Genomic DNA, 72,089 nt, shown 5'->3' on the forward strand with positions numbered 1-72,089 from the left:
GGGGATCTAGCAGCTGACAACTCATGCTTGATTCCCTGATCATCTAGATAAGTCATAAGAGTGGTGTTTAAAAATTCAGTCCCTCTATCACTCCTGATTCTATCTATCACAGTAGATTGTTCATTTTGCAAGCGTTTAAAAAGCTTAATCAGGTGAGGTGCAGTTTGATCTTTTGAAGAGAGAAAGATGACCCACGTAAATCGAGAAAAGTCATCTATAACAACAAGAGCATATCTCATTCCCCCTATGCTTCTTACTGGTATAGGACCAAATAGGTCCATGTGAAGTAAGTCTAAACATTTGGAAGAAGACATACACCCTTTATTTTTAAAGGTTGCTCTCACCTGCTTTCCTAGTTGACAAGCAGGACAAACTTTGTCTTTTATAAAATCTCCTTCGGGCAGACCAGAAACCAAATCATGCTTCCTCAAGTTAAGAATGGACTTAAAATTTAGATGATTTAACCGCTTATGCCACAACCACTGTTTATCATGATGAGCAGTAAGACAAGTAGGTGAAGAAATATGTGAGCAAGACCAGTTTACCTTGTAGGTGTTTAGGTCTCGTACACCGGTCATAATAGTCTCACCTTTGTCATTTTTTATGAGGCAAGTGTGTTTGTGAAACTCGACCGAATGATCATTGTCACATAGTTGACTAATACTTATCAAATTATAGCATAGTTTGTCAACAAGTAACACATCTTTAATAATAATGTTACCATGGATAATCTTACCCTTACCCACGGTTTTACCTTTGGAGTTGTCTCCAAAGCTGATCTTTGGTCCTTTGCACAACACCACTTCTGTTAGAAGTTCTGGATTCCCTGTCATGTGTCGTGAGCAACCGCTATCTAAATACCAGGTAGGGTCCTTGATAGAAGTGGTTTTCTCGCCCGTTTGGACTTTTAGTACCTGCAAAGAGTGAAGAACTTTTGGTACCCATATTTAGTAGGGTCCAGGTTGGATTAGCCCTTTCGGGACCCACACCTGGAACACCCTTACAGGTTTGCCCGTGTGTGTGTCCAGAAATCTGTGCGGTCGATAGGCAGTAAATGTGTGTGCTTGTGAGGTTGCTGTGTGCTGCTTGCCTTTTTGATTTTCATCAGTTAGCCTGTACCTCTTTTGAACTGACCTGCAATTAAAGTACTGGTAAGGCTTCTCCTTTGACCATCTTTTCTTAGAGTAGTTAGACTCATTCCATGGCCTTTTGAAATTAGATTGGTTTCCCTTTCTTCTTTCATTAGGTTTTGGTTTGATCCAAGTTCCTCTTTGATTAGAGGTCTGGAGATCCACATATCCCAGCCCTCTATGCTTAGAGCTTCGTTCATTAGATACTTTCTGATTTTTGTCAAAGCTGCACTTATCGTGTTCATATATCGTGCTGGACCTGACAAATCTTATTTTGTTAAGATTGCCTTTGTCCAGGCTTGACTGAATACAGGATTCCATAGACTGTTCATTTGTTCCAAACCCTAGACCGGTTTTATCATGTACCGGTCTTTGGATTTCTTGAATCTTGTCAATGGTTACAGAAGATTTATTCCAAGCCTTGATGGTTTCAAGTAGTTTTTTATTCTCAATCAAGGTAGCTTGGAATACTCTTTTCAAGGTGTCGTTCTCAGTAGCCAGCAGACTTAGCTTGACCTTAAGACCATCAAGCTCTTTTTGCTGCATGCAGCTTGATTTGCTTGACTTATCTTTTAGGTCAGCTCTTTCTGCCTTTACTTCCTCGAACTCCTTGGATAATGCTTTGTATTCATTAGCCATTTCGTGTAAAGCAGTAACTAAATCACTGTGAGTAAATTCAGGTGAGCCAAAGTCAAATACCTCCTCAGCTTCTTCTTCGATGTCGGCCATAAGGCATTCCACTTTTTCATCATCGCTGTCATCTGAAGAGCTTCCGGTATTGGAGTTGTCAGAGTCAGAATCAGCCCACTTGCTTTTGCTTTCGTCTGCTACTAGAACCCTTTGGTCTCTTCCTTTTCTAAACGTCCTTTTATCCTTCTTACCCCTTCTTCTTTCGGAGAATTGCTTCTGATCATTGTTCTTAGGCTTGGTGCAGTCTGCAATGAAGTGGCCTGACTTGCCACAGTTAAAACAAGTAGGACCATCCTTTGTATGGTCCGATTTATGATATTTTTTAAATTTAGAATTGTTTTTACGCATAAATCTACCAAATTTCTTGACAAAGAGTGTCATGGCTTCATTGCTGATTTGCTCAGCTGATCTCTTTGGAGCTTCCTCGACCGGTGGACATATCACGGTTGAGGTTAAGGCCTTGGTTGGTTGAGAAGTAGATGGTTCATCTTCTGTTCTCATGTTGAGCTCGAACTCGTAGGCTTTGAGATCTGCAAAGAGATCATGCAGTTCAACCTTGCTTAAGTCTTTTGACTCTCTCATGGCCACTGTCTTGATCTCCCATTCTTTGGGTAAAGCTCTCATAACCTTCACAGCAATTTCACGGTTAGTATAAGTTTTACCTAAAGCAATAAGATCACAGATGATACTACTGAACCGTTCATCAAATTCAGCCATGGTTTCCCCTGGCTTCATTTTGGCGTTGTCATATTTTTGAATGGCCAAAGTGAGCTTGTTTTCCTTTGTCTGGTCATTCCCTTCACATAGCTGAGTGAGCTTCTCCCAAATCTCCTTTGCTGTGGAACATGACTTGATTTTGCTGAACATATTCTTGTCCAGTGTTTTGTATAGGATGTCCCGGGCCACATTGTCAAGATTGGCCTTCTTTTTGTCCTCAGTGGTCCACTCAGCTCTTGGTTTCTCAATCATTTGTCCTGCACCATCGGCTAGAGCTGGGTTGACCTTCATAATTTTGATAGGACCGTCTGTTATGACATATAGCATGTCATCATCCTGTGCTGCAAGATGTGCCTGCATGCGAATTTTCCAATCATCATACTCTTCTTTAGAGAACATAGGAATTCTGTTGAAAGAAGTCATGATTTTAAAACTTCAGATCAGCAGTTGAGAAAGGAACCCGCTCTGATACCACTTGTTGGGATCGGTTCAGAGGGTAGAGGGGGGGTGAATACACTCTGAAACTTTTCTTCTTCTTCTTTAAAATGATCAAGTGAGGTTTAGTTCACTTAATCTGTTTTCTCAACTTCTAAAACGGTTTGAACAACTTAAATAGTGCGGAAATAGTTCAGAGGTTTTAGTGATGCAAAGTTAATAATGCAATGTATGAGCAGAATGTAAGATAAATAGCAGTAAAGACTAAGGCACGATTTATGGAAGTTCGAAGGCTTAATCCTTCTACGTCTCCCCTTCTTCCACTTAGGAAGGAATTCACTAGAAGACTTTGGTTATTACAACGTCTTGTAATACACCCACTTCAGACTTAGGACTTATCCAATGCCTAATTCGAAACTCCTAGATTTACACAGATAAGATTCTCAGTTCTTATCAGACTGGTGGAAGCTTTCAGAGTAGCTTCAATTCTCTTCAACAATGAGTATAGTTGAGTTGAGCTTCTCAAACTGCAGAGCGGTCGAGAGACTTGAAAACCCTAGGATGATCCTTGACGATCAGATATGTGAACTGTAGGCGAGGGTTTATTTGAGCAGCAAAACGAATGATCTTGTAAGAGTGCTCAAGTATATCAAATGAGGACTTCTGATATTATTCAAGTGATTGAGTTGATTGAGATTTTTCTGAATTGCTTGTCTCTCCTTTTTTTTGTTTCGTTGTTATCACTTCTTTGAGCAATCTTCCCTTTATATAGGTCAATCATCAACGTCTTTATTTCGAACGTTCTGATGCTGCATTGAATGCACATTTAATGCTCATAAATGCATTGATGATTCTGCATGAAGATCGTACACTGCAGACAACTTCCAGGGTCCAAAACTGGAATAAACGGTCGAATGCTTTATCTGTAGTCATTCTGTGTTTTTGCCATTTTGGTGCAACCTGTTGTCTTGATTGCAGGAGTCAACATATCTTCTGACACGCCGGTTCTGCTTTTAATAAAAGATCTTGCAAAGAACATCTTGTCACAGGTACTTGTCTTGAGATATCCTGAAAAGCAGTTGCATTCTACCTGTAGAGATATTTGTCCTCTGCTGGTTTGAATAACCAGTCGATAAGCTTGTGACTTCAACCGGTCGAGAGACAAAGGCGGTTGACAAGCTTCTGGTAGATAGATTTATCCTCTGCTGGTTTTGATAGCCAGTCGATAGGCTTGTGACTTCAGCCGGTCGAGAGCAAAGGCGGTTGACAAGCTTCCGGTAGAAGTTGTAGTAGATTCCTGAAATACAATGGTTGGCAGCACATTTCTATACAATGAGTTGTTGTTTGTTATCACCAAAATATCGGATTCAACATAGTTTATATTGATCGGATGGTTTTCTGTTAACATAAGATTATTTCTATAAAAGTAATAATCTAATGTTAAAACGTCATTTATGTTTTTATCAAAAAGAGATATATTGTATTGTGGATAAATACAAAATTTCATCTTTTTGTAACATAAATTTCCTTCAATTTTTCCAAGGATAGAATCCTCGAGATTACGTATTCTTTTGTCACGAACTGTTATTTCAATTGGTGTATCTATTCCTTCTCGGTAGTGAGCTGATATTATTATTTCAATTCCTCCGATATGAACATATTTGAGTTCAGATCGTTCTTTTTCACTGGCTTTTGCCATGATGGTATTAATATCTTGAGTTGTTAATAACTTCAGAGTATTAGACCTTGATTCGTTATTTATTTTACAAGATCGTTCTTTTGTACGAATCGAATAATAAATTAAATTTTTTCTGGGATTAATAAAATTTGAAATCTTACTTAGTATTCCTGGTTGGTCTATTAGATTTGTTTTTGAATTAGAAAACCATGTTTTCTGTATTTCAGCAAACTTACTTTGATTGAATATAATATTCAAATTATACTCTTGGTTTTCTTCAGATTTATCGATCTGACTGTTTTGATTTGGAATTGTTACTTCTGTCATTTTAACAGATGATAGAACTTCTTAATTTTTTTAAGGCTATTAAAAGCCTTTTTGTTGAATCTATCTGTTCTAATAAATTCTGAAAATCTTCGAAACTATCAATTGAAGATTGACAATTTTTAAGATGTTTCAAATTGTTTTCACAATTTTCTATATCAAAATTTATATTTTGAGAATATAAATTAAAGATATTCATTTTTGTATTTTCATACATTTTCCATTTAGTAAAAATTGTTAATTTTATTATTTTGTTTTTGTTGATCGGATTTCGATAACAAAGTTTGTTCTTATTCATAACATATTGCTATGTCTTCAATTTCATCGTTTTCAGAAATTTGAATTATCATTTTCCAATTGCTTGAAAAATGTTCTTTTTTATGATTTTTGAAATAAAAGGTTTGGAGATCTTTTATTTTATTCCATAATTGATCTATTTGACGTAAATCTTTTAGTAAGATTATTTTATCAAATAAATTTTTAATCTCAATATCTAAAGTTAATCCAGACATTAATAATCTACTTTATTTAAGCTCTGATACCAGGTTGCGGAATTCTTAAAATTCTTATCAATTTTCTTATTCATGGATTTACAGATCTGATTCATGGATTTATAGATCTGGTTCATTTATAACAGATAAATGTTTTCATATTAGTTTGGTTCCATTCATGGGTTATTAATACAAATTTTAGTTGATAAATTGATTCAAATATGGTTAAATCAGAAGTATTTAAACGATATTCATGAAATGTATCATATTCATGATCATCTTCTATTTGGAACCAATTTTTTATTATTAATCTTCCATTTCTTATAAAGGATGATGACATGATTAATGTATTTTGACTATTTCTTTGAATTAAGGGCTGCAGGAGGTTTATGAAGGTTACCTTGTTTGAATGAATCTTGGTTTTGAGCAGAGGCCAAATCCTTGCTTTCCCTTAACGATCACTTGATCAACTGGTACTTGCTCTATGGATCTCCAGGTTTACTCTAACCATAAATATTCAATGGTTGGTTTCCAACTTTATCCTCCTTACGCCCTGCTTGTTTAGTTATTAGCCATAAGGCTTATTTTGTTTCTGATTTTATGTTTCTTAGTTTCTGATAGTTTTCATACGTCTTGTATGAACCAGATTGTAAGAAACTTTAAGAAGAGAGAGATACTCAAACTTCACTTCTTCTTTTACAGCACAAAACATCTCCTTTTATAGGCGTGGAGAAACGCATACATAATTAAAAATAAAAGAAAAGAGGGGGACCACCCGACACTACATAATGGAAACAACTCATTTTACATCTGAGTGGATGCCTTTAACATGTGGTGTGGTCCACGATTTCATTTGTTTTTACATTGTGTCACTCTCTGAATCACTGGTGCATTCAGACCATTTCTTTATTGGTTTGTCTTCTTTGACAGCTGGTTTGTCCTCTTTGACATTTGCTTCTTCTGTCTGAATGGGTTGGCAATGTCCACATTTGTGAGTGGAAATAATTGTTTTTAGTTTTTGACGTAACATTTGTTGGGTTTTTAATAGCAAAATAAAATATTTTATTTATATACGAATAAATATGTGAAATTTTTTAAAATCATTAACATTTTAGTAGTTAACAACAAAACCTATTATATTTGAGTTTTTTTTTAAGGTAAATCAAAATCTATTATATAAGGAATGATATTATAAGGACTTGTCTAATATTATATTAATTAGGTAAGGTGGAGTGTTATTATTACATTTTGGAGTGTGAATAAAACTCCCCATATATTTAATATTTATTTATTATTTATATATTTGACTTTTGAGCGCAGCAAGATATATATATATATATACCAGTGAACGGTGCACACGCGTTGTGTGTGTAAAACGGAATAAATGTAAAATAATATGCATGTAGTAATTATTATATAGGTACGATGATGAATGATTAAATATAATTATGAAATTAAGACATGATGAGATCTAACCTTTTTGTAATCTATCTATATCTATATTTATATCTATATCTATATCTATATCTATATTTATATATATATATCTATACAACTAGGCAATTAACTAAGAAAAAAAAAAACAAATCCTAAATGTCACCTACTACTCTGAAAAATCACGACACAGACATTTTTCCTTCCAAAAATCTACTTCATCCACAGAATGCCGCCTAAGCAATTTCCGACGTACGCGATGGATTCCGAAATTTTTTTAAAAATTGCAAGTTTCATAAGATGAAAAGTATAAATTCACCATCAAAAATTAATTAATAACATGAACACAAGTTTAAAAAAAAAATGCAAATTGCAAAACAGAAAGCGATTTCCCAAAAAAATTCTTTCAATTAATACATGAAAACAAAAGAACAAAAAATATAGAACAGCAAATGCCAAAAATAATAATAATAATAATAATAAATAATCAACATAATTCAAGAAGCTTCATTTTTGCACTGTAAATTAAGGTCAAGCATACATACGATCATTTTTCTTACCTGGTGACACCGACCGTGGGCCAGGTGGTGGTGGTGATGATGCTGCCAGTGGGCCTGGTGATGGCGGTGATGACGATTTCCGTGACCGTAGCGGCGGTGTTGTAAGCGGCTGTAATTCTTGAAGCCTGGTTTCATTGTAAAAGGGTACAACTTCAAAACGAAGATTGCAGCTAGGCTTCAGTATTCTACATCCTATCTTGCTGTTGCAATATGTCAAGAGTACTATCCGCAGCAGCCTCTGTTAAACACTTGCCGCAGTCCTCAATAGACAAATCTGGGGTGCATTGGAGCAGCGAAAATACAATCTGAGAGTTTACAGTAGCTCTATTTCCAGCGGCCACTTTTCTAAGAGAACCACCATTAGCAGCCTGTTCGCGAAGATCGTCCTCCAGAACCGTAACATCAAGCATAAACTGGTCGGGACTCAAAGCGTTTTGGATATTATACAAGGCCGCAATCGTCATATCCGCCAGTATCCCGAACATGGATTCGTTAGAGTACCGTAACGTGCAGAATTCATTAAACTGAACTGCCTGTTTGTAATGTTAGAAATGAGATTTGGACCTAACTCACCTCAAAAGTAGCTAGCTCAAGAGGTGAGGATTGCCCTTTTCTATATTAAGGGCTCCCAAAGATATTTACTCAACCGATGTGGGACACAATTAATACACCAACACACCCCTCTCACGCCCAGAAATGAAACGACTAGAGCGTGGAGATATTAACGGGTGGCCAACTATGGGACGGGTTGAGACCAACTATGGGCCGTCCAACACATAACGGTGGAACCCAGGCTCTGATACCATGTTAGAAATGAGACTTGAACCTAACTCACCTCAAAAGCTAGCTCAAGATGTGATGATTGCCCTTATCTATATATTAAACTCCCAGACAATTTATCCAACCGATGTGTGACAAACTAAACACACCAACATGTAATTCGGACACGATCTTACTAAAAGAACGTGTATATCTATCTTTTGTATATCACGTTTTTTTATTTTTTAAATTTTTCCTTTTCTTGACATTTGTTTAATCTGATCTTTTGAGTTTAAATTGATATTATCATATTTATCTTATCATGGATATTGAATAACTTATCTCTTGTTTAAAGATATGAGTTATATCTTATCAAGTATGTTGATCAAATATTTTATCATAACAACTTCTGTGTTTGAATTTTTAGGTAGGATTTCCAAAAAGTTCTATTTAAGAAGACTATCCTACAGAACCAGTGAGAGACGGAGAACGAGAATTGCAGAAAATAAAAGCAGGCCATTGAAGAAATTCTGAAGCTTTTGTTGTCGAGATCCAGTGTTGCCGAGGAGTGTTGAAGACAATGAAGAGCACACGAGTGAAGAGTGTTCTGAAAGTGGATGATTTGGTTCTTTTGTTCCTCGGCTGATTGTGAAAAAACCATACCCACGAATGTCTGGACTTCTCGAGTTAGATCCATGGGTCGTAGAGTATGTTGGCTCGAAAGGTGCCGGCGGAGATATTTTGGAGCTGCTAAGCATAACAACCACAGAATTCATTGCTGGTCTATCATTAGGATTGTCTTGCACGCATAGCAAACCGATTTGAACGCATCTGAACATATCACGTAGGTTACTTGAACCAACCCTCAATACTGGATCAATGATATTCTCTGCTGTTCTTTGGTCCCACTGTTTCCATGCCTATAAATATGAAATATTATATAATCATAATCTCTTTATGGAATTAAAACCAGCATTCACCACAGGATATTAAGCAAAAATCCGCCCAGTCGATCACTGATATGATCAGGGAACTAGACAAGATTTTGGCTTTTCAGGTTTCAGCTTACAATCATAATGAATTCATCTTGCTTACCATACTTAAGAGGTTTTCCATTTCCTCTCCATTTTTATATGTCCTATTTTGCCGACCGCTGACAATTTCTAGGACCAGCACACCGAAGCTAAATACATCAGATTTAGCAGAAAATTGTTCGTGCATTGCATATTCCGGTGACATATATCCACTACAATAATCGAGTTGTTAGTAGTTGAACCAAGCAAAAGTTACAAAGCCTAATCATTTAGCCTACATATATCAAATGAAATCATTGCAGATTTTGGAAGAAGATCATTTCTAAATAAAAAAATTTAGAAATTTGTGTAATATTTAAATCTTATTATATATGCAACTTAAATCTTGTTGAGCACAGTCTAAGCTCCAGAATTTGATCAAGTCAAGTTGCTTATTAATTCCAAAATCCAATCAATGCCACTTGGACTGAAAGAACGCTTACTAAGTTCCCACAATTTTGTTGGTGTTGGCTTGAGTTTCATCAGCATCAAATAACCTCGCCATGCCAAAGTCTGCAATTTTTGGGTTCATATCTCCATCCAAAAGTATGTTGCTAGACTTAAGATCACGATGAATTATTTTGATTCGAGATTCCTCGTGCAATTATAGAAGTCCCTTAGAAATGCCCCATATGATCTTGTAACGGGTCTTCCAATCCAAATCATTTTGTTTGATAGGGTCTGCAGTATACTCAAGTACATACATGAAGAATATGTAAAACGCAAATAGTGAAATAATTACCATGAATTGAAAATGACATTGAAATATATATAAGGAAAAATTGCTTTTTTGGACTTGTATGTTTGTCGCTACGCGATTTTAGTTCTTTATATTTTCAGATTTTAGTTTTAGTCCGTTATCTTTATTTTTTTTGGCAATTTTAGTCCTTTTTCCGATGTGGCGCTGACGTTGCACCAATTCAGTGCTGATGTGGAGCTGACGTGTACAGTGCCACGTAAGCATTTTTGAATAAAAAAGACCGAAATTGCCAAAAATCAAAACATATAAGACTAAAGCTGAAATATAAAAATAAAGAGGACCAAAATCGCAAGGTGAAAAACATATAGAACCAAATTTGCAGTTTTTCCTATGTATTATTACCGAATAGAAATTTGTCGAGGCTTCTATTCTTGACGAATTCATAGACGAGAAGTCTTTCCTTCCCTTCAATGGAAAAACCCAAGAGTCTTACAAGATTCTTGTGTTGCAGTTTGGCTACTAATAAGACTTCATTCTTGAATTCCACATCACCTTGCCCAGAATCCAAGGATAGTCTTTTTACAGCAATGTCTTGTCCATTTGAAAGTTTTCCCTAATAAATATATATTACAATTAATAAATCATTATTATATATCACAAATATTATCAATATTGTAACACAGTGCAAAAGGTTTTAAATTTACCTTATAAATGACCCCAAATCCACCTTGTCCCAACTTGCTAGCAAGTGAGAAATTATCAGTAGCAGCTTTGATTTCGGAAAAATCATATTGTAGAGATTCATCTACGTTAAAGTCGCGTGAAGCTTCAAAATAATTTAAAAAAAAAGGAATGAGATTTGATTTAGCGAAATTGCTAGCTAGCTGAATCTTGAAAATTGCAATTAATAAATTACACTGATCAAGTTGATCTTGTTTTGGGTTTGGCTTCTTTTTAGCTCTCTTTATCAGCGAGATAGTAGCAATTAATGCAGCTACTATTAGACCCACACCAACAGAAACGGAAGCGATTATGGCAGTTCGAGTACTATTACCACCTCCTCCCCTTGCAAGTGCAATATCATAACGGATTACAATTAATATTTCCCTATTCCAAATAATTTATATTATTATATATTATTTCATTAATTTATCGTCAAACCTTATTTCACTAGATATATTTAATTTCAAGTATTTATTATGAGCAAATTGGTCAGGAAATTTAATTGAAAATCATTACATGACTATTTTTTTAATAAAATTTTTTGCTTCGAATGTACTCAAAGTGATTAATGATAATAAAATAAGAAGTTTAAGAGTAATTGATGCATGAATCATGCATTCATTGTAAAGTTTCCTTTCATTGATTATGTTATAGTTAACTATTAGGAGAATCATGGCATTAGTAATTTAAAATTATTTGACAGGTATAGAATAACCAAATTATATTTTATGTGAGTTCAAATAATATATATGAGTACTTCAAAATATATTGGTAACGTCACCTATTAATTATTATTTATTTCTAGTTATATTTAGATATTGATTGTGATTATAAGTATAATATTAGTTCTTTTCAGTGTTATAAAAATCCCCGTCTAGGCCCGCCTAGGCGCTGGGCGGCGGCCTGCCGCCACGATTAATGTCTGGACTCGAGGCGTCGCCCGATTAATTGGCCGCCTAGGCAGTTTATCCATATAATAAAAAAAACTTTTAATTTTTTTAAATAATAATAAAAATTTAAAAAAAAGAAAAAGGACCAGAAACCTGCCACAATCAAAAGAGAGAAGAAACAAAACAAAACAAAAAAAAAAAGTAGAAGAAAACAAAGAAAAGCCGTCGTGAACTTGTCTTCAATGTTCAATCTTCTTGCTGTCTTCCCAACTATTGAGTATTGACTATATTAGTATATATATTTTACTATATTATTAAAATTTTAAAACAATTTTATACAAAAAAACTTAAAAAACATAAGACATAAAAATTATTTTTTACAATAAAACACATAAATATTTCATAATTTTAATGTTTTAGGTTAAAGAAAAATCGCCTAGGCGACTAGGCGCTAGGCGGTGGGTCGCCCGCCCGCCTACCGCCTAGCGCTTTTTAAAACATTGGTTCTTTTATTTGACATCTAGTGTAGAAGAAATATATTTAAATCATGTACTTAGTTGTAACGTTATTTTTTTTAATCATTACAAATGGCATGAAGTGGATAAGATGATCATAAAGAATTCTAATAAACATTGTATAAATAATTCAAGATTTTGATATTCTAACAAAAAAATTAAAAGAGAGAATACATTTTTGATCTTGTAACAAAATACATTTTTTTAATTTCAATTTTAGTCATTTCAAATGTGATACTGGCATGACGTTGGGCATTGGACACGTCATCATTTTCTGATATATATCATATTAATTACGTAGCACTCATTCCATTGGAAAATTTCTAAAGTTTGAAAAAAAACAAACGTGCAAATTAGTTGACTAATCTTGTTAATTATCCTATTACATAACCAGAAATGAAAAAAAAAGAAACACAATAGGATAAAAAAAATTTAATTTCGAGACTTAAAAGTATAATTAAGATTGATTTGTGTGTGTGTGTGTGTATTCACTATTAATTTCATTTATTTTTCATAAATTTTAATTTCATTATTATTTAATAATTCTATGAGTATTATATTTGACTACGAAAATTTATTTAAATAATAATTTCTTTTAATTATAGAATATGTGATTGTGTGTGTGTGCGTGTGTTTTTTTTAATAAAAAAAAACATCGATTTTTTTAAAATAATAAGAACTTTATTGTATATTGGGAAATTGTGAATTTAAACTCTTTTAATTTTCATTTTGATATGTTTCATCGTCAAATTTCGATTTTAGTACGATAACTTTCGATATTTGCAATTTCAATTTTGTTTTTCACCACAATTTTTATGAGACGCCAAATCGTTGTTGACGTTTATTGTTGGTATGTCAAACTCAACGTCGGTACTCCAGTGAAAAAATGACTAAATTGTAAAATAAGTATAAAAACTGAAGGAACCTAATTTTTTGAGTCCCGTAATTTGACATTTTTTCGGTTTTAATTCGTTAAGTTATAAATTTTGGGGTTGGTGCAATAACTTTTAAATTTCGATTATTTCTCAGAATAATGCTGATTAGGTGATGGTTAAAGCACATATTTTTGGTGTCACAGCCATTAATGGTTCTAACTTATGATGAAATGCATAAAACTTGTAAAGTTTGACAGATTTGTTCGACTTTGATTATGTTAATTTGTTTTCAAATAAATCGATCGATTTTCCTCTAAAATAAAAAAAAAACATTTTTTTTGCAACATTAGCTTTAGCCACCGTCTAATCGATGTTTTCCGACATAATCGATGGACCAAAAGAGCACAAGTTATTGTATTAAAAGCATAAATCGAAAAGTTAATTATTGGCAAAACCGAAGAAGAAGACTAGCTACTAGATCAAAAAAAATTATTTTCTCAAAAAAAATGAATATTAGTTTTTGTTGACAAACTTTTCAAAATTTTAAAACAAAAGTTTGTAATCATTTTTAAGCATGTCGAAGCACTACCAAATTGAAGACAAATCCAAATTAGGCAACTTGTCAAAGGAGCAAGAGTAGATGCATATATATTATCATCTCTTACATGGCGGTGTGGGCTGCTGTGACAAACCTGGTGGCGGTGACCGTGATGGTGGCGACTGTTGCGGACCTGGTTGTGGTGGTGACAAAAATTAATTTTGGATACATTCAACATTATTTATAAATTAAATATTCAAAATAATAGATAAAAAATATATGATACACAATTAATAATGGACAAGTGAAGAGATATTGTTGGAAATAAGCTTGAGGAGCAGGGTATGTTTGTAAAATTAATTAACGCTTCACCAATATATTGTAAGATTACCATTAAATTTTATTAATTACATCATTTAATGGGCATTTTTTTTCATATTAAATCAATTTACAACTCTTAATTGGTTTTAGTTTTGATTTTATAGTTCTCACCTTATATACAACGAGATGAAAATGTAAGATTATTTCATTCAAATCAGTGCAGTACCTTTACCAATTTTTTTATTATCACATCACTCATAATTTTTAAACAATGTAGAAATTTTGAGTGGAGAATTTGGATGAACAGTCACTATTACTAACCTCTGGAGCAAAACTTTAACTGAAAAGTCAAATACAATATACATTAGTAGATTTTTTTTTACTTTTTTTTTTCGTTTTTATATGCTTTTATAATTTATAATTATTATTTTTAAAACAAAATATTGAGAAATTGGGGACTCAATTTGCCCCAAATTTTTTTTTTCTTTTGTTTGAAGGATTTCGGAATTTTTTTTTATAGTTAATTATTAAAAAAATTTATTTTCACCCAGTACTCATGATCTAAATGAATCTTCTGACTCCGTCTCTAGGTTAAACTTCGATGTTATGAGTGTAATTTAGACTTTTATCCAGAAACAGATATACATTGCATAATTAAACACTCAAGTTGTTGCTTTAAAATATATCCTAAAGACGTGACATATATAGGCTAGACTTTGTTTTATAATGTTTTTTAAGAAGATATCCTAAAGTACGTCATGTATACTGATATCAGATGATGAATACTGATTTATTTTTAATCTATACATCTATACATACATACAAATTATAAATGTGTGAATCAAAATCAAAGTTTTTCATTGTGTATTTTCAACTTTATCCTTGGTTTATACACAATTGATAAATTCTGTGAGGATGTTTTTGTAAAATAAATTATTTTGATAAGATCAAAATTGAAAATTTTTGTCCATAATAGATAAGGTTCCAGTTTTCAAAAAGATTGAAATACTAAAATATTTTAGTTTTTATTTTCTTGTAGATAAAGTAAATAGATTTTTTTCCAAAAAAATATTAATTAAATACTCATTCAGTTTCCAAAAAGATTTAAACATCAAAATACTTTGATTTTTATTTGTTTGTAGATTGAATAAACAGATTTTTTCAACAAAAAATATTATGTATTTTAATTTGTGTAAGGATCTATTGAGCTAAATAATTCTATCATGAGTTCATATAACAAAATATCAAATATTTATGGGATGATCTTGTAATTAACGAAGGACTATTTTTACTAGCCTTGGAGATGGATAAATCGGTTATAGCTTTCTTTAACTTAAAGTTATATGTTTTGAAGGTAAACCTTTTAATTTGATATAAATAAATCTTTACAAAAGTTATTCATTAGCATTACTCACCACTTCTTCTTATGATTAATAATAAAAAGGGAAAATTACTTTTTTGGTTCGGTATGTTTGTCACTTTGTGATTTCGGTCCTCTATATTTTCATATTTCAGTTTTAGTCCGCTATTTTTATTTTTTTGGCAATTTTAGTTCTTTTGTTGATGTGGTGCTGATGTGACACCAATGCAATGCTGATGTGGAACTGACGTATACAGTGCCACGTAAGCATTTTCAAAGAAAAAGGACTGAAATTGCCAAAAATCAAAACATGCAGGACTAAAACTAAAATTTGAAAACATAGAGGACCGAAATCACAAAGTGACAAACATATATACAAGACCAAAATTGCAGTTTTTTCCTAATAAAAAAAGTTCAGCTCAAAACAACGACAGTCGCAAAATTTTGTGTAAAAACTTATTGAGCTAAATAATTAAATCATGACTTCATAATTATATATTAGAAATATCAGATTTTCAAACGTTTTAAAAATATATATTTTAATAAAATACACATCGATGTTGAAATAAATCAATTCAAATTGAGTTAAGTTTTGATCCAAAATAATAAATAAAGAATACACCAACACACTCATATCATATATTTAAACATTGAAATTTAAAATTTTAACTATTTTCTCCTCATTATGAAGTTAAAAACTATATATATATATATAACAAATTATTTGATGGATGATTTTGCAATTAACGAATTAATATTTTACAAGAAATGGAGATGGATAAAACGGTTATGGCTTTTTATAACTTAAAAATACATGTTTTGAAAGTAAATTTTTAAAATTTTTGTAAATAAATATAATCTTTACAAAAATTAGTTATTATCATTACTCATTACTTATTTTCTATGATTAATAGTAGGAAAATTTCAGTTCAAAATAACACCAACGTCACAAACCCGTCTTGCATATAAAAAGAAACAACAAATATATGTTATGAATATCTTCAATTATTTTCAACAAAACTATAATATTGATATTATTTCCTTTAATTATTGAAGTTTTCAAATAAATCTATGTTAATCAATCTACTACGGGCTAGGAAATAAATTCAAAAAAAAAAGTCTATATAGGAGAATTATGGATGACACTTCTTACATCAAATTAAAGATCTTGAAAAAAATTTAACTTGATGCAAATTCTCAATCAGATGAATAATTTACAAGATGTGTACAATATTATTTATTATTTCAATTTATTTTATCATTTCACGAGAAATTTTTTGAATATTTTATCATTGAAACAAATATTTTATAAATGACATTTATAGAACATGAGATAGGAAATTACAAAATCAAGATTTAATTTTATTTAACGTATATTAATTATTAACAAATATATAATAAATTATATCGTTTCAAGGCATACATACATAAGATAAAAACATAAGTTAAATCCATGACACGGAGCATGTAGTAATTGCTCAAGATCAATCAACAAAACAATGAAAACCCCGAGTTGTAATGACTGGATAAGATTCGGTATTAATATTGTGTCAAGGTAAAACTACATTTAAACAATATATTTATAAGCTTACATCATTTATTGTTGGGGTGCAATAATTGTCTCTGCTGAAGAGCGATCTAACCATGTCGCTGGGCTGCTGTGCGGTTTAAAATATTTGAGTTACACCATTACCACCAGCTATAGCTTTTGGTAAAGCGGCAACCGCTTGGTCCTACAATTGGTAACATAGCCAAAGTCATGGGTTGATTCACATTGATTGCAAGGAGTGCAATCATTGGGAGTGAAATTGTTGGGATGCAATAATAATAATTGTCCCTGCTAGAGAGAGATCGAATCATGGCGCTTGAGCTGCTGTGCAATTTAAAAGATTTGAATTGCACCATTCCGCGAGCTATAACTTTTAGTAAAGAGGCGAACGCTCGGTCCTACAGTTATTCAAATTAATGTCTTTTCTTAAACGGTTAATGTAAATATAGAAAAAATATAATCATAAATGATGGCATTGAAACTGCAATAGTTACATTGTTCAAAAATATATATTGCAAATGTTGTTATTGGTTGCAGTGTTGAATATTATATCGATTTGATTCATCATCGAAGTATATAAATAATTTTTTTTTCTTACAAATACTATGATTAGCAATTATTAATAAACACTGTTTTATATATATAGGACGACAACACTTCAATATACCACAAGTACTTAGTAAACCAAATAAATAAAAATATGTATTTTACTCTCAAAATAGACAAAATGGTTGAAAAAAATATAGAATATTAACATTTGTAGTTAAATACATTCACAATTCAATCAAAAAATTTCAGAAACAAAATCATTGCAAGTAAAAAAAGATCAATAGATTTCAAAAAATAAGAAATTAAGAAAAAAAGAAAATGTCTAATAAATACATTGATCGTTAAAGATATTGACATACAAATACGTAATAGAATGCATTTAGAATTGCAAGTAAATATTTTTAACATAAAAAAGAGAACGTCTAACAAAATAATAAAATAATAACGATAGAAAATGCAAATGATTGATGTAGATAATAACACAAGAATTTTTATTAAAGATGATGATAATATTGAATCTTTCATAGAGAATTAAAAACGCATGGAATAATGAAAAATCGTGAAAGAGAAAAAAATCAAAATAAAAAATAAAAAATATTTGACGCAACAATTTAAATTAAATTTTAGAATTTATTATCTATATCAATTTTTTCCATAAATAAATAATTACAAAATAAGTAAACAACACATAAAATAGAAAATTACAAAATCAATATTTAATTTAATTTGATTAACGTATCTCACTTATTAACAAATAAAAAAATAAATCATATTGCTTGAAGGCACACATACATGAGATAAAAATATAAGACAAATTCATAGTACGAACCATGCCATAATCTCTCAAGATTAATCAACAAAACAATGAAAAACCCGAGCTGTAATAATTGCAAGGGTTGCATTGTTCGACATTAATGTTGTAAATGTTTTTATTAGTTGCTATATTGAAGATTATATTGATCTCATCATTAAGACATGTAATAATTTTTTCTTCCAAATAGTATATATTATTACAATAAAAATAATTAATTAACTGCATGTTAATATCTTCTCATTTCAACTATTTTATTTAACAATGTTTATCGACAATAAAAAGTTTCTCACGTGCATCGCACGTGACTTTTACTTGTTAATTTAAAAACATGCATGCATTCTTCTGATCAAATTGGTAGGTTTTATCTTTGTTACTGCTATGAGTTATTACCTTAATCAACACTCATTGTCTTAATCGGTCTTGTACGTGCTCTAACAAATGTAAAATAAAAACAAATTAAAAGATATCATAAGAAAAAGTTTTGGCCATAGATCCAAGTGAATCGACAACTCTACACACGTACAAGAGGTACCAATTGTACTTTTTTTTAAAAAAAGGTACAAACGGTCGCAGTATAACATTTTTTTTCTCTGAGATTGTGATGTAGTACATGAGATTGAAGTTTACTATACAAGTAAATATATTATAATATTTTTTCAAAATTATTTTTTATTAACAATCTTTTTCTTAGATTGCCTTTTTAAAAAAATGTATGTAAGAGAGAATATAAAGAAACTTACAAGAAACTTCTCACGAGTAGAATTTTTTGTTGGTTTGGCTTAATTCATAGAATTTGCCGATGGTCTGATCATTTTATAATTTATATACAAATTTAAAACGCGACATCATTCATTGATATGTTCCTAGTCTATTTTGAATTGTTAAAACGGCTCCTAAATAAATCCAAAGTCAAAATTGAATGAAAGAGATGTCTCGAAAATATAATTTTAAAATTATTTTATACAAACATATAAAAATTTTAAATTTTGATATATAATATGTATGATATAATTGAGAGAAAATCATTCTTTGAATTAGTGTGAGTGATTATATATATGTTTGACTCGTTGTTAATGAAAATTAAGTACCGAGGTAAACCAGTGTGGCATGTACTACGTATTGAAGTTTGTGTTTAAAAACAACAACTTGACGTGAGGACGAAAATTTTAGAGTTTAATTACGAGTTGGTAATTAATCAAATCGAATAGAGGAAAAGGTAGAAAAATTTTCAACAAAATAATTAGCCAGCTAGGTTCTTTTGTAAGTTCCTAATTTTTTTGGTCAAAATTTATAAAATTGATCTCTAACTATATACAGTATACATAGAGATATCATATATAACATGTGGTCAAGGTTTAGAATAATAGTTGATGTCAGCATAATTATATCTTATATAACATTTTTATTTATATTGGTATTGGAAAAATTCATCTGTTCTTTTTAGCTAATTTTGTATTTTGTATATTTTAGTTTCCTTCAGAGAATTGGTCCAGTTGACTCTGCTGTCTGGAACTACAATTGTTTTTCTATTGATGGATTCCAATTTTAAATGCAGCATGATGTTTGAGTTAGTGTACAATTAAGTTGAATCACCGAAATCCAATTAATTGCCATATTACAAGACGGGGATTACTAATTTTGAGATCGTTTAAACTACATTTATAGGCACTACGTACCCCCATAATCAAGGTTCTAAAAAGCGTGAAGCGCGTCGAAGCGTGGAGGTCAAGCTTCAAGTTTTTCAAGCTTAAGCGAGCTTAGAACGAGCTTAAGCGTGAAAAAGCGTTTTTAATTTTTACTATAATTTTAATTATTTTAAGACAAAGATTAAATAAAATGTTAGATTAACCATAAATATATGATTTAATAGATAATTCAAGTTCTAAAATATAAATATACATATTTATAAAAATGTTTTCATTTTAAAAAATAAATGAAATCTTCCGTTCTAAAAAGCGGTCGCTTAATCGAGCTTAAGCGTGTTAAAGTTTAAGCAAGATTAAGCGTCTCTTAAACGAGCTTATTAGAACATTGCCCATAATAGATCTAATTAAAGATCATCATTTATCAATACATGCGGGGTTCACTAAAAAATAATTAACACCACATTTATTGATAAATGTTAACCGTTAGATGTATGTTAAAAACTTGATGAATTTCCGGGGCATTAACATAAATGAAATTTAAGGTGACAACATTATATATATATATATATATATATATATATATATATATATATATAATATGCAATGGATTACGAAAATGTAAGATACCATACAATCCTTTATCAAATATTCAAATCACCGGCTCTTGAAGTAAAAAAAAGCCTTGTTGCTGTTTTTATTTTATTTTATTTTTTGTTAATTTCTAAAAGAAAATAGTTTTCTATAATTCCCGTTTCACCAAAAATTTCAGACATATATCTAGATCTATCTATATATTCTCACATCCATTTATATATTTTCTTTTTAAATTCATTACTCATTATAATGGCTAACAATTTGATACAACCTTTATAGGAGAAGTGCAGTGAATTTTCAAGAGAGCATGATCAGGGCTAATTCGATTATGCTGGCTAAAGTCAAAGGAAATAAATTCGCTATGTTGGGGGCGTTTTGAAAAAAATTGTAATAACCTACCTAGCTAGCTATCAACATCAAGATGCAAGGTTGCAAAATTATAAACATGGAGTCTTTATTTATAATTAATCACTAGATGTTAGAAATGTTGGCTCTGAGCCTCTGAAGGCATCGGCAAAAAAAAAAATGCTAAAGTTGCTAAGCATCATAATAATTGAAGTCGTCGTTGGTCTATCTGCTGAATTATCTTGCACACATAAAAGACCAATTTTTTGTTCATTTTTTCTGATACTATTCTGAGTTTTATCACTAGCAAATAGTTTTTCCATCGCAAATTCTGCAATTTTTGGATTCATGTCTTCGTCTAGAAGTATATTAGCGGCTTAATTAATTAATGAGATATTGGTAAATTATCTTGAATCGAAATTATTCGTCTAAATCGTTACGTCTTTCGAGACTTGTATTCTGAACAGACTCGTAGGAAAAGAAACCTCTCTCATTCCCTTTGTTTTACGGAAATTTTCTAGGCAAAATGTCATTTTTAGCCCTGCATATTTGGAGTAGTGTCAAATTTAGGGGGGTGTATTGGTTGTATACTTTTAATGACTTTTATGGAGTTTAAATACTAAAGGTATTCAATCTAGACTTTTATATACTCCATAAAAGTTTAGTGGTATTAAAGATAAACATTTGTAGAATTTTAAAAAGTCATGTGATATTTAAACTTGACTTTTAAAAATTCTACAAAAGTCTAGATGTATTCAAAATGTCAATATACTTTTAAAAACTCCATGAAATTCTATTAAGTACAATAATTAAAGTCAAATGTACAACAATAAAATGTCAATAAATATTGTCTTTGGTTGAACCTAAAGAATTGGATGGACATTTCACACTTTTTTTCATTTCTATCTATACACTAGCCACATAAATACTAGTTATATTAAAAATAATATACATGCAAACATTTTTTTCTACTTCTAAGAACCAATACACCCCCCTAAAATAAAATAAAATAATAAAAAAAAATGCAAACATTTTTTTCTACTTCTAAGAACCAATACACCCCCCTAAAATAAAATAAAATAAAATAAATTTTTTTTATCATTCATATAATTTTTTGAATTTTATAGTTAAAAAATCTCACAATAATTAAAATCATATTGATTAAATTTTTAAACAAAAACTTATTATAATACACGACAAAAACTTATAATATTTTATTGATCATAAATTGAAAATAACAATAATTATTTTTTAAGATTAATTCATTATTTATTATATAAACTTTGATGTTTTAATTATTTTCTATATATTTTTTAATTTGTAGCTTAATTTTTATTATAACTCAAAATTTACATTTTATTCACTTTAATAATAATAATAATAATAATAATAATAATAATAATAATAATAATAATAATAATAATAATAATAATAATAATAATGATATGTATATGTATATGTATATGAATATGATTGATATATATTGGCTTGATATATTGACGTAGTTTTAAAAATTTATTAACAAGAATGTGTATATATATATATATATATATATATATATATATATATATATATAATTAAATATATTTAAATTTTATAGATTCATATTAATATCTTAATTGCAATAAATTTAATACTACTTATTGATTTTTGTAAACCAAATTGATAAGTAAAAATTATTTATATGATAGATAAAAGTATTTTAAAAAATAAATTATTTAAAGAAATATATATAAATATAAGTTATTGATACTCGATTAATAATTACAATGAATAAATTAAAATCAAAATCATGAATTACAAAACACATATGGTTCTACAAAAAAGTTTACAAATGTCAATAAAAGTCATTGAAAACAAATCAACAAGATTCGGTGAAAGTCATTAAAAATCTGTGAGATTTTATAAAAGTCTGCAGAGATCTATCAATTCTACAAAAGTCTGTCATTTAAAAAAAAATAGTAAATCTCTGCAATGAATACACCCCAATCATTTATCTATGTTTGAAATTTGAATCAATAATAGTTACTGGTCATCAATTTTGAAATTAAAAAAAAAAACTTTACTTTTTCATTCCATAAGCATATTCTAGCGTCATGTCATCATTTTTGATGTTATGTCGGTATTTTTCGGTGTCACATCAACAATTAGACCAAAATCGCCAAAAACTAAAAGTTAGTGTATCAAAATCGAATATCGAAAAGTTAATGGACCACGAAAAAAAAATAAACAAGTTAATGGACAAAAAAAAAAATATTTCCCTCACAAAAATTATTCACTCTATATCTATCTATATGCCTGCATATATCTGCATGCAAAAGTCGATGATTTCAAAGTTCTTAAATTGTAAATTGGCAAAAGTCTACATGCATATGTATTATATAAAAAAATCACGTGAATTTTTCTATATATATATATATATATATATATCTAGTTATATTTATAAGAAAAAATAATTTTTTGGTCCATTAATTTATCTATGTTTTATTTTTGGTCCAATAATTATGTTGTCAGAGTTTGATGATAGCGCGATAACTTTTAATTTTAATTTATTTTTGTTCAATTTTCTAATGTGGCATTTAACATTTCGATCATTAATTTTCAATGATACATAACATTTTTTGACATCATGTTAGATTTTCGATGTTAGTCAGCAATTAGAAAAAGGGGTAATTATTTTAAAATCCCTAAACCTAAACATAAATTTTTCCTAACTCCCTACATTCAAATTTTTTAGTTTGCACTCCCTAGTGGTCCTCAATTTTGATTAAACAAGTATTCAACTAATCTTTTGTACTTTGGCATTGTTTTACCTATCGAACCAGTTCATGTCGTGAAGAACTATTGGTTGCGCAAGGTTTCCAGCCTATATACTTTAGATTAGGGTCCAACATACTTCCGTAAAGTGAATCAAATTTAAATACCTCTTTGACCATAATGTCGTCGGGTCATACCTGCCGAGTTTTACGAAGTGCTCCTCACACTCCAACCACGCAGTCGCAACAGATGGTTTCTGCACAAGCTCCTTCAACGACACCCAGCACAGCCTTAATTCGTTTTCTACCTTAAGGCGTATGGTATATAAATTTAATTATAAAATATGAACATGAAAGAACAAGAGACTTTAGAAAAATTATTCAGACATAATATTATTACATAAATCAACTCCTTTGAAGAGGAGAAGACAACTTGTTTAGCTACTCATAGTAGCCTCGTTCTTGAAATACATAAACGAAAACTTATTACAATAGAAAGAGAAATATTACAACAATTTTATTCGTAAGAAAACTGAAGGGAATGATCGATGTCTTCAGCTTCCTCAAATGCCTGTATTTATAGCTGTAGTTCCACTCGTTTCACCGAGAAACTTCAGGAAATCTTACAGCTGTCTTGTATTTCTTTATGCCATTATTGATGGCATCTTTTACTAGTAGAGGAGGCAGCTGTCTTGAATTTTTTATGCCATTATTGATGGCATCTTTTACTAGTGGAGGAATCACATGTCTGCCACTTTCTTTTGGCTTTATTCTCCTCACATGCCTGCTTTATTGTTGTCGGGGCATCTTTTGCTTTTGAAGTAGACCCCTGTGAAAATGCATCTTTGGTGGACCTTTTCCACCTTTGCTTGTCTCGGAAAAATCCTTTCGATCCGTTCGGGGTCTAAAGGTTTTTCCAAATTCTGGCTCCTTCTGATTTGGGCATTCTGGGCAGATATTCTCTGACCATCGTCCAATATGAGCCATGTTACAAAATTTTTGGCGAGTTTCTTTACTCCCCGGCAGCTTGTTGTTCCACAAAAGATTTCTCTTCTTTTAGAAGATTTCTTCCGCAAATTCTGTAGTTTTTCCTGTCATTGTGTTCAACAGGAACGATCCGTTCACATAATTCTGACAAAATTTGAATGGAAACTTGACTTTGTCCATCTCAGTAAGACAGACCCAAATACCCCATGCCCTTCTGGTTGAGATCTCATTTTTCCCGAAAGTGGACACCAAGGGTATTTCTTCAGTTTTAGGATCCTTGATAAATTTATGACTGTTTATATCAGGTCTCCTCAGCTTGATAAAATGAAAGGGTTCGTGTGATCCTTTCACTGTTGGTTCTGGAGCTGCACTGAAAAAATATAACTCAAGCACATCTCCTCTGGACAAATGATCATTATTTGCCCATGTTTCTTGGACTGCTTCCTGAATCCATTTTGGTAACTGTGATATCTCTAGAAAGCTTGGTGACGTTGTATAAACTGAGGCCAAAGCCCCAAATTCATACCAGAGTTTTACATCTTTAGGATTGACATTGTTTTTTAGCCAAACCCTTGGATATATTCCTGCAACATCAACCCTGCAAGTGTTCGGGTTGATTTCATTCCTTGTATTCAATTTCTCCCACTTCTGTTGATAAACCTGGAATGGAGAAATAATAGATGGATTAGTATCAATCTTAGATTTGCCCTTGTCAGTGTTGGGCCTAAGATTGATCTCTTCCTCTTTTACCCCAGAGGCGGAGGGTTGACTTGATGAGTTATCCTCATCAATTGTTGCTTCATCCAGATCATCAAAGGTTGATGATAGATTAGCTCTTGTTTCTTGAGTTTTAGATTCCTCAACATCTTGTTTTACAACCGGTGGTTGTATTTCTTGTTCTTGTAAAACCAATGGTTTTAGTATATCTTGTTTATGAGAAACCAATGGTTTCTCTATAGCCTTCACAATTGGCCCTTGAATAGCAGCCCATAGTTGTGTTTGAGCTTGCATACATCCTGTAATTCGATTAGATACTTTGATCCGATCAGCTTGTTGTAACCTGCCGACCATTTCAGCATTAATGGCTAACTGGTTGAACTCGTTTTGAAGCAACCCAAGGTGTTTCCTAAGATGCCTCTGCATTTTCAGGATGGAATCCACGTCACTGCCTTCCATCTCTTGTTAAAAAATCTGCAAGAATATTTTCATGAGATTTAATAATAACAATATCAAAAATATAATTTTGACATAATGCTTGCCATCTTAATAACCTAGCTTTCTCAGGTTTAGATTCAATCTTATTCTTTAGGAAAGCTTTTACTTGGGTGTTATCAACCTTCAGAGTGAATTTTTTAGCAAGTAAAAATAATGGCCATTTTTCAAAAGCCCTTTTAACCGCATAAAATTCCTTCTCGTTGATATGCCATCTCATGGCTTCAAATTCTGAAAAAAGACCGCTACAGTATCTGCATGGTATTTCCCCATCTGGAGTGATTTTGGTAAGGACTGCCGCCCACCAATCGTCGCTGGCATCCTTAAATAATACCAGATCATCTTCATCTACGAGTATAGCCATTTTTGGGAGATTCTTACATATCTCTTTTAATTGGTTTACCCCTTTAGTATGGTCATCGGTCCATATAAACCTAGCATCCTTTTTTAACAAAAGACTGAACACCTTTCTGTACATTGCTAGATTGTTAATGAACATCCCTGCAAAATTAACTACTCCAAGAAAACTCTGGAGTTGTTTTACATATTTGAGTTTATCTGAAAAATTCTTTACCTTTTCCACAATATGGGGTTTTAGAATTATTCCAGTTTCATCAATCTGAATACCGAGGAATTCAATTTTCCTTGTTGCTATGACTGCTTTCTTTTCAGATAACACCAGTCCTTCTTGTTTACAAATTTTAGAGAAAATCACTAAGTGTTTAACGTGTTCGTCTATATTTTTTGATGCTATAAGAATATCATAAATATAAACAAACATAAAGTTGAAATAATCTTTAAAAAGGTTATCCATCTTTCTTTGAAATATCTGGGGTGCATTAGCCAATCCCATAGGCATAACTTCCCAAATATAGTGTCCTTGTGGAGTAGAGAAGGCTGTGAATTTTTTACTTCCTTCTTCCATTCGAATCTGGTAAAATCCAGACTTACAATCAAATTTTGAGAACACTTTAGCATTTCGTACACAACTAATTAGGTGTTCTCTACTTGGTATGAAGTACCCATCAAACTCCAAGATTTTATTAATACCTTGGTAGTTGATAACTAACCTGGGTTTTCCTCTTTTTATTTCACCATGATTTCTGACAAGAAATCCTGGGCTGCTATATGGTGAAACTCCTTCTTTGATTAGACCAAGGTCCAAATGTTCCTTGATAATTATTCTCATATCCCTTTGGTCTATTATGTTCATCGGGATAGGCTTATATCTGACGAATTCATACTCTTTGCCTTCCTTTAGAGTAAGGCTGACTTTGAGTTGATTTCTATCCCACCATGCCAAAGGATGCTCGTTGTAACTTTCCTTGAGCCTTTTTTTGACATCTTCAAGGGATACCTTATTCTCTAATTCTATATCTCTGTGATTTAGAGTTACCTTGAGAAGCTCCATATCATCCATCTGGAGTTCTTGTTGTGTTGTTATTTTCAAAATGGTTTCTCCAAACCTTCTTGGATCTTTCATTTTTGGGTGAAAAAGTTGTCCTTTATCACCCCGCTGGCAGCGAAATATTATCGGCAATTGTCGATAAAAAGCAACCTTGAGTCTTTGAATGATAATTTTATGATCACAAATTGTAGTGAACATAAGTATTCTTGACTCATTGTCTTGTGTGTACTTCTTAAACATTTGTAAGAAGTTATTTCCTAACAGGATATCAGCTCCTGTATCATGGAAATAAATTGGTGGTGTCTTTACCTTGTACCAAGATGTCTGACCTGCTCCTCCCATAAGGATCTCTTCTTGTTTTATTCATTTGCAAAGAATTAAAATTCTTCGAGAAAAATCTCGTCCAGCAATTTTTGGCAATTCTTCTTCACATTCTTCAGGGAAGACTCCTCTTTTTGCTGTACAAATTCCTGCTCCTGAATCAATATAAGCTGCAAAGTATTCAGCCTTATATTGTTCATACAACATTCCTATCGGAATGTATATGGAGAAAGGACTTGTTGTCATTTTTTAAAGGGATTACTAAATGGCCCTGCCATTTTTAACAGACTGTGTTGCAACTCAGTAATCCGATTAAGACTATGTAAGAGATGTCTCGAAAATATAATTTTAAAATTATTTTATACAAACATATAAAAATTTTAAATTTTGATATATAATATGTATGATATAATTGAGAGAAAATCATTCTTTGAATTAGTGTGAGTGATTATATATATGTTTGACTCGTTGTTAATGAAAATTAAGTACCGAGGTAAACCAGTGTGGCATGTACTACGTATTGAAGTTTGTGTTTAAAAACAACAACTTGACGTGAGGACGAAAATTTTAGAGTTTAATTACGAGTTGGTAATTAATCAAATCGAATAGAGGAAAAGGTAGAAAAATTTTCAACAAAATAATTAGCCAGCTAGGTTCTTTTGTAAGTTCCTAATTTTTTTGGTCAAAATTTATAAAATTGATCTCTAACTATATACAGTATACATAGAGATATCATATATAACATGTGGTCAAGGTTTAGAATAATAGTTGATGTCAGCATAATTATATCTTATATAACATTTTTATTTATATTGGTATTGGAAAAATTCATCTGTTCTTTTTAGCTAATTTTGTATTTTGTATATTTTAGTTTCCTTCAGAGAATTGGTCCAGTTGACTCTGCTCTCTGGTACTACAATTGTTCTTCTATTGATGGATTCCAATTTTAAATGCAGCATGATGTTTGAGTTAGTGTACAATTAAGTTGAATCACCGAAATCCAATTAATTGCCATATTACAAGACGGGGATTACTAATTTTGAGATCGTTTAAACTACATTTATAGGCACTACGTACCCCCATAATCAAGGTTCTAAAAAGCGTGAAGCGCGTCGAAGCGTGGAGGTCAAGCTTCAAGTTTTTCAAGCTTAAGCGAGCTTAGAACGAGCTTAAGCGTGAAAAAGCGTTTCTAATTTTTACTATAATTTTAATTATTTTAAGACAAAGATTAAATAAAATGTTAGATTAACCATAAATATATGATTTAATAGATAATTCAAGTTCTAAAATATAAATATACATATTTATAAAAATGTTTTCATTTTAAAAAATAAATGAAATCTTCCGTTCTAAAAAGCGGTCGCTTAATCGAGCTTAAGCGTGTTAAAGTTTAAGCGAGATTAAGCGTCGCTTAAACGAGCTTTTTAGAACATTGCCCATAATAGATCTAATTAAAGATCATCATTTATCAATACATGCGGGGTTCACTAAAAAATAATTAACCCCACATTTATTGATAAATGTTAACCGTTAGATGTATGTTAAAAACTTGATGAATTTCCGGGGCATTAACATAAATGAAATTTAAGGTGACAACATTATATATATATATATATATATATATATATATATAATATGCAATGGATTACGAAAATGTAAGATACCATACAATCCTTTATCAAATATTCAAATCACCGGCTCTTGAAGTAAAAAAAAGCCTTGTTGCTGTTTTTATTTTATTTTATTTTTTGTTAATTTCTAAAAGAAAATAGTTTTCTATAATTCCCGTTTCACCAAAAATTTCAGACATATATCTAGATCTATCTATATATTCTCACATCCATTTATATATTTTCTTTTTAAATTCATTACTCATTATAATGGCTAACAATTTGATACAACCTTTATAGGAGAAGTGCAGTGAATTTTCAAGAGAGCATGATCAGGGCTAATTCGATTATGCTGGCTAAAGTCAAAGAAATAAATTCGCTATGTTGGGGGCGTTTTGAAAAAAATTGTAATAACCTAGCTAGTTAGCTATCAACATCAAGATGCAAGGTTGCAAAATTATAAACATGGAGTCTTTATTTATAATTAATCACTAGATGTTAGAAATGTTGGCTCTGAGCCTCTGAAGGCATCGGCAAAAAAAAAAATGCTAAAGTTGCTAAGCATCATAATAATTGAAGTCGTCGTTGGTCTATCTGCTGAATTATCTTGCACACATAAAAGACCAATTTTTTGTTCATTTTTTCTGATACTATTCTGAGTTTTATCACTAGCAAATAGTTTTTCCATCGCAAATTCTGCAATTTTTGGATTCATGTCTTCGTCTAGAAGTATATTAGCGGCTTAATTAATTAATGAGATATTGGTAAATTATCTTGAATCGAAATTATTCTTCTAAATCGTTACGTCTTTCGAGACTTGTATTCTGAACAGACTCGTAGGAAAAGAAACCTCTCTCATTCCCTTTGTTTTACGGAAATTTTCTAGGCAAAATGTCATTTTTAGCCCTGCATATTTGGAGTAGTGTCAAATTTAGGGGGTGTATTGGTTGTATACTTTTAATGACTTTTATGGAGTTTAAATACTAAAGGTATTCAATCTAGACTTTTATATACTCCATAAAAGTTTAGTGGTATTAAAGATAAACATTTGTAGAATTTTAAAAAGTCATGTGATATTTAAACTTGACTTTTAAAAATTCTACAAAAGTCTAGATGTATTCAAAATGTCAATATACTTTTAAAAACTCCATGAAATTCTATTAAGTACAATAATTAAAGTCAAATGTACAACAATAAAATGTCAATAAATATTGTCTTTGGTTGAACCTAAAGAATTGGATGGACATTTCACACTTTTTTTTCATTTCTATCTATACACTAGCCACATAAATACTAGTTATATTAAAAATAATATACATGCAAACATTTTTTTCTACTTCTAAGAACCAATACACCCCCCTAAAATAAAATAAAATAAAATAAATTTTTTTTATCATTCATATAATTTTTTGAATTTTATAGTTAAAAAATCTCACGATAATTAAAATCATATTGATTAAATTTTTAAACAAAAACTTATTATAATACACGACAAAAACTTATAATATTTTATTGATCATAAATTGAAAATAACAATAATTATTTTTTAAGATTAATTCATTATTTATTATATAAACTTTGATGTTTTAATTATTTTCTATATATTTTTTAATTTGTAGCTTAATTTTTATTATAACTCAAAATTTACATTTTATTCACTTTAATAATAATAATAATAATAATAATAATAATAATAATAATAATAATAATAATAATAATAATAATAATAATAATAATAATAATAATAATAATGATATGTATATGTATATGTATATGAATATGATTGATATATATTGGCTTGATATATTGACGTAGTTTTAAAAATTTATTAACAAGAATGTGTATATATATATATATATATATATATATATATAATTAAATATATTTAAATTTTATAGATTCATATTAATATCTTAATTGCAATAAATTTAATACTACTTATTGATTTTTGTAAACCAAATTGATAAGTAAAAATTATTTATATGATAGATAAAAGTATTTTAAAAAAATAAATTATTTAAAGAAATATATATAAATATAAGTTATTGATACTCGATTAATAATTACAATGAATAAATTAAAATCAAAATCATGAATTACAAAACACATATGGTTCTACAAAAAAGTTTACAAATGTCAATAAAAGTCATTGAAAACAAATCAACAAGATTCGGTGAAAGTCATTAAAAATCTGTGAGATTTTATAAAAGTCTGCAGAGATCTATCAATTCTACAAAAGTCTGTCATTTAAAAAAAAATAGTAAATATCTGCAATGAATACACCCCAATCATTTATCTATGTTTGAAATTTGAATCAATAATAGTTACTGGTCATCAATTTTGAAATTAAAAAAAAAAACTTTACTTTTTCATTCCATAAGCATATTCTAGCGTCATGTCATCATTTTTGATGTTATGTCGGTATTTTTCGGTGTCACATCAACAATTGGACCAAAATCGCCAAAAACTAAAAGTTAGTGTATCAAAATCGAATATCGAAAAGTTAATGGACCAAGAAAAAAAAATAAACAAGTTAATGGACAAAAAAAAAAATATTTCCCTCACAAAAATTATTCACTCTATATCTATCTATATGCCTGCATATATCTGCATGCAAAAGTCGATGATTTCAAAGTTCTTAAATTGTGAATTGGCAAAAGTCTACATGCATATGTATTATATAAAAAAATCACGTGAATTTTTCTATATATATATATATATATATCTAGTTATATTTATAAGAAAAAATAATTTTTTGGTCCATTAATTTATCTATGTTTTATTTTTGGTCCAATAATTATGTTGTCAGAGTTTGATGATAGCGCGATAACTTTTAATTTTAATTTATTTTTGTTCAATTTTCTAATGTGGCATTTAACATTTCGATCATTAATTTTCAATGATACATAACATTTTTTGACATCATGTTAGATTTTCGATGTTAGTCAGCAATTAGAAAAAGGGGTAATTATTTTAAAATCCCTAAACCTAAACATAAATTTTTCCTAACTCCCTACATTCAAATTTTTTAGTTTGCACTCCCTAGTGGTCCTCAATTTTGATTAAACAAGTATTCAACTAATCTTTTGTACTTTGACATTGTTTTACCTATCGAACCAGTTCATGTCGTGAAGAACTATTGGTTGCGCAAGGTTTCCAGCCTATATACTTTAGATTAGGGTCCAACATACTTCCGTAAAGTGAATCAAATTTAAATACCTCTTTGACCATAATGTCGTCGGGTCATACCTGCCGAGTTTGACGAAGTGCTCCTCACACTCCAACCACGCAGTCGCAACAGATGGTTTCTGCACAAGCTCCTTCAACGACACCCAGCACAGCCTTAATTCGTTTTCTACCTTAAGGCGTATGGTATATAAATTTAATTATAAAATATGAACATGAAAGAACAAGAGACTTTAGAAAAATTATTCAGACATAATATTATTACATAAATCAACTCCTTTGAAGAGGAGAAGACAACTTGTTTAGCTACTCATAGTAGCCTCGTTCTTGAAATACATAAACGAAAACTTATTACAATAGAAAGAGAAATATTACAACAATTTTATTCGTAAGAAAACTGAAGGAAATGATCGATGTCTTCAGCTTCCTCAAATGCCTGTATTTATAGCTGTAGTTCCACTCGTTTCACCGAGAAACTTCAGGAAATCTTACAGCTGTCTTGTATTTCTTTATGCCATTATTGATGGCATCTTTTACTAGTAGAGGAGGCAGCTGTCTTGAATTTTTTATGCCATTATTGATGGCATCTTTTACTAGTGGAGGAATCACATGTCTGCCACTTTCTTTTGGCTTTATTCTCCTCACATGCCTGCTTTATTGTTGTCGGGGCATCTTTTGCTTTTGAAGTAGACCCCTGTGAAAATGCATCTTTGGTGGACCTTTTCCACCTTTGCTTGTCTCGGAAAAATCCTTTCGATCCGTTCGGGGTCTAAAGGTTTTTCCAAATTCTGGCTCCTTCTGATTTGGGCATTCTGGGCAGATATTCTCTGACCATCGTCCAATATGAGCCATGTTACAAAATTTTTGGCGAGTTTCTTTACTCCTCGGCAGCTTGTTGTTCCACAAAAGATTTCTCTTCTTTTAGAAGATTTCTTCCGCAAATTCTGTAGTTTTTCCTGTCATTGTGTTCAACAGGAACGATCCGTTCACAGAATTCTGACAAAATTTGAATGGAAACTTGACTTTGTCCATCTCAGTAAGACAGACCCAAATACCCCATGCCCTTCTGGTTGAGATCTCATTTTTCCCGAAAGTGGACACCAAGGGTATTTCTTCAGTTTTAGGATCCTTGATAAATTTATGACTGTTTATATCAGGTCTCCTCAGCTTGATAAAATGAAAGGGTTCGTGTGATCCTTTCACTGTTGGTTCTGGAGCTGCACTGAAAAAATATAACTCAAGCACATCTCCTCTGGACAAATGATCATTATTTGCCCATGTTTCTTGGACTGCTTCTTGAATCCATTTTGGTAACTGTGATATCTCTAGAAAGCTTGGTGACGTTGTATAAACTGAGGCCAAAGCCCCAAATTCATACCAGAGTTTTACATCTTTAGGATTGACATTGTTTTTTAGCCAAACCCTTGGATATATTCCTGCAACATCAACCCTGCAAGTGTTCGGGTTGATTTCATTCCTTGTATTCAATTTCTCCCACTTCTGTTGATAAACCTGGAATGGAGAAATAATAGATGGATTAGTATCAATCTTAGATTTTCCCTTGTCAGTGTTGGGCCTAAGATTGATCTCTTCCTCTTTTACCCCAGAGGCGGAGGGTTGACTTGATGAGTTATCCTCATCAATTGTTGCTTCATCCAGATCATCAAAGGTTGATGATAGATTAGCTCTTGTTTCTTGAGTTTTAGATTCCTCAACATCTTGTTTTACAACCGATGGTTGTATTTCTTGTTCTTGTAAAACCAATGGTTTTAGTATATCTTGTTTATGAGAAACCAATGGTTTCTCTATAGCCTTCACAATTGGCCCTTGAATAGCAGCCCATAGTTGTGTTTGAGCTTGCATACATCCTGTAATTCGATTAGATACTTTGATCCGATCAGCTTGTTGTAACCTGCCGACCATTTCAGCATTAATGGCTAACTGGTTGAACTCGTTTTGAAGCAACCCAAGGTGTTTCCTGAGATGCCTCTGCATTTTCAGGATGGAATCCACGTCACTGCCTTCCATCTCTTGTTAAAAAATCTGCAAGAATATTTTCATGAGATTTAATAATAACAATATCAAAAATATAATTTTGACATAATGCTTGCCATCTTAATAACCTAGCTTTCTCAGGTTTAGATTCAATCTTATTCTTTAGGAAAGCTTTTACCTGGGTGTTATCAACCTTCAGAGTGAATTTTTTAGCAAGTAAAAATAATGGCCATTTTTCAAAAGCCCTTTTAACCGCATAAAATTCCTTCTCGTTGATATGCCATCTAATGGCTTCAAATTCTGAAAAAAGACCGCTACAGTATCTGCATGGTATTTCCCCATCTGGAGTGATTTTGGTAAGGACTGCCGCCCACCAATCGTCGCTGGCATCCTTAAATAATACCAGATCATCTTCATCTACGGGTATAGCCATTTTTGGGAGATTCTTACATATCTCTTTTAATTGGTTTACCCCTTTAGTATGGTCATCGGTCCATATAAACCTAGCATCCTTTTTTAACAAAAGACTGAACGCCTTTCTGTACATTGCTAGATTGTTAATGAACATCCCTGCAAAATTAACTACTCCAAGAAAACTCTGGAGTTGTTTTACATATTTGAGTTTATCTGGAAAATTCTTTACCTTTTCCACAATATGGGGTTTTAGAATTATTCCAGTTTCATCAATCTGAATACCGAGGAATTCAATTTTCCTTGTTGCTATGACTGCTTTCTTTTCAGATAACACCAGTCCTTCTTGTTTACAAATTTTAGAGAAAATCACTAAGTGTTTAACGTGTTCGTCTATATTTTTTGATGCTATAAGAATATCATAAATATAAACAAACATAAAGTTGAAATAATCTTTAAAAAGGTTATCCATCTTTCTTTGAAATATCTGGGGTGCATTAGCCAATCCCATAGGCATAACTTCCCAAATATAGTGTCCTTGTGGAGTAGAGAAGGCTGTGAATTTTTTACTTCCTTCTTCCATTCGAATCTGGTAAAATCCAGACTTACAATCAAATTTTGAGAACACTTTAGCATTTCGTACACAACTAATTAGGTGTTCTCTACTTGGTATGAAGTACCCATCAAACTCCAAGATTTTATTAATACCTTGGTAGTTGATAACTAACCTGGGTTTTCCTCTTTTTATTTCACCATGATTTCTGACAAGAAATCCTGGGCTGCTATATGGTGAAACTCCTTCTTTGATTAGACCAAGGTCCAAATGTTCCTTGATAATTATTCTCATATCCCTTTGGTCTATTATGTTCATCGGGATAGGCTTATATCTGACGAATTCATACTCTTTGCCTTCCTTTAGAGTAAGGCTGACTTTGAGTTGATTTCTATCCCACCATGCCAAAGGATGCTCGTTGTAACTTTCCTTGAGCCTTTTTTTGACATCTTCAAGGGATACCTTATTCTCTAACTCTATATCTCTGTGATTTAGAGTTACCTTGAGAAGCTCCATATCATCCATCTGGAGTTCTTGTTGTGTTGTTATTTTCAACATGGTTTCTCCAAACCTTCTTGGATCTTTCATTTTTGGGTGAAAAAGTTGTCCTTTATCACCCCGCTGGCAGCGAAATATTATCGGCAATTGTCGATAAAAAGCAACCTTGAGTCTTTGAATGATAATTTTATGATCACAAATTGTAGTGAACATAAGTATTCTTGACTCATTGTCTTGTGTGTACTTCTTAAACATTTGTAAGAAGTTATTTCCTAACAGGATATCAGCTCCTGTATCATGGAAATAAATTGGTGGTGTCTTTACCTTGTACCAAGGTGTCTGACCTGCTCCTCCCATAAGGATCTCTGCTTGTTTTATTCCTTTGCAAAGAATTAAAATTCTTCGAGAAAAATATCGTCCAGCAATTTTTGGCAATTCTTCTTCACATTCTTCAGGGAAGACTCCTCTTTTTGCTGTACAAATTCCTGCTCCTGAATCAATATAAGCTGCAAAGTATTCAGCCTTATATTGTTCATACAACATTCCTATCGGAATGTATATGGAGAAAGGACTTGTTGTCATTTTTTAAAGGGATTACTAAATGGCCCTGCCATTTTTAACAGACTGTGTTGCAACTCAGTAATCCGATTAAGACTATGTAAGAGATGTCTCGAAAATATAATTTTAAAATTATTTTATACAAACATATAAAAATTTTAAATTTTGATATATAATATGTATGATATAACTGAGAGAAAATCATTCTTTGAATTAGTGTGAGTGATTATATATATGTTTGACTCGTTGTTAATGAAAATTAAGTACCGAGGTAAACCAGTGTGGCATGTACTACGTATTGAAGTTTGTGTTTAAAAACAACAACTTGACGTGAGGACGAAAATTTTAGAGTTTAATTACGAGTTGGTAATTAATCAAATCGAATAGAGGAAAAGGTAGAAAAATTTTCAACAAAATAATTAGCCAGCTAGGTTCTTTTGTAAGTTCCTAATTTTTTTGGTCAAAATTTATAAAATTGATCTCTAACTATATACAGTATACATAGAGATATCATATATAACATGTGGTCAAGGTTTAGAATAATAGTTGATGTCAGCATAATTATATCTTATATAACATTTTTATTTATATTGGTATTGGAAAAATTCATCTGTTCTTTTTAGCTAATTTTGTATTTTGTATATTTTAGTTTCCTTCAGAGAATTGGTCCAGTTGACTCTGCTGTCTGGAACTACAATTGTTTTTCTATTGATGGATTCCAATTTTAAATGCAGCATGATGTTTGAGTTAGTGTACAATTAAGTTGAATCACCGAAATCCAATTAATTGCCATATTACAAGACGGGGATTACTAATTTTGAGATCGTTTAAACTACATTTATAGGCACTACGTACCCCCATAATCAAGGTTCTAAAAAGCGTGAAGCGCGTCGAAGCGTGGAGGTCAAGCTTCAAGTTTTTCAAGCTTAAGCGAGCTTAGAACGAGCTTAAGCGTGAAAAAGCGTTTTTAATTTTTACTATAATTTTAATTATTTTAAGACAAAGATTAAATAAAATGTTAGATTAACCATAAATATATGATTTAATAGATAATTCAAGTTCTAAAATATAAATATACATATTTATAAAAATGTTTTCATTTTAAAAAATAAATGAAATCTTCCGTTCTAAAAAGCGGTCGCTTAATCGAGCTTAAGCGTGTTAAAGTTTAAGCGAGATTAAGCGTCGCTTAAACGAGCTTTTTAGAACATTGCCCATAATAGATCTAATTAAAGATCATCATTTATCAATACATGCGGGGTTCACTAAAAAATAATTAACCCCATATTTATTGATAAATGTTAACCGTTAGATGTATGTTAAAAACTTGATGAATTTCCGGGGCATTAACATAAATGAAATTTAAGGTGACAACATTATATATATATATATATAATATGCAATGGATTACGAAAATGTAAGATACCATACAATCCTTTATCAAATATTCAAATCACCGGCTCTTGAAGTAAAAAAAAGACTTGTTGTTGTTTTTATTTTATTTTATTTTTTGTTAATTTCTAAAAGAAAATAGTTTTCTATAATTCCCGTTTCACCAAAAATTTCAGACATATATCTAGATCTATCTATATATTCTCACATCCATTTATATATTTTCTTTTTAAATTCATTACTCATTATAATGGCTAACAATTTGATACAACCTTTATAGGAGAAGTGCAGTGAATTTTCAAGAGAGCATGATCAGGGCTAATTCGATTATGCTGGCTAAAGTCAAAGGAAATAAATTCGCTATGTTGGGGGCGTTTTGAAAAAAATTGTAATAACCTAGCTAGCTAGCTATCAACATCAAGATGCAAGGTTGCAAAATTATAAACATGGAGTCTTTATTTATAATTAATCACTAGATGTTAGAAATGTTGGCTCTGATCCTCTGAAGGCATCGGCAAAAAAAAAAATGCTAAAGTTGCTAAGCATAATAATAATTGAAGTCGTCGTTGGTCTATCTGCTGAATTATCTTGCACACATAAAAGACCAATTTTTTGTTCATTTTTTCTGATACTATTCTGAGTTTTATCACTAGCAAATAGTTTTTCCATCGCAAATTCTGCAATTTTTGGATTCATGTCTTCGTCTAGAAGTATATTAGCGGCTTAATTAATTAATGAGATATTGGTAAATTATCTTGAATCGAAATTATTCGTCTAAATCGTTACGTCTTTCGAGACTTGTATTTTGAACAGACTCGTAGGAAAAGAAACCTCTCTCATTCCCTTTGTTTTACGGAAATTTTCTAGGCAAAATGTCATTTTTAGCCCTGCATATTTGGAGTAGTGTCAAATTTAGGGGGTATATTGGTTGTATACTTTTAATGACTTTTATGGAGTTTAAATACTAAAGGTATTTAATCTAGACTTTTATATACTCCATAAAAGTTTAGTGGTATTAAAGATAAACATTTGTAGAATTTTAAAAAGTCATGTGATATTTAAACTTGACTTTTAAAAATTCTACAAAAGTCTAGATGTATTCAAAATGTCAATATACTTTTAAAAACTCCATGAAATTCTATTAAGTACAATAATTAAAGTCAAATGTACAACAATAAAATGTCAATAAATATTGTCTTTGGTTGAACCTAAAGAATTGGATGAACATTTCACACTTTTTTTCATTTCTATCTATACACTAGCCACATAAATACTAGTTATGTGATGACCCGAGTTCTAATCTCTCATTAATCTCATTAATCATTATTAAACCATGTTAGACAATAATCAAAGTCTAAACAAGAGAATAAAAAAAAAAATTTTTTTTTTAAATAAGTTGCACTGCGCACGCGCGGGCATCACCCCTCGCGCGCGCGCCGGCCAATGGGACCGAGGTCCCCTGGCTTGGCTCGCGCGCGCGCGAGCAGGAGCTCGCCCGTGCGCCAGCCAAACCAACAGAAAAAAAATAATGGCTCAGTTGCTGTCAAAACCGAGATCATACCTATGATTGATTCAAGATCATGTCCTACCAAAATCTAGACATGATGAAATCAAGCATAACAACTACCATGCATTCTAACATGCTTTTAATGCTAGTAATAAACCATTCCAAGGCTTTACAACATAATCATCATTCTCATAACATGCAATAACATTGTCATATATCCAGATCAAGACACCTTATGTTGATTCAAGGATTTACAACATATTTCCAATCCTATAAACATCAACAAAACCACAACTCAATCATCTACAAGTCTTGGTACAAGTATCCTTAAACATGATCATGATTAAGACTCATTAAACTTCATGACAGCACACATAACTCCTAACTCGGATCCTCACGCTAATCGATTTCATCCCTTGTTCTTTAAGTCCGCCTTTGCCCGGTTCCACTTCCTCCTATTGCAATGACACATACAACAAAACAATAGCCGGATAACTCCGGTGAGAAATAGATTTCCCAGTAAAAGCAACTAAACATGCATAATCAATATCACAATCATGATATAGAAATAAATACAATGCATGCTTTCAAAACAAGGTTCTTTTCATCATTCATCAACTGGGATCCCGAGAAGAAGATATCATAGCTAATCCACCGACACACCCTATCGAGGTGGGGCTACTATCTTGCTCCTCTAGACTTTGAAGCCATTATATATGCAGCTCAGACGCTAGGCTCAAACAACCACCCAGGCCATACATATACAATCCCTCAAATCGTCTATTCGAACGTGTCCGTTCATTTCAAACTCAAGGGAATAAGTCATCAAGATGAATGCAACATGTAACATAATCAGGGCATTCATTATATCAAGAACTTATTCAAGTAATCAAAAGAAAGCACATAAGAGCACTTAAACAAACAAGTATGTGAATTGAGGGAACTCGATACAAACCATCTCGAGTTGTAATCCCAATCAAATTGTAGTCCACTTTTACCTTTCAAATGTAATGTCTAGGAGGTCTTCAAACTTGTCAAAAGCTGTACAATATCAAGCACCAAGCACAACTCAAAATCTGCTCAAAATCAACCCCAAACTTCAACAAGAATGCCAAAGGAAACTCTACCAACCTTGTGCTATCGTCTATCAGTTTCGAAGTCAAGAGTAATCAATTGAAATGTCCTGTTCAAGCACTGAAACAACAACATAACAAGCAAAGAATCATCAGCTAAGAGCTCATCCACTTCTAAGCTGAAGAATGATATCAAATCACTCCAATTCAAAAGTTCGACGGCATTTTGGTCTAACTCGGCGATTCCCGCAAATCTCTATATCATTTCTAACATTCATATCAATTGTTCAACCTCTAAACTAAAATATCAGCAGGTGTATAGAGTGAATCAAAGCTGGTAAATCATAAGAACAAGAGATACAACTCAATCTTCAATCAAACTTCAAGATTAACAAAGCTAGAAGCTCAACAATACCAAATCAAATCCAACATCTGATATCTGCCATTTTCGAAATCTCAAACCTTGATGAACAAAGAAGATACTTACATCAAATCGAAGGTCTTGGCGAGAGGATTCCAGAACATCTTTCGGAATCGAATTCGAATAATCGTAGCTCAAGATATGAAGATTTGAAGATGAGTGAAAGCTTGGAAATTCTCCGGAAACTTGCTCTCGGTTTCTTGGCTTGGAAATCTGATGAAATGTGTTGATTGACACGTTCACATGCTGATACATCACTCCAATTCTGATAAGTTTAGTCATTATTGCACTTTAGTCCCTCAAGAGTCCAATAATTGCAATTCAGTCCTCAATTACTCAATTCATTCAATTTCAATCCTAATCAATTTAAGAATATTAGAATTTAAATCAAAACTCCAAATATTCCCAAATTAATTATTCTCGGCGGGCGTTACAGTTCTCCCCCACTAAGACTCGATTTCGTCCTCGAAATCTTAGTAATAACAACCAATCAAATCAAATATCAGATACAGAAAACTAAAGGAGACTCACATCAATGAAATAACTCTGGAAATCGTTGTCTCATATCTGATTCAGTCTCCCAAGTCGCTTCTGCAATACCATGACGACTCCACTGAACCTTCACAAGCGGAATAGTCTTCGTACGAAGTTGCTTCTCTTTACGATCAAGAATCTGAATTGGCTTTTCAAAATAACTCAAGGTCTCGTCGAGTTCAGCTTCATCAGATTGAAGTACATGAGATTCATCAGAAAGATACTTTCGAAGCATCGATACATGAAAGACATCATGTATTCCAGATAACGCCGGAGGAAGAGCTAATCGATAGGCAAGATTGCCTATTTTCTCTAGAATTTCATAAGGACCAATGTAGCGTGGAGACAACTTCCCTCGCTTGCCAAATCTGACTGTACCTCTGAAAGGAGAAATCTTCAGGAATACTCGATCCCCCTGTTCAAACGACAAAGGTCGATGTCGAATATTGGCATATTTCGCTTGTCTGTCTTGAGCTGTCTTCATTCTCGTTTGAATAAGCTTCACTTGATCAGTCAGATCACGTATCATATCAGGGCCAGTGTCAAGTACTTCTGAAATATCATCCCAGTACAACGGAGATCGACATTTTCTTCCGTATAAAGCTTCAAAAGGAGCCATTCCAATACTCGATTGGTAGCTGTTGTTGTACGAGAATTCACAAAGAGGTAATGAATCTTGCCAACTCGTGCCAAAATCAAGCACTACAGCTCTTAACATGTCCTCCAATGTCTGAATGGTACGCTCAGACTGCCCGTCTGTTTTTGTGGATGATAAGATGTGCTCAAACGAAGCTGAGTACCCAAAGCACTCTGTAAGCTATGCCAGAAGTGAGATGTAAATCGAGGATCACGATCTGATACAATAGACTTCGGCACACCATGTAATCTGACAACTTCACGGACATAAATCTCTGCCATCTGATCATGTCTGTACGTCATACGATAAGGTATAAAACTCGCAGACTTCGTCAATCTATCGATAATCACCCAGATAGCATCATAACCTCTAGAAGATCGAGGTAATCTCGTCACGAAATCCATGGAAATATGATCCCATTTCCATTCTGGCACGGATAAACTCTTAAGTAAACCAGGCGGTTTCTTCCTTTCAGCCTTCACCTGTTGGCAGTTCAAACATCGAGACACAAACTCAGTGATATCAGACTTCATTGGCTTCCACCAGTATCAAGTCTTCAGATCATTATACATCTTCCTACCTCCAGGATGAATACTATAACGACTACAATGCGCCTCTGTCAGTAGTTGTTGTCGCACATCAGAAATATCAGGCACTACAAGGCGATTGTGAACATAAAGAAGATCATCTCGAACCCGGTATTCAGATACATGCCCTGATCTGACTTTCTCAATTGAATTCTGTATATTCTGATCAAGTTTCTGAGCATCTCGAATTCTTACCAATAAAGCTGGTTCAGCTTGCATTTGATAGAGTCGAAGAGGTTGATAATTCGTATCAAATACTAACCCAGACAGACAACAGTCTTCAATCAAATGTGATACACCCATCGTCGATAAGGACAAAGAATATACCTTTCGACTGAGTGCATCTGCTGCCGCATTTGATTTCCCTGGATAGTACTTAATCTCACAATCAAAGTCTTTAAGCAAATCAAGCCACCTCCGCTGTCTCATATTCAATTCTGACTGTGAAAATAGATACTTCAGACTCTTGTGATCAGAATAAATCTCAAACTGCTCCCCGTACAGATAATGTCGCCAAATCTTCAAAGCAAATACAATGGCGGCCAATTCAAGATCATGAATCGGATATCTGGTTTCATGAGGCTTCAACTGTCTTGAGGCATAAGCAATCACATGTCCTCGCTGCATCAAAACACACCCTAATCCTTGATGAGATGCATCACAGTAAACAGTGAAACCACCAGTACCTAAAGGAATCGTCAAGACTGGTGCACTGGTCAGTCGTGTCTTCAACTCAAGAAAACTAGATTCACAAGCTTCAGACCAGACAAAAGGAGCATTTTTCTGAGTTAACTGGGTAATTGGCTTCGCAATACTGGAAAAATCTTTGATAAATCGACGATAATACCCAGCCAATCCCATAAAACTCCGGATCTCAGGAACAGATGTCGGTCTAGCCCAATTGATCACTGCTTCAACTTTACTTGGATCCACAGAAATACCATTTCCAGATATAATATGTCCAAGAAAGACAACCTGTTTCAGCCAAAACTCACATTTCGAAAGTTTAGCATACAATTTCTCGGCTCGTAAGGTTTTCAAAACTGTTCTCAGATGTTCAGCATGATCAATCAGATTCTTGGAATAGATCAGAATATCATCAATAAAGATAATCACAAAATCATCGAGATACTTCTGAAACACACGGTTCATCAAAGCCATGAATACAGCTGGAGCATTCGTCAAACCAAACGGCATAACTATAAACTCATAATGGCCATACCTGGTTCTGAACGCAGTCTTAGGAATATCAGAATCCCTAACTCTCAGCTGATGGTATCCAGATCTCAGATCGATCTTGGAATACACCGAAGAACCCTGCAACTGATCAAACAAATCATCAATACGAGGCAAAGGGTATTTGTTCTTTACCGTAGCCTTGTTCAGTTGCCGGTAATCAATACACAATCTCATTGAACCATCTTTCTTTCTAACAAACAGTACTGGAGCTCCCCAAGGAGAAACACTGGGTCGAATGTATCCCTTGGCCAGTAAATCTTCTAACTGTTACTTCAATTCTTTCAGTTCAACTGGTGCCATTCGATAAGGTGCTTTCGAAATCGGTGCAGTTCCAGGCATCAGTTCAATGTTGAAGTCAATCTCACGATACGGAGGTAATCCTGGAATCTCATCCGGAAAGACGTCCGCAAATTCACTAACCACTGGCAAATCAGCCAGGTTCAGGCTAGGTTTCAACAAATCCACTGCATAAATAAGAAATCCCTCCGCTCCTTTCTGCAAAAGTCGGGTCATAGATAATACAGAAATAAGAGGAATCTTAGCACGTGAACCCTTACCATAGAACTTCCATTCTCCAGCCATCTCAGGTCTGAATCTCACTACCTTCTGAAAGCAATCGACGGTAGCTCTGTACTTATTCAGCATATCAATCCCAATAATACAATCAAAATCAGACATACCAAGTACAAAACAATCGATCTCAATCTCATTACCCTCATACTGTAGTACACAATTCTTTACTATCTGAATCGAGATAAGACCCCTTCCCAAAGGAGAAGAAACAGATACTACAACTGGTAATGACTCAACAGGCAATGAATGTAATGCAACAAATTTGGCAGATAGAAACGTATGGGATGCACCGGTATCAAACAACACATAAGCAGAATAACCAGAAATAGAACAGTTACCTGCAATCACATCATCAGGTGCTCCCTGTGCCTGCTCCTCAGTCAAAGCAAAGACATGAGCCTGCTGTCTCTGAGGCTGATTGCCTGCCTGACTTCCACCTGGTCAAGTCTGCTGCTGTGGATGTGCTGGCTGAAAAGAATGAACAGAAGAGGCCTGTCTTCCAGGTTGAGCCACTGATCGTGATGACTCTGCACCTCTTGCCTGTCCAGTATTTCTCTGAGGACACACCCTTGCAAAATGACCTGTCTGTTGGCATATATGGCACATCCCAGATACACCTCGGCACTGATCGGTTGGATGATTTCCACCACAACTGTTGCAGAACACTCCTGACTTCTGCTTCGTACTACTGGAACTCGAAGAACTGCTCCCAGACTTCTTAAACTGTTTTCCTCTTGCTTGCAAAAACCTTTTCTTTCCACTGCTACTACCACCTTCAAATCGAAAAGGTTGCTGTTGCGGAGTTGGAGCTGCAGGTTGTGACTGTCTTGGAGGTTGTGCGGTATACAAAGTTCCTCGCTGCTGTATCAAACCAGCTTCCGCTCCCTTGGCACTGTTCAAGGCATCAGCAAAGGTATTCGGTCGCCTTGTATTCACCAGTGTAAAAACATCCGGACTCAGGCCATTGATAAACTGATCAGCCATAGCCTCGTCACTGTCAGCAACATGTGGAGCAAAACGTAGTAATGTAGAGAATTTTGCAACGTAGTCTTCAATATTCAAATTCCCCTGTTTCAGATTTGCAAACTCAGCCCCTTTATCCTTGCGGTAAGACACAGGAAAGAAGCGTTGGTAAAACTCAGTTTTGAAGACATTCCAAGTCAGTGCAGTTCCTCTACGCTCCAAAGCTCTTTTTGTAGTGAACCACCAGCTCTTCGCAACTTCATGCAACTGGTGCCCAATCAATCTAACTCTCCGTTCATCCCCGTAGTCAAGTGAATCAAATAGCATCTCCATATCATCAAGCCATCCCTCGCATTCAACAGCATTTTCTGTACCTTTCAAAGTAGGCGGCTTGTAGGATTGGAAACATTTCAGAAGTGTTTCCATAGGAGTTGCTGTCATATCAGTCATATCTCTTGACGTACTTCCCTGTTCATTACTCGGCACTTCAGTAGCTCGAGGCACTATCGGTGTAACAACTGTCGGTGGAGTATGAACTGTCTGTTCTGGTAGAGAAATAGGAACATGGGGTCTCAGAGGAGGTCGGCCTGGTCTTCGAGACATATCTGATTATCAAAATGGTTAGGATACCAACTCATCAAATTATCTCAGTCCTCCTCTGATCATCTTACCACTGATCAAGACTCGGTTCTGATTCAATCTTAAATAAATAATCATACTCTTCAAATAAAACATGCTTCCAATCAATTCAGATAATCAGGTAGCATGTCATAATTCATCAGGATACATGCCTCTATCAGTTCAGATATTCCAATAAGCATGCATCTTTAATCATCGTAATCATACTTTCAAATAAAATAAATACAATACTGTAATAAATTACTTGAAAGTAAATCATGCTATCATTTAAAACATGTAATTCAATCACGTAATTAAATCATAGCATAGATCATAAATAAGTAAAGCAGATGACTCGATCTACCCCACTCATTGTCTATCTAAGTCCAGAATTTTCTTGCTCTGATACCACCTATTGTGATGACCCGAGTTCTAATCTCTCATTAATCTCATTAATCATTATTAAACCATGTTAGACAATAATCAAAGTCTAAACAAGAGAATAAAAAAAAAAAAATTTTTTAAATAAGTTGCACTGCGCACGCGCGGGCATCACCCCTCGCGCGCGCGCCGGCCAATGGGACCGAGGTCCCCTGGCTTGGCTCGCGCGCGCGCGAGCAGGAGCTCGCCCGTGCGCCAGCCAAACCAACAGAAAAAAAATAATGGCTCAGTTGCTGTCAAAACCGAGATCATACCTATGATTGATTCAAGATCATGTCCTACCAAAATCTAGACATGATGAAATCAAGCATAACAACTACCATGCATTCTAACATGCTTTTAATGCTAGTAATAAACCATTCCAAGGCTTTACAACATAATCATCATTCTCATAACATGCAATAACATTGTCATATATCCAGATCAAGACACCTTATGTTGATTCAAGGATTTACAACATATTTCCAATCCTATAAACATCAACAAAACCACAACTCAATCATCTACAAGTCTTGGTACAAGTATCCTTAAACATGATCATGATTAAGACTCATTAAACTTCATGACAGCACACATAACTCCTAACTCGGATCCTCACGCTATATCGATTTCATCCCTTGTTCTTTAAGTCCGCCTTTGCCCGGTTCCACTTCCTCCTATTGCAATGACACATACAACAAAACAATAGCCGGATAACTCCGGTGAGAAATAGATTTCCCAGTAAAAGCAACTAAACATGCATAATCAATATCACAATCATGATATAGAAATAAATACAATGCATGCTTTCAAAACAAGGTTCTTTTCATCATTCATCAACTGGGATCCCGAGAAGAAGATATCATAGCTAATCCACCGACACACCCTATCGAGGTGGGGCTACTATCTTGCTCCTCTAGACTTTGAAGCCATTATATATGCAGCTCAGACGCTAGGCTCAAACAACCACCCAGGCCATACATATACAATCCCTCAAATCGTCTATTCGAACGTGTCCGTTCATTTCAAACTCAAGGGAATAAGTCATCAAGATGAATGCAACATGTAACATAATCAGGGCATTCATTATATCAAGAACTTATTCAAGTAATCAAAAGAAAGCACATAAGAGCACTTAAACAAACAAGTATGTGAATTGAGGGAACTCGATACAAACCATCTCGAGTTGTAATCCCAATCAAATTGTAGTCCACTTTTACCTTTCAAATGTAATGTCTAGGAGGTCTTCAAACTTGTCAAAAGCTGTACAATATCAAGCACCAAGCACAACTCAAAATCTGCTCAAAATCAACCCCAAACTTCAACAAGAATGCCAAAGGAAACTCTACCAACCTTGTGCTATCGTCTATCAGTTTCGAAGTCAAGAGTAATCAATTGAAATGTCCTGTTCAAGCACTGAAACAACAACATAACAAGCAAAGAATCATCAGCTAAGAGCTCATCCACTTCTAAGCTGAAGAATGATATCAAATCACTCCAATTCAAAAGTTCGACGGCATTTCGGTCTAACTCGGCGATTCCCGCAAATCTCTATATCATTTCTAACATTCATATCAATTGTTCAACCTCTAAACTAAAATATCAGCAGGTGTATAGAGTGAATCAAAGCTGGTAAATCATAAGAACAAGAGATACAACTCAATCTTCAATCAAACTTCAAGATTAACAAAGCTAGAAGCTCAACAATACCAAATCAAATCCAACATCTGATATCTGCCATTTTCGAAATCTCAAACCTTGATGAACAAAGAAGATACTTACATCAAATCGAAGGTCTTGGCGAGAGGATTCCAGAACATCTTTCGGAATCGAATTCGAATAATCGTAGCTCAAGATATGAAGATTTGAAGATGAGTGAAAGCTTGGAAATTCTCCGGAAACTTGCTCTCGGTTTCTTGGCTTGGAAATCTGATGAAATGTGTTGATTGACACGTTCACATGCTGATACATCACTCCAATTCTGATAAGTTTAGTCATTATTGAACTTTAGTCCCTCAAGAGTCCAATAATTGCAATTCAGTCCTCAATTACTCAATTCATTCAATTTCAATCCTAATCAATTTAAGAATATTAGAATTTAAATCAAAACTCCAAATATTCCCAAATTAATTATTCTCGGATTAAAATTAAATATTTCCGGGCGTTACAAGTTATATTAAAAATAATATACATGCAAACATTTTTTTCTACTTCTATGAACCAATACACCCCCCTAAAATAAAATAAAATAAAATAAATTTTTTTTTATCATTCATATAATTTTTTGAATTTTATAGTTAAAAAATCTCACGATAATTAAAATCATATTGATTAAATTTTTAAACAAAAACTTATTATAATACACGACAAAAACTTATAATATTTTATTGATCATAAATTGAAAATAAAAATAATTATTTTTTAAGATTAATTCATTATTTATTATATAAACTTTGATGTTTTAATTATTTTCTATATATTTTTTAATTTGTAGCTTAATTTTTATTATAACTCAAAATTTACATTTTATTCACTTTAATAATAATAATAATAATAATAATAATAATAATAATAATAATAATAATAATAATAATAATAATAATGATATGTATATGTATATGTATATGAATATGATTGATATATATTGGCTTGATATATTGACGTAGTTTTAAAAATTTATTAACAAGAATGTGTATATATATATATATATATATATATATATAATTAAATATATTTAAATTTTATAGATTCATATTAATATCTTAATTGCAATAAATTTAATACTACTTATTGATTTTTGTAAACCAAATTGATAAGTAAAAATTATTTATATGATAGATAAAAGTATTTTAAAAAAATAAATTATTTAAAGAAATATATATAAATATAAGTTATTGATACTCGATTAATAATTACAATGAATAAATTAAAATCAAAATCATGAATTACAAAACACATATGGTTCTACAAAAAAGTTTACAAATGTCAATAAAAGTCATTGAAAACAAATCAACAAGATTCGGTGAAAGTCATTAAAAATCTGTGAGATTTTATAAAAGTCTGCAGAGATCTATCAATTCTACAAAAGTCTGTCATTTAAAAAAAAATAGTAAATCTCTGCAATGAATACACCCCAATCATTTATCTATGTTTGAAATTTGAATCAATAATAGTTACTGGTCATCAATTTTGAAATTAAAAAAAAAACTTTACTTTTTCATTCCATAAGCATATTCTAGCGTCATGTCATCATTTTTGATGTTATGTCGGTATTTTTCGGTGTCACATCAACAATTGGACCAAAATCGCCAAAAACTAAAAGTTAGTGTATCAAAATCGAATATCGAAAAGTTAATGGACCAAGAAAAAAAAAATAAACAAGTTAATGGACAAAAAAAAAAATATTTCCCTCACAAAAATTATTCACTCTATATCTATCTATATGCCTGCATATATCTGCATGCAAAAGTCGATGATTTCAAAGTTCTTAAATTGTGAATTGGCAAAAGTCTACATGCATATGTATTATATAAAAAAATCACGTGAATTTTTCTATATATATATATATATATATATATCTAGCTATATTTATAAGAAAAAATAATTTTTTGGTCCATTAATTTATCTATGTTTTATTTTTGGTCCAATAATTATGTTGTCAGAGTTTGATGATAGCGCGATAACTTTTAATTTTAATTTATTTTTGTTCAATTTTCTAATGTGGCATTTAACATTTCGATCATTAATTTTCAATGATACATAACATTTTTTGACATCATGTTAGATTTTCGATGTTAGTCAGCAATTAGAAAAAGGGGTAATTATTTTAAAATCCCTAAACCTAAACATAAATTTTTCCTAACTCCCTACATTCAAATTTTTTAGTTTGCACTCCCTAGTGGTCCTCAATTTTGATTAAACAAGTATTCAACTAATCTTTTGTACTTTGGCATTGTTTTACCTATCGAACCAGTTCATGTCGTGAAGAACTATTGGTTGCGCAAGGTTTCCAGCCTATATACTTTAGATTAGGGTCCAACATACTTCCGTAAAGTGAATCAAATTTAAATACCTCTTTGACCATAATGTCGTCGGGTCATACCTGCCGAGTTTTACGAAGTGCTCCTCACACTCCAACCACGCAGTCGCAACAGATGGTTTCTGCACAAGCTCCTTCAACGACACCCAGCACAGCCTTAATTCGTTTTCTACCTTAAGGCGTATGGTATATAAATTTAATTATAAAATATGAACATGAAAGAACAAGAAACTTTAGAAAAATTATTCAGACATAATATTATTACATAAATCAACTCCTTTGAAGAGGAGAAGACAACTTGTTTAGCTACTCATAGTAGCCTCGTTCTTGAAATACATAAACGAAAACTTATTACAATAGAAAGAGAAATATTACAACAATTTTATTCGTAAGAAAACTGAAGGGAATGATCGATGTCTTCAGCTTCCTCAAATGCCTGTATTTATAGCTGTAGTTCCACTCGTTTCACCGAGAAACTTCAGGAAATCTTACAGCTGTCTTGTATTTCTTTATGCCATTATTGATGGCATCTTTTACTAGTAGAGGAGGCAGCTGTCTTGAATTTTTTATGCCATTATTGATGGCATCTTTTACTAGTGGAGGAATCACATGTCTGCCACTTTCTTTTGGCTTTATTCTCCTCATATGCCTGCTTTATTGTTGTCGGGGCATCTTTTGCTTTTGAAGTAGACCCCTGTGAAAATGCATCTTTGGTGGACCTTTTCCACCTTTGCTTGTCTCGGAAAAATCCTTTCGATCCGTTCGGGGTCTAAAGGTTTTTCCAAATTCTGGCTCCTTCTGATTTGGGCATTCTGGGCAGATATTCTCTGACCATCGTCCAATATGAGCCATGTTACAAAATTTTTGGCGAGTTTCTTTACTCCCCGGCAGCTTGTTGTTCCACAAAAGATTTCTCTTCTTTTAGAAGATTTCTTCCGCAAATTCTGTAGTTTTTCCTGTCATTGTGTTCAACAGGAACGATCCGTTCACAGAATTCTGACAAAATTTGAATGGAAACTTGACTTTGTCCATCTCAGTAAGACAGACCCAAATACCCCATGCCCTTCTGGTTGAGATCTCATTTTTCCCGAAAGTGGACACCAAGGGTATTTCTTCAGTTTTAGGATCCTTGATAAATTTATGACTGTTTATATCAGGTCTCCTCAGCTTGATAAAATGAAAGGGTTCGTGTGATCCTTTCACTGTTGGTTCTGGAGCTGCACTGAAAAAATATAACTCAAGCACATCTCCTCTGGACAAATGATCATTATTTGCCCATGTTTCTTGGACTGCTTCCTGAATCCATTTTGGTAACTGTGATATCTCTAGAAAGCTTGGTGACGTTGTATAAACTGAGGCCAAAGCCCCAAATTCATACCAGAGTTTTACATCTTTAGGATTGACATTGTTTTTTAGCCAAACCCTTGGATATATTCCTGCAACATCAACCCTACAAGTGTTTGGGTTGATTTCATTCCTTGTATTCAATTTCTCCCACTTCTGTTGATAAACCTGGAATGGAGAAATAATAGATGGATTAGTATCAATCTTAGATTTGCCCTTGTCAGTGTTGGGCCTAAGATTGATCTCTTCCTCTTTTACCCCAGAGGCGGAGGGTTGACTTGATGAGTTATCCTCATCAATTGTTGCTTCATCCAGATCATCAAAGGTTGATGATAGATTAGCTCTTGTTTCTTGAGTTTTAGATTCCTCAACATCTTGTTTTACAACCGGTGGTTGTATTTCTTGTTCTTGTAAAACCAATGGTTTTAGTATATCTTGTTTATGAGAAACCAATGGTTTCTCTATAGCCTTCACAATTGGCCCTTGAATAGCAGCCCATAGTTGTGTTTGAGCTTGCATACATCCTGTAATTCGATTAGATACTTTGATCCGATCAGCTTGTTGTAACCTGCCGACCATTTCAGCATTAATGGCTAACTAGTTGAACTCGTTTTGAAGCAACCCAAGGTGTTTCCTGAGATGCCTCTGCATTTTCAGGATGGAATCCACGTCACTGCCTTCCATCTCTTGTTAAAAAATCTGCAAGAATATTTTCATGAGATTTAATAATAACAATATCAAAAATATAATTTTGACATAATGCTTGCCATCTTAATAACCTAGCTTTCTCAGGTTTAGATTCAATCTTATTCTTTAGGAAAGCTTTTACCTGGGTGTTATCAACCTTCAGAGTGAATTTTTTAGCAAGTAAAAATAATGGCCATTTTTCAAAAGCCCTTTTAACCGCATAAAATTCCTTCTCGTTGATATGCCATCTAATGGCTTCAAATTCTGAAAAAAGACCGCTACAGTATCTGCATGGTATTTCCCCATCTGGAGTGATTTTGGTAAGGACTGCCGCCCACCAATCGTCGCTGGCATCCTTAAATAATACCAGATCATCTTCATCTACGGGTATAGCCATTTTTGGGAGATTCTTACATATCTCTTTTAATTGGTTTACCCCTTTAGTATGGTCATCGGTCCATATAAACCTAGCATCCTTTTTTAACAAAAGACTGAACACCTTTTTGTACATTGCTAGATTGTTAATGAACATCCCTGCAAAATTAACTACTCCAAGAAAACTCTGGAGTTGTTTTACATATTTGAGTTTATCTGGAAAATTCTTTACCTTTTCCACAATATGGGGTTTTAGAATTATTCCAGTTTCATCAATCTGAATACCGAGGAATTCAATTTTCCTTGTTGCTATGACTGCTTTCTTTTCAGATAACACCAGTCCTTCTTGTTTACAAATTTTAGAGAAAATCACTAAGTGTTTAACGTGTTCGTCTATATTTTTTGATGCTATAAGAATATCATAAATATAAACAAACATAAAGTTGAAATAATCTTTAAAAAGGTTATCCATCTTTCTTTGAAATATCTGGGGTGCATTAGCCAATCCATAGGCATAACTTCCCAAATATAGTGTCCTTGTGGAGTAGAGAAGGCTGTGAATTTTTTACTTCCTTCTTCCATTCGAATCTGGTAAAATCCAGACTTACAATCAAATTTTGAGAACACTTTAGCATTTCGTACACAACTAATTAGGTGTTCTCTACTTGGTATGAAGTACCCATCAAACTCCAAGATTTTATTAATACCTTGGTAGTTGATAACTAACCTGGGTTTTCCTCTTTTTATTTCACCATGATTTCTGACAAGAAATCCTGGGCTGCTATATGGTGAAACTCCTTCTTTGATTAGACCAAGGTCCAAATGTTCCTTGATAATTATTCTCATATCCCTTTGGTCTATTATGTTCATCGGGATAGGCTTATATCTGACGAATTCATACTTTTTGCCTTCCTTTAGAGTAAGGCTGACTTTGAGTTGATTTCTATCCCACCATGCCAAAGGATGCTCGTTGTAACTTTCCTTGAGCCTTTTTTTGACATCTTCAAGGGATACCTTATTCTCTAACTCTATATCTCTGTGATTTAGAGTTACCTTGAGAAGCTCCATATCATCCATCTGGAGTTCTTGTTGTGTTGTTATTTTCAACATGGTTTCTCCAAACCTTCTTGGATCTTTCATTTTTGGGTGAAAAAGTTGTCCTCTATCACCCCGCTGGCAGCGAAATATTATCGGCAATTGTCGATAAAAAGCAACCTTGAGTCTTTGAATGATAATTTTATGATCACAAATTGTAGTGAACATAAGTATTCTTGACTCATTGTCTTGTGTGTACTTCTTAAACATTTGTAAGAAGTTATTTCCTAACAGGATATCAGCTCCTGTATCATGGAAATAAATTGGTGGTGTCTTTACCTTGTACCAAGATGTCTGAACTGCTCCTCCCATAAGGATCTCTGCTTGTTTTATTCCTTTGCAAAGAATTAAAATTCTTCGAGAAAAATCTCGTCCAGCAATTTTTGGCAATTCTTCTTCACATTCTTCAGGGAAGACTCCTCTTTTTGCTGTACAAATTCCTGCTCCTGAATCAATATAAGCTGCAAAGTATTCAGCCTTATATTGTTCATACAACATTCCTATCGGAATGTATATGGAGAAAGGACTTGTTGTCATTTTTTAAAGGGATTACTAAATGGCCCTGCCATTTTTAACAGACTGTGTTGCAACTCAGTAATCCGATTAAGACTATGTAAGAGATGTCTCGAAAATATAATTTTAAAATTATTTTATACAAACATATAAAAATTTTAAATTTTGATATATAATATGTATGATATAATTGAGAAAATCATTCTTTGAATTAGTGTGAGTGATTATATATATGTTTGACTCGTTGTTAATGAAAATTAAGTACCGAGGTAAACCAGTGTGGCATGTACTACGTATTGAAGTTTGTGTTTAAAAACAACAACTTGACGTGAGGACGAAAATTTTAGAGTTTAATTACGAGTCGGTAATTAATCAAATCGAATAGAGGAAAAGGTAGAAAAATTTTCAACAAAATAATTAGCCAGCTAGGTTCTTTTGTAAGTTCCTAATTTTTTTGGTCAAAATTTATAAAATTGATCTCTAACTATATACAGTATACATAGAGATATCATATATAACATGTGGTCAAGGTTTAGAATAATAGTTAATGTCAGCATAATTATATCTTATATAACATTTTTATTTATATTGGTATTGGAAAAATTCATCTGTTCTTTTTAGCTAATTTTGTATTTTGTATATTTTAGTTTCCTTCAGAGAATTGGTCCAGTTGACTCTGCTCTCTGGTACTACAATTGTTTTTCTATTGATGGATTCCAATTTTAAATGCAGCATGATGTTTGAGTTAGTGTACAATTAAGTTGAATCACCGAAATCCAATTAATTGCCATATTACAAGACGGGGATTACTAATTTTGAGATCGTTTAAACTACATTTATAGGCACTACGTACCCCCATAATCAAGGTTCTAAAAAGCGTGAAGCGCGTCGAAGCGTGGAGGTCAAGCTTCAAGTTTTTCAAGCTTAAGCGAGCTTAGAACGAGCTTAAGCGTGAAAAAGCGTTTTTAATTTTTACTATAATTTTAATTATTTTAAGACAAAGATTAAATAAAATGTTAGATTAACCATAAATATATGATTTAATAGATAATTCAAGTTCTAAAATATAAATATACATATTTATAAAAATGTTTTCATTTTAAAAAATAAATGAAATCTTTCGTTCTAAAAAGCGGTCGCTTAATCGAGCTTAAGCGTGTTAAAGTTTAAGCGAGATTAAGCGTCGCTTAAACGAGCTTTTTAGAACATTGACCATAATAGATCTAATTAAAGATCATCATTTATCAATACATGCGGGGTTCACTAAAAAATAATTAACCCCACATTTATTGATAAATGTTAACCGTTAGATGTATGTTAAAAACTTGATGAATTTCCGGGGCATTAACATAAATGAAATTTAAGGTGACAACATTATATATATATATATATATATATAATATGCAATGGATTACGAAAATGTAAGATACCATACAATCCTTTATCAAATATTCAAATCACCGGCTCTTGAAGTAAAAAAAAGCCTTGTTGCTGTTTTTATTTTATTTTATTTTTTGTTAATTTCTAAAAGAAAATAGTTTTCTATAATTCCCGTTTCACCAAAAATTTCAGACATATATCTAGATCTATCTATATATTCTCACATCCATTTATATATTTTCTTTTTAAATTCATTACTCATTATAATGGCTAACAATTTGATACAACCTTTATAGGAGAAGTGCAGTGAATTTTCAAGAGAGCATGATCAGGGCTAATTCGATTATGCTGGCTAAAGTCAAAGGAAATAAATTCGCTATGTTGGGGGAGTTTTGAAAAAAATTGTAATAACCTAGCTAGCTAGCTATCAACATCAAGATGCAAGGTTGCAAAATTATAAACATGGAGTCTTTATTTATAATTAATCACTAGATGTTAGAAATGTTGGCTCTGAGCCTCTGAAGGCATCGGCAAAAAAAAAAATGCTAAAGTTGCTAAGCATCATAATAATTGAAGTCGTCGTTGGTCTATCTGCTGAATTATCTTGCACACATAAAAGACCAATTTTTTGTTCATTTTTTCTGATACTATTCTGAGTTTTATCACTAGCAAATAGTTTTTCCATCGCAAATTCTGCAATTTTTGGATTCATGTCTTCGTCTAGAAGTATATTAGCGGCTTAATTAATTAATGAGATATTGGTAAATTATCTTGAATCGAAATTATTCGTCTAAATCGTTACGTCTTTCGAGACTTGTATTCTGAACAGACTCGTAGGAAAAGAAACCTCTCTCATTCCCTTTGTTTTACGGAAATTTTCTAGGCAAAATGTCATTTTTAGCCCTGCATATTTGGAGTAGTGTCAAATTTAGGGGGTGTATTGGTTGTATACTTTTAATGACTTTTATGGAGTTTAAATACTAAAGGTATTCAATCTAGACTTTTATATACTCCATAAAAGTTTAGTGGTATTAAAGATAAACATTTGTAGAATTTTAAAAAGTCATGTGATATTTAAACTTGACTTTTAAAAATTCTACAAAAGTCTAGATGTATTCAAAATGTCAATATACTTTTAAAAACTCCATGAAATTCTATTAAGTACAATAATTAAAGTCAAATGTACAACAATAAAATGTCAATAAATATTGTCTTTGGTTGAACCTAAAGAATTGGATGGACATTTCACACTTTTTTTCATTTCTATCTATACACTAGCCACATAAATACTAGTTATATTAAAAATAATATACATGCAAACATTTTTTTCTACTTCTAAGAACCAATACACCCCCCTAAAATAAAATAAAATAAAATAAATTTTTTTTATCATTCATATAATTTTTTGAATTTTATAGTTAAAAAATCTCACGATAATTAAAATCATATTGATTAAATTTTTAAACAAAAACTTATTATAATACACGACAAAAACTTATAATATTTTATTGATCATAAATTGAAAATAACAATAATTATTTTTTAAGATTAATTCATTATTTATTATATAAACTTTGATGTTTTAATTATTTTCTATATATTTTTTAATTTGTAGCTTAATTTTTATTATAACTCAAAATTTACATTTTATTCACTTTAATAATAATAATAATAATAATAATTATAATAATAATAATAATAATAATAATAATAATAATAATAATAATAATAATAATAATAATAATAATAATAATAATAATAATGATATGTATATGTATATGTATATGAATATGATTGATATATATTGGCTTGGTATATTGACGTAGTTTTAAAAATTTATTAACAAGAATGTGTATATATATATATATATATATATATATATAATTTAATATATTTAAATTTTATAGATTCATATTAATATCTTAATTGCAATAAATTTAATACTACTTATTGATTTTTGTAAACCAAATTGATAAGTAAAAATTATTTATATGATAGATAAAAGTATTTTAAAAAAATAAATTATTTAAAGAAATATATATAAATATAAGTTATTGATACTCGATTAATAATTACAATGAATAAATTAAAATCAAAATCATGAATTACAAAACACATATGGTTCTACAAAAAAGTTTACAAATGTCAATAAAAGTCATTGAAAACAAATCAACAAGATTCGGTGAAAGTCATTAAAAATCTGTGAGATTTTATAAAAGTCTGCAGAGATCTATCAATTCTACAAAAGTCTGTCATTTAAAAAAAATTAGTAAATCTCTGCAATGAATACACCCCAATCATTTATCTATGTTTGAAATTTGAATCAATAATAGTTACTGGTCATCAATTTTGAAATTAAAAAAAAAACTTTACTTTTTCATTCCATAAGCATATTCTAGCGTCATGTCATCATTTTTGATGTTATGTCGGTATTTTTCGGTGTCACATCAACAATTGGACCAAAATCGCCAAAAACTAAAAGTTAGTGTATCAAAATCGAATATCGAAAAGTTAATGGACCAAGAAAAAAAAATAAACAAGTTAATGGACAAAAAAAAAAATATTTCCCTCACAAAAATTATTCACTCTATATCTATCTATATGCCTGCATATATCTGCATGCAAAAGTCGATGATTTCAAAGTTCTTAAATTGTGAATTGGCAAAAGTCTACATGCATATGTATTATATAAAAAAATCACGTGAATTTTTCTATATATATATATATATATCTAGTTATATTTATAAGAAAAAATAATTTTTTGGTCCATTAATTTATCTATGTTTTATTTTTGGTCCAATAATTATGTTGTCAGAGTTTGATGATAGCGCGATAACTTTTAATTTTAATTTATTTTTGTTCAATTTTCTAATGTGGCATTTAACATTTCGATCATTAATTTTCAATGATACATAACATTTTTTGACATCATGTTAGATTTTCGATGTTAGTCAGCAATTAGAAAAAGGGGTAATTATTTTAAAATCCCTAAACCTAAACATAAATTTTTCCTAACTCCCTACATTCAAATTTTTTAGTTTGCACTCCCTAGTGGTCCTCAATTTTGATTAAACAAGTATTCAACTAATCTTTTGTACTTTGGCATTGTTTTACCTATCGAACCAGTTCATGTCGTGAAGAACTATTGGTTGCGCAAGGTTTCCAGCCTATATACTTTAGATTAGGGTCCAACATACTTCCGTAAAGTGAATCAAATTTAAATACCTCTTTGACCATAATGTCGTCGGGTCATACCTGCCGAGTTTTACGAAGTGCTCCTCACACTCCAACCACGCAGTCGCAACAGATGGTTTCTGCACAAGCTCCTTCAACGACACCCAGCGCAGCCTTAATTCGTTTTCTACCTTAAGGCGTATGGTATATAAATTTAATTATAAAATATGAACATGAAAGAACAAGAGACTTTAGAAAAATTATTCAGACATAATATTATTACATAAATCAACTCCTTTGAAGAGGAGAAGACAACTTGTTTAGCTACTCATAGTAGCCTCGTTCTTGAAATACATAAACGAAAACTTATTACAATAGAAAGAGAAATATTACAACAATTTTATTCGTAAGAAAACTGAAGGGAATGATCGATGTCTTCAGCTTCCTCAAATGCCTGTATTTATAGCTGTAGTTCCACTCGTTTCACCGAGAAACTTCAGGAAATCTTACAGCTGTCTTGTATTTCTTTATGCCATTATTGATGGCATCTTTTACTAGTAGAGGAGGCAGCTGTCTTGAATTTTTTATGCCATTATTGATGGCATCTTTTACTAGTGGAGTAATCACATGTCTGCCACTTTATTTTGGCTTTATTCTCCTCACATGCCTGCTTTATTGTTGTCGGGGCATCTTTTGCTTTTGAAGTAGACCCCTGTGAAAATGCATCTTTGGTGGACCTTTTCCACCTTTGCTTGTCTCGGAAAAATCCTTTCGATCCGTTCGGGGTCTAAAGGTTTTTCCAAATTCTGGCTCCTTCTGATTTGGGCATTCTGGGCAGATATTCTCTGACCATCGTCCAATATGAGCCATGTTACAAAATTTTTGGCGAGTTTCTTTACTCCCCGGCAGCTTGTTGTTCCACAAAAGATTTCTCTTCTTTTAGAAGATTTCTTCCGCAAATTCTGTAGTTTTTCCTGTCATTGTGTTCAACAGGAACGATCCGTTCACAGAATTCTGACAAAATTTGAATGGAAACTTGACTTTGTCCATCTCAGTAAGACAGACCCAAATACCCCATGCCCTTCTGGTTGAGATCTCATTTTTTCCGAAAGTGGACACCAAGGGTATTTCTTCAGTTTTAGGATCCTTGATAAATTTATGACTGTTTATATCAGGTCTCCTCAGCTTAATAAAATGAAAGGGTTCGTGTGATCCTTTCACTGTTGGTTCTGGAGCTGCACTGAAAAAATATAACTCAAGCACATCTCCTCTGGACAAATGATCATTATTTGCCCATGTTTCTTGGACTGCTTCCTGAATCCATTTTGGTAACTGTGATATCTCTAGAAAGCTTGGTGACGTTGTATAAACTGAGGCCAAAGCCCCAAATTCATACCAGAGTTTTACATCTTTAGGATTGACATTGTTTTTTAGCCAAACCCTTGGATATATTCCTGCAACATCAACCCTGCAAGTGTTCGGGTTGATTTCATTCCTTGTATTCAATTTCTCCCACTTCTGTTGATAAACCTGGTGTTGGGATCGGTTCAGAGGGTAGAGGGGGGGTGAATACACTCTGAAACTTTTCTTCTTCTTCTTTAAAATGATCAAGTGAGGTTTAGTTCACTTAATCAGTTTTCTCAACTTCTAAAACGTTTTGAACAACTTAAATAGTGCGGAAATAGTTCAGAGGTTTTAGTGATGCAAAGTTTATAATGCAATGTATGAGCAGGATGTAAGATAAATGGCAGTAAATGCTAAAGCACGATTTTATGGAAGTTCGAAGGCTTAATCCTTCTACGTCTCCCCTTCTTCCACTTAGGAAGGAATTCACTAGAAGACTTTGATTATTACAACGTCTTGTAATACACCCACTTCAGACTTAGGACTTATCCAATGCCTAATCCGAAACTCCTAGATTTACACAGATAAGATTCTCAGTTCTTATCAGACTGGTGGAAGCTTTCAGAGCAGCTTCAAGTCTCTTCAACACTGAGTATAGTTGAGTTGAGCTTCTCAGACTGCAGAGCGGTCGAGAGGCTTGAAAACCCTAGGATGATCCTTGACGATCAGATATGTGAACTGTAGGCGAGGGTTTATTTGAGCAGCAGATGAATGATCTTGTAAGTGTGCTCAAGTATATCAGATGAGGACTTCTGATATTTGTCAAGTGATTGAAATTTTTCTGAGTTGCTTGTCTCTCTTCGTTGTCTCGTATCACTTGTTGTTGTTCTTGTTGTTGTTCTCTTTTTGAGCAATCTTCCCTTTATATAGGTCAATCATCAACGTCTTTATTTTGAACGTTCTGATGCTGCATTGAATGCACATTTAATGCTCATAAATGCATTGATGATTCTGCATGAGGATCGTACACTGCAGACAACTTCCAGGGTCCAAAACTGGAATAAACGGTCGAATGCTTTATCTGCAGTCATTCTGTGTTTTTGCCATTTTGGTACAACCTGTTGTCTTGATTTGCAGGAGTCAACAAATCTTCTGAAACGCCGGTTCTGCTTTTAATAAAGGATCCTGCAAAGAACATCTTGTCACAGGTACTTGTCTCGAGATATCTAGATAGGCAGTTGGCATTCTACCGGTAGAGATATTTGTCCTCTGCTGGTTTGAATAACCAGTCGATAAGCTTGTGACTTCAACCGGTCGAGAGATAAAGGCGGTTGACAAGCTTCCGGTAGATAGATTTATCCTCTGCTGGTTTTGATAGCCAGTCGATAGGCTTGTGACTTCAGCCGGTCGAGAGATAAAGGCGGTTGACAAGCTTCCGGTAGATAGATTTATCCTCTGCTGGTTTTGATAGCCAGTCGATAGGCTTGTGACTTCAGCCGGTCGAGAGCAAAGGCGGTTGACAAGCTTCCGGTAGAAGTTGTAGTAGATTCCTGAAATACAATGGTTGGCAGCACATTCCTATACAATGAGTTGTTGTTTGTTATCACCAAAATATCGGATTCAACAATTTCCCCCTTTTTGGTGATGACAAAACTTAAGTGCTCCAAGAACAATATGAAAGCATTAAAATGAACTTCATTGAGAGAATGAATTTCATTAAGTACAATAAGCATTTTTATTACACCTACAGAAAAAAAATAAGATGCGGCTGCGATAAGTAAAGAAGAGATAAGTTGTTCATCTTTTGAACCAACTGGCTCCTCCTGACCTATCGCCTTCTCTTCTTCTTCTGTCGGCTTCTTCTTTTCTTCTGGACTCTTCTTCACGTCTTCTTGCCTCTGCTGCTCTACGTTGCTCTTCTTCCCCCTTTTTGGCATCACCTTGGTTGAGCCGAAGGATGACCTCAGTGAGTTGAGTGCCAAGGCAGGCTTGCATAGTGTCTATTTTTGCATCGATTTGAGCAAGTAGAGTGGCTTGCATAGTGTCCATCCGATCATTCAACTGCTTATGAAGGCGATTTTCGGATCGGATAACTTGTTCGGAGACGGTAGAGAGCGTGTTGATTTGAGTGCGATGATGATTAGTGATCTCTGTGGACAGACGAGCAAGGTCTCGAGACACGGTCTCGAAATGCCGAATCATCGTCTGGCGTGAATTATCGACCGATAAGGATGAGTTTGTTATGTCTTGAGAGAAGGACCTAACCGTTTGCATGAGCTCATGAAGCCGATTTATCAAGGTATGATCTAGAGCTGCGGCCATGGCTTCAATTAAAGAATCATCAGTCTGAATCATTTGCCCTTCTGAGTCATTTCTTGGTGAAACCGGGCTAGACTCACGATGATGTGGTGCGGGTGAACTTGCTGGAGAGCTACCCGATGGACCTTCCAATAATGGTACAGTTGGAGATGTAATAGTTTCGACTGCAGCCAATATGGTTGGTGGAGTACCAGGATCAGCACTTGGTTCATCCATAATGAGATCTTCCATAAACTTTTCAGTAGATGGAGACGGTTGAAGTGCTGGATCAGCATCAGTCACTTGCTGTTCTGGAGATGCAGGTGATACAATAGTGCTTGATATCTCCGTTGGGGGCACTGTTGCTTCACTACTGCAAGGAGCCTCTGTCACAGAGGTGACAGGTATCTCTTGTGCAACCACTTCTAAAACATCTTGTGAATGACCGGGAGAAGTGTGAGCGGTCGTCACTGGAGAGGAGTGAGCAATCACAACTGCTTCCGGTTGAGTAACTGCTTGGACTGCGGTTGAGGAGGGGTCGACCGATGAAGATGCTGCTACACTCGATCTTAGAGCATATGATTGAAAGAGGTCAGCAGTGATGAGATCGGTCAGAATCCCATCTGAAGAAGGGAGAGCATAGACGTCTTCTTCACCCTGATCTTGGGTGAGAAAGGTTTTCATCATCACTTGTGCTTCCAGCACATAAGCTTGCAAACAGGCTGCTGAAGCTGGTGTTTTGACATTGTTGAGAGCTTGGAAGTGCTGAAGTAGTTGAGTGATTTGACGTAGACTATCCTGTAGTCCAGTCAAAATCACAAAATCATCGGCAGCGGTAGGACTCTTGGATTTGAAATTCTTGACACGCTCATTAATTAGCAGTGATAGCAGGCTTCCTCGAAGCTTCAAGTCTATGAGATGTCTTCTTCCCAGAGCCTCCACGATGTCTTCAGTATCAGCAAATAGAAGCATCTTCTGCTCAATGACGTTTAGAGATTTCCATTTAGGAAATATTTGAGCGAGTGTCAAGTGAGTGCGGGAGTGATGCCATCTGTCAAAACGTTGTAGATGACGCTTGACAGTACGGAGCACGTGAGAGATGATCATATTGAGTTCTATCGTAGCTGCTGGTTGAGCCTTGGGTGTGTAGATCATCACACCTTTCCCTTTGTCTTTGGGATCAGCTAGAGTGACCTCAGGAGCTGATGAGGCACCTTCCCGGATTATCACACCTTTTGTAGGACGAGGAGCAGTAGAAGCAACAACGGTAGTAGTCTCGACCGTTGGCAGGGTAGGAGCAAGTCCAGAAAGAGACTTTAGCTTCTTGTGCTGCCTCTTCTTCTCGCCTGCAGGCGTGGATGACACAGCTGCTTTGGAGACCGAAGGGGATGACTTGCTGAAAGCTTGAATCAGTGGAACATTCTCACGTGATTCATCTTCAGAGTCAGATTCGATGATCAGTTGACGCTTGGCAGACTTTTTGGTATGGACTGGTTTGGCCACGACCGGAACCGTTGAAAGCGGTTGAGGGATAGCAATAACCTTTGCGGTTGAGGGCAAGGTGTCGACCGCAGTCTCTTTCTTGTTCAGGAATTTGAGAATCGTAGACTTGTTGAGCCATTTGGTGGGATGCAGAGGCTCAGTCTTGGAAAAGTCCACTCCAAGGACGCCCAAGATGTGGCAGATTTGCAAAGCAAATCCCTCGGATTGCCCTTTGCCCCTGATCATTTCACATAGAATATTGAACAGAATGTCTGACCAGTTTATGTTGATCTTGGAGGCAATACAAGCCATGTATTGAAATTTCTCCAGCGTCACCTTGTCGTAAGATCCAGCCTTGGCCAGAAGATTCTTGGCCACGATATTAGTCAGTAGCCTGAATGGAGCTTTGAGAGATGTCTTCTGGGCCGGCAGTTTGATCGGAGCATCAGTAGTTGAGAACTCCTTCAACCAATAAGAGCAGTTACCATCTGGAAGATCCGTGCATTTTGTCAAACCCCTGGAGGGCAGATCAAATGTGCTGGCGAAGAACTTCTGATTGAAGGAGTAGACCTCTGTCTTGATCAAGCATTTGATAGTCCCATGCTCGATTTGAGCGGTTGCGAAGAACTCCTTCAAAACAGGCAAATCGCAGATGGCGCTGCATTCCAGAAATTTCTTCAGTCCAGAGGCTTCAAGCATGGTGAAGACCTCAGTTATTCCTGCGTTGTTTGCCTTAACAACGGAATCAAAGTTGATGGCGAGGCAAGTCTTCTGGATCGACATGATATCTGTAGATAAGAACTCGAGCAAAGAGTAAGCAAAAGCTTGAGAGTAATTCGATGGAGCGTTTAATACAATATGAAAGTTTTTAGCAAAGGTGAAAGATTGATATACGAGTGTAAAGAAGTATATATAGGAACCTATGGGCCATAGGGTGATGTCATGAAAAGTATTTTTGAAATTCAAAAAGTTTTGAAGAGCATAATCACGGCGCCCAATTAATGTCATTTGGTTCAAAGCACCAAGCTGCTAGTACGAAGCCTGTCAGAGACTAGTTAAAGGCGGATGATATGCCAATATTAATGGCAACGTAACAGCTAATCTATTAATGTCATATTGACAATCATTCCCCCTAAACACATGCATACTAACTTAAATCTACTAAGCCAAGAATATTTCGAAAATATGAAAACTTAGCGTCCGGTAGAGGCTTGGTGAATATGTCTGCTGCTTGCTGATCGGTAGAGATGTATTCCAGCCTGATTTCCTTCTTTAAGACATGATCTCGGATAAAGTGATGCCTGACATCAATGTGCTTTGTCCGAGAGTGCATCACTGGATTGTGAGTGATGGCTATGGCACTTGTATTGTCACAGTAGATTGGAGCTTCACTCGACCGAATCCCATAATCATTAAGCTGCTGTTGAATCCAGAGTATTTGAGCACAACAGCTGCCAGCAGCAAGGTATTCTGCTTCGGCGGTCGAGGTAGCAATTGATGTCTGCTTCTTACTTGACCACGAAATTAGTCTATCTCCAAGGAATTGACATGTGCCACTTGTACTTTTGCGATCAATTCTACAACCTGCATAATCTGCATCTGAATAGCCAATAAGATTAAGATTTGAATCTTTGGGATACCAAAGACCCACATTAGTAGTTCCTTTAATATATTTAAGTATTCGTTTGGTAGCAATGAAATGAGATTGCTTAGGTGCGGCTTGAAATCTAGCACATAAACAAACTGAATACATGATATCCGGTCGACTGGCAGTCAAATAGAGCAGTGAACCAATAAGGCCTCGATACATGGTTACCTCGACCGGAATTCCCCCTTCATCTTTATCAAGCTTAATTGATGTACTCATGGGGGTAGATACAGTTGAGCATTGTTCCATTCCAAACTTCTTTACCAATTCCTTGGCATACTTGGACTGATTGATGAATATTCCAGTTTCAAGTTGCTTTACTTGAAGTCCAAGAAAGAAGTTTAGCTCGCCCATCATGCTCATTTCAAACTTCTCCTTCATCAGTTTAGAGAACTTTGAGCACAACTTGGGGTTAGTTGACCCAAATATAATGTCATCAACATAAATTTGTACTAGTAACACATGATCACCTTTTACAAATTTAAACAGGGTCTTATCGACCGTTCCAATTTGGAAATCATGTTCCAGTAAAAATTTTAGCAAAGTGTCATACCAAGCACGCGGTGCTTGTTTTAATCCATAGAGAGCTTTGTCAAGTTTATAGATATATTGAGGATGAGTAGGATTGACAAAACCTGGTGGTTGTTCAACGTACACCTCTTCTTGAAGTAGACCATTGAGGAATGCAGACTTCACATCCATTTGATAAACTTTAAAATTCTTGAAGGCTGCATAAGCAAGAAAGATGCGGATTGCTTCTAGTCTTGCAACTGGCGCGAAAGATTCCTCAAAGTCTATGCCTTCTTCTTGTCTGAATCCTTGAGCAACAAGTCGAGCTTTGTTACGCACAACAGTGCCATGTTCATCGAGCTTGTTACGAAACACCCATCTAGTTCCAATCACATTTTGATTTTTCGGTCGAGGAACTAGATGCCAAACATTGTTGCGGGTGAATTGATTCAACTCTTCTTGCATAGCTTCAATCCAGCTGGCATCTGATAGAGCTTCATCTATTTTCTTGGGCTCTACCTGAGATATGAAAGCGGCATGCAAGAATTCATTAATCATTTGACCACGTGTTTTTCGAGGAGCAGAAGGGTCACCTATGACCAACCCAGGTGGATGATCTTTGTTCCACCTAAAATAATTCCCTAAAGGGTTGTCATCAATTGGTTGATGAACGTCCTCGTTTACTGGATCATCATTGGCTGGAGGATTGTTATCAACCGGTGGATCCACTTCTGGCCTTGTTTGATCACACCCGGTAGAGGGAACTGGATCATCCTTCTTTGGAGGATATAGATCACTGTCACTCTCTTCCTGTAGATTTGTGTTTTCCAGTCTGTGACTCAGATCATTTATGCTCCCTTGAGTTTGTTCTGTACATAGAGTAGATTCATCAAAAACAACATGAATGGTTTCCTCGACCGTTAGTGATCTTTGATTGAACACTCGATAAGCTCTGCTAACGGCTGAGTAACCAATAAAAGTTCCTTCGTCTGCTTTGGCATCGAAGGCTGTCAAATGGTTTTTGCCATTGTTGTGGATAAAGCATTTGCACCCAAAAATTTTGAAATAAGAAATATCAGGTTTTGTGCCATTCCAGATCTCATATGGAGTTTTGTTAAATCGTTTATTAATCATAGATCTGTTTTGAGTATAGCAAGCTGTGTTAACTGCTTCTGCCCAAAGTCTTTGAGAAACATTTGAATCAGCAATCATAGTTCTGGCTGCTTCTTTTAAAGTACGGTTCCTTCTTTCAGCCACCCCATTTTGCTGTGGGGATCTAGCAGCTGACAACTCATGCTTGATTCCCTGATCATCTAGATAAGTCATAAGAGTGGTGTTTAAAAATTCAGTCCCTCTATCACTCCTGATTCTATCTATCACAGTAGATTGTTCATTTTGCAAGCGTTTAAAAAGCTTAATCAGGTGAGGTGCAGTTTGATCTTTTGAAGAGAGAAAGATGACCCAAGTAAATCGAGAAAAGTCATCTATAACAACAAGAGCATATCTCATTCCCCCTATGCTTCTTACTGGTATAGGACCAAATAGGTCCATGTGAAGTAAGTCTAAACATTTGGAAGAAGACATACACCCTTTATTTTTAAAAGTTGCTCTCACCTGCTTTCCTAGTTGACAAGCAGGACAAACTTTGTCTTTTATAAAATCTCCTTCGGGCAGACCAGAAACCAAATCATGCTTCCTCAAGTTAAAAATGGACTTAAAATTTAGATGATTTAACCGCTTATGCCACAACCAATGTTTATCATGATGAGCAGTAAGACAAGTAGGTGAAGAAATATGTGAGCAAGACCAGTTTACCTTGTAGGTGTTTAGGTCTCGTACACCGGTCATAAGAGTCTCACCTTTGTCATTTTTTATGAGGCAAGTGTGTTTGTGAAACTCGACCGAATGATCATTGTCACATAGTTGACTAATACTTATCAAATTATAGCATAGTTTGTCAACAAGTAACACATCTTTAATAATGATGTTACCATGGATGATCTTACCCTTACCCACGGTTTTACCTTTGGAGTTGTCTCCAAAGCTGATCTTTGGTCCTTTGCACAACACCACTTCTGTTAGAAGTTCTGGATTCCCTGTCATGTGTCGTGAGCAACCGCTATCTAAATACCAGGTAGTGTCCTTGATAGAAGTGGTTTTCTCGCCCGTTTGGACTTTTAGTACCTGCAAAGAGTGAAGAACTTTTGGTACCCATATCTAGTAGGGTCCAGGTCGGATTAGCCCTTTCGGGACCCACACCTGGAACACCCTTACAGGTTTGCCCGTGTGTGTGTCCAGAAATCTGTGCGGTCGATAGGCAGTAAATGTGTGTGCTTGTGAGGTTGCTGTGTGCTTCTTGCCTTTTTTATTTTCATCAGTTAGCCTGTACCTCTTTTGAACTGGCCTGCAATTAAAGTACTGGTAAGGCTTCTCCTTTGACCATCTTTTCTTAGAGTAGTTAGACTCATTCCATGGCCTTTTGAAATTAGATTGGTTTCCCTTTCTTCTTTCATTAGGTTTTGGTTTGATCCAAGTTCCTCTTTGATTAGAGGTCTGGGGATCCACATATCCCAGCCCTCTATGCTTAGAGCTTCGTTCGTTCGATACTTTCTGATTTTTGTCAAAGCTGCACTTATCGTGTTCATATATCGTACTGGACCTGACAAATCTTATTTTGTTAAGATTGCCTTTGTCCAGGCTTGACTGAATACAGGATTCCATAGACTGTTCATTTGTTCCAAACCCTAGACCGGTTTTATCATGTACCGGTCTTTGGATTTCTTGAATCTTGTCAATGGTTACCGAAGATTTATTCCAAGCCTTAATGGTTTCAAGTAGTTTTTTATTCTCAATCAAGGTAGCTTGGAATACTCTTTTCAAGGTGTCGTTCTCAGTAGCCAGCAGACTTAGCTTGACCTTAAGACCATCAAGCTCTTTTTGCTGCATGCAGCTTGATTTGCTTGACTTATCTTTTAGGTCAGCTCTTTCTGCCTTTACTTCCTCGAACTCCTTGGATAATGCTTTGTATTCATTAGCCATTTCGTGTAAAGCAGTAACTAAATCACTGTGAGTAAATTCAGGTGAGCCAAAGTCAAATACCTCCTCAGCTTCTTCTTCGATGTCGGCCATAAGGCATTCCACTTTTTCATCATCGCTGTCATCTGAAGAGCTTCCGGTATTGGAGTTGTCAGAGTCAGACTCAGCCCACTTGCTTTTGCTTTCGTCTGCTACTAGAACCCTTTGGTCTCTTCCTTTTCTAAACGTCCTTTTATCCTCCTTACCCCTTCTTCTTTTGGAGAATTGCTTCTGATCATTGTTCTTAGGCTTGGTGCAGTCTGCAATGAAGTGGCCTGGCTTTCCACAGTTAAAACAAGTAGGACCATCGTTTGTATGGTCCGATTTATGATAATTTTTAAATTTAGAATTGTTTTTACGCATAAATTTACCAAATTTCTTGACAAAGAGTGTCATGGCTTCATTGCTGATTTGCTCAGCTGATCTCTTTGGAGCTTCCTCGACCGGTGGACATATCACGGTTGAGGTTAAGGCCTTGGTTGGTTGAGAAGTAGATGGTTCATCTTCTGTTCTCATGTTGAGCTCGAACTCATAGGCTTTGAGATCTGCAAAGAGATCATGCAGTTCAACCTTGCTCAAGTCTTTTGACTCTCTCATGGCCACTGTCTTGATCTCCCATTCTTTGGGCAGAGCTCTCATAACCTTCACAGCAATTTCACGGTTAGTATAAGTTTTACCTAAAGCAATAAGATCACAGATGATACTACTGAACCGTTCATCAAATTCAGCCATGGTTTCCCCTGGCTTCATTTTGGCGTTGTCATATTTTTGAATGGCCAGAGTGAGCTTGTTTTCCTTTGTCTGGTCATTCCCTTCACACAGCTGAGTGAGCTTCTCCCAAATCTCCTTTGCTGTGGAACATGACTTGATTTTGCTGAACATATTCTTGTCCAGTGTTTTGTATAGGATGTCCCGGGCCACATTGTCAAGATTGGCCTTCTTTTTGTCCTCAGTGGTCCACTCAGCTCTTGGTTTCTCAATCATTTGTCCTGCACCATCGGCTAGAGCTGGGTTGACCTTCATAATTTTGATAGGACCGTCTGTTATGACATATAGCATGTCATCATCCTGTGCTGCAAGATGTGCCTGCATGCGAATTTTCCAATCATCATACTCTTCTTTAGAAAACATAGGAATTCTGTTGAAAGAAGTCATGATTTGAAAACTTCAGATCAGCAGTTGAGAAAGGAACCCGCTCTGATACCACTTGTTGGGATCGGTTCAGAGGGTAGAGGGGGGGTGAATACACTCTGAAACTTTTCTTCTTCTTCTTTAAAATGATCAAGTGAGGTTTAGTTCACTTAATCAGTTTTCTCAACTTCTAAAACGTATTGAACAACTTAAATAGTGCGGAAATAGTTCAGAGGTTTTAGTGATGCAAAGTTTATAATGCAATGTATGAGCAGGATGTAAGATAAATGGCAGTAAATGCTAAAGCACGATTTTATGGAAGTTCGAAGGCTTAATCCTTCTACGTCTCCCCTTCTTCCACTTAGGAAGGAATTCACTAGAAGACTTTGATTATTACAACGTCTTGTAATACACCCACTTCAGACTTAGGACTTATCCAATGCCTAATCCGAAACTCCTAGATTTACACAGATAAGATTCTCAGTTCTTATCAGACTGGTGGAAGCTTTCAGAGCAGCTTCAAGTCTCTTCAACACTGAGTATAGTTGAGTTGAGCTTCTCAGACTGCAGAGCGGTCGAGAGGCTTGAAAACCCTAGGATGATCCTTGACGATCAGATATGTGAACTGTAGGCGAGGGTTTATTTGAGCAGCAGATGAATGATCTTGTAAGTGTGCTCAAGTATATCAGATGAGGACTTCTGATATTTGTCAAGTGATTGAAATTTTTCTGAGTTGCTTGTCTCTCTTCGTTGTCTCGTATCACTTGTTGTTGTTCTTGTTGTTGTTCTCTTTTTGAGCAATCTTCCCTTTATATAGGTCAATCATCAACGTCTTTATTTTGAACGTTCTGATGCTGCATTGAATGCACATTTAATGCTCATAAATGCATTGATGATTCTGCATGAGGATCGTACACTGCAGACAACTTCCAGGGTCCAAAACTGGAATAAACGGTCGAATGCTTTATCTGCAGTCATTCTGTGTTTTTGCCATTTTGGTACAACCTGTTGTCTTGATTTGCAGGAGTCAACAAATCTTCTGAAACGCCGGTTCTGCTTTTAATAAAGGATCCTGCAAAGAACATCTTGTCACAGGTACTTGTCTCGAGATATCTAGATAGGCAGTTGGCATTCTACCGGTAGAGATATTTGTCCTCTGCTGGTTTGAATAACCAGTCGATAAGCTTGTGACTTCAACCGGTCGAGAGATAAAGGCGGTTGACAAGCTTCCGGTAGATAGATTTATCCTCTGCTGGTTTTGATAGCCAGTCGATAGGCTTGTGACTTCAGCCGGTCGAGAGATAAAGGCGGTTGACAAGCTTCCGGTAGATAGATTTATCCTCTGCTGGTTTTGATAGCCAGTCGATAGGCTTGTGACTTCAGCCGGTCGAGAGCAAAGGCGGTTGACAAGCTTCCGGTAGAAGTTGTAGTAGATTCCTGAAATACAATGGTTGGCAGCACATTCCTATACAATGAGTTGTTGTTTGTTATCACCAAAATATCGGATTCAACACCTGGAATGGAGAAATAATAGATGGATTAGTATCAATCTTAGATTTGCCCTTGTCAGTGTTGGGCCTAAGATTGATCTCTTCCTCTTTTACCCCAGAGGCGGAGGGTTGACTTGATGAGTTATCCTCATCAATTGTTGCTTCATCCAGATCATCAAAGGTTGATGATAGATTAGCTCTTGTTTCTTGAGTTTTAGATTCCTCAACATCTTGTTTTACAACCGGTGGTTGTATTTCTTGTTCTTGTAAAACCAATGGTTTTAGTATATCTTGTTTATGAGAAACCAATGGTTTCTCTATAGCCTTCACAATTG

At 33.8% G+C, this 72,089-nt stretch overlaps 1 long non-coding RNA gene and 1 pseudogene across 1 annotated transcript; both read right to left on the reverse strand.

Annotated features, from left to right (window-relative positions):
* Positions 1-7,644: 7,644 nt before the first annotated feature.
* Positions 7,645-45,572, reverse strand: LOC140870076 (cysteine-rich receptor-like protein kinase 44; annotated as a pseudogene).
* A 1,056-nt stretch (positions 45,573-46,628) lies between these two features.
* LOC140882763 (uncharacterized) lies at positions 46,629-47,566 on the reverse strand. Its single transcript, XR_012150276.1, has 3 exons — positions 47,523-47,566; positions 47,390-47,432; positions 46,629-46,846 (listed from the first exon to the last, which is right to left on the reverse strand). It is a non-coding gene; the product is annotated as an uncharacterized lncRNA (long non-coding RNA).
* Positions 47,567-72,089: the final 24,523 nt, after the last annotated feature.

The sequence above is a fragment of the Henckelia pumila genome, chromosome 1 (genome assembly GCF_033568475.1).
Source record: "Henckelia pumila isolate YLH828 chromosome 1, ASM3356847v2, whole genome shotgun sequence".
NCBI classification, from domain to species: Eukaryota; Viridiplantae; Streptophyta; class Magnoliopsida; order Lamiales; family Gesneriaceae; genus Henckelia; species Henckelia pumila.